Source organism: Anopheles merus, chromosome 3R, assembly GCF_017562075.2.
Source record: "Anopheles merus strain MAF chromosome 3R, AmerM5.1, whole genome shotgun sequence".
NCBI lineage: Eukaryota > Metazoa > Arthropoda > Insecta > Diptera > Culicidae > Anopheles > Anopheles merus.
This window is the reverse complement of record NC_054084.1, coordinates 16,631,112-16,693,788: the sequence shown is the minus strand read 5'-3', so window position 1 is coordinate 16,693,788 and position 62,677 is coordinate 16,631,112. Positions and strand designations below refer to the sequence as shown.

The window sequence follows — 62,677 nt, the reverse complement described above, 5'->3', positions numbered from 1 at the left end:
TGCGATTTTCGCAAAAAGTTCTGCGATTTTCGCAAAAACTTCTGCGATTTTCGCAAAACAGTTCTGCGATTTTCGCAAAAACTTCTGCGATTTTCGCAAAAACTTTTGCGATTTTTGCAAAAACTTCTGCGATTTTCGCAAAACTTCTGCGATTTTCGCAAAAACTTCTGCGATTTTCGCAAAAACTTTTGCGATTTTCGCAAAACTTCTGCGATTTTCGCAAAACCTTTTGCGATTTGCGCAAAAAAACTTCTGCGATTTTCGCAAAAACTTCTGCGATTTTCGCAAAAGTTCTGCGATTTTCGCAAAAACTTCTCTGCGATTTTCGCAAACCTCTGCGATTTTCGCAAAAACTTCTGCGATTTTCGCAAAAACTTCTGCGATTTTCGCAAAAACTTCTGCGATTTTCGCAAAAACTTTGCGATTTTCGCTAAAACTTCTGCGATTTTCGCAAAAACTTCTGCGATTTTCGCAAAAACTTCTGCGATTTTCGCAAAAACTTCTGCGATTTTCGCAAAAACTCTGCGATTTTCGCAAAAACTTCTGCGATTTTCGCAAAACAGTTCTGCGATTTTCGCAAAAACTTCTGCGATTTTCGCAAAAACTTCTGCAATTTTCGCAAAAACTTTTGCGATTTTCGCAAAAACTTCTGCGATTTTCGCAAAAAGTTCTTGCGATTTTCGCAAAAACTTCTGCGATTTTCGCAAAAACTTTTGCGATTTTCGCAAAAACTTCTGCGATTTTCGCAAAAACTTTTGCGATTTTCGCAAAAACTTCTGCGATTTTCGCAAAACAGTTCTGCGATTTTCGCAAAAACTTTTGCGATTTTCGCAAAAACTTTTGCGATTTTCGCAAAAACTTTTGCGATTTTCGCAAAAACTTCTGCGATTTTCGCAAAAACTTCTGCGATTTTCGCAAAAACTTCTGCGATTTTCGCAAAAACTTCTGCGATTTTCGCAAAAACTTCTGCGATTTTCGCAAAAACTTTTGCGATTTTCGCAAAAACTTCTGCGATTTTCGCAAAAACTTCTTCGCGATTTTAGCAAAAACTTCTGCGATTTTCGCAAAAAATTTCTGCGATTTTCGCAAAAAATTCTGCGATTTTCGCAAAAACTTCTGCGATTTTCGCAAAAACTTCTGCGATTTTCGCAAAATTCTGCGATTTTCGCAAAAACTTTTGCATGTTTCGCCAAAATTTCTGCGATTTTCGCAAAAAAACTTTTGCGATTTTCGCAAAAACTTCTGCGATTTTTGCAAAAACTTCTGCGATTTTCGCAAAAACTTCTGCGATTTTCGCAAAAACTTCTGCGATTTTCGCAAAAACTTCTGCGATTTTGCAAAAACTTCTGCGATTTTTGCAAAAACTTCTGCGATTTTCGCAAAAACTTCTGCGATTTTCGCAAAACTTTTGCAATGTTCGCCAAATTTCTGCGATTTTCGCAAAACAGTTCTGCGATTTTCGCAAAACATTTGCGATTTTCGCAAAAACTTCTGCGATTTTCGCAAAAACTTCTGCGATTTTCGCAAAACTTCTGCGATTTTCGCAAAAACTTCTGCGATTTTCGCAAAAACTTCTGCGATTTTCGCAAAAACTTCTGCGATTTTCGCAAAAACTTCTGCGATTTTGCAAAAACTTTTGCGATTTTCGCAAAAATTTCTGCGATTTTCGCAAAAACTTTTGCGATGTTCGCCAAAATTTCTGCGATTTTCGCAAAAACTTCTGCGATTTTCGCAAAAACTTCTGCGATTTTCGCAAAAACTTCTGCGATTTTCGCAAAAACTTTTGCGATTTTCGCAAAAACTTCTGCGATTTTCGCAAAAACTTTTGCGATTTTCGCAAAAACTTCTGCGATTTTCGCAAAAACTTCTGCGATTTTCGCAAAACAGTTCTGCGATTTTCGCAAAAACTTCTGCGATTTTCGCAAACCTTCTGCGATTTTCGCAAAACTTCTGCGATTTTCGCAAACACTTCTGCGATTTTCGCAAAATCTTCTGCGATTTTCGCAAAACCTTTGCGATTTTCGCTAAAACTTCTGCGATTTTCGCAAAAACTTCTGCGATTTTCGCAAAAACTTCTGCGATTTTCGCAAAAACTTCTGCGATTTTCGCAAAAACTTCTGCGATTTTCGCAAAAACTTCTGCGATTTTCGCAGAACAGTTCTGCGATTTTCGCAAAAACTTCTGCGATTTTCGCAAAAACTTCTGCAATTTTCGCAAAAACTTTTGCGATTTTCTCAAAAACTTCTGCGATTTTCGCAAAACAGTTCTGCGATTTTAGCAAAAACTTCTGCGATTTTCGCAAAAACTTTTGCGATTTTCGCAAAAACTTCTGCGATTTTCGCAAAAACTTTTGCGATTTTCGCAAAAACTTCTGCGATTTTCGCAAAACAGTTCTGCGATTTTCGCAAAAACTTTTGCGACTTTCGCAAAAACTTTTGCGATTTTCGCAAAAACTTTTGCGATTTTCGCAAAAACTTCTGCGATTTTCGCAAAAACTTCTGCGATTTTCGCAAAAACTTCTGCGATTTTCGCAAAAACTTCTGCGATTTTCGCAAAAACTTCTGCGATTTTCGCAAAAACTTTTGCGATTTTCGCAAAAACTTCTGCGATTTTCGCAAAAACTTTTGCGATTTTCGCAAAAACTTCTGCGATTTTCGCAAAACTTCTGCGATTTTCGCAAAAAATTCTGCGATTTTCGCAAAAACTTCTGCGATTTTCGCAAAAACTTCTGCGATTTTCGCAAAAACTTCTGTGATTTTCGCAAAAACTTCTGCGATTTTAGCAAAAACTTCTGCGATTTTCGCAAAAAATTTCTGCGATTTTCGCAAAAAATTCTGCGATTTTCGCAAAAACTTCTGCGATTTTCGCAAAAACTTCTGCGATTTTCGCAAAAAATTCTGCGATTTTCGCAAAAACTTTTGCAATGTTCGCCAAAATTTCTGCGATTTTCGCAAAAACTTTTGCGATTTTCGCAAAAACTTCTGCGATTTTTGCAAAACTTCTGCGATTTTCGCAAAAACTTCTGCGATTTTCGCAAAAACTTCTGCGATTTTTGCAAAAACTTCTGCGATTTTTGCAAAAACTTCTGCGATTTTGCAAAAACTTCTGCGATTTTCGCAAAAAATTCTGCGATTTTCGCAAAAACTTTTGCAATGTTCGCCAAAATTTCTGCGATTTTCGCAAAACAGTTCTGCGATTTTCGCAAAAACATTTGCGATTTTCGCAAAAACTTCTGCGATTTTCGCAAAAACTTCTGCGATTTTCGCAAACACTTCTGCGATTTTCGCAAAAACTTCTGCGATTTTCGCAAAAACTTCTGCGATTTTCGCAAAAACTTCTGCGATTTTCGCAAAAACTTCTGCGATTTTTGCAAAAACTTTTGCGATTTTCGCAAAAAATTCTGCGATTTTCGCAAAAACTTTTGCGATTTTCGCAAAAACTTTTGCGATTTTCGCAAAAACTTCTGCGATTTTCGCAAAAACTTTTGCGATTTTCGCAAAAACTTCTGCGATTTTCGCAAAAACTTTTGCGATTTTCGCAAAAACTTCTGCGATTTTCGCAAAAACTTCTGCGATTTTCACAAAAACTTCTGCGATTTTCGCAAAAACTTCTGCGATTTTCGCAAAAACTTTTGCGATTTTCGCAAAAACTTCTGCGATTTTTGCAAAAACTACTGCGCAAACTTTTGCGATTTTCGCAAAAACTTCTGCGATTTTCGCAAAAATTTCTGCGATTTTCGCAAAACAGTTCTGCGATTTTCGCAAAAACTTCTGTGATTTTCGCAAAAACTTCTGCGATTTTCACAAAAACTTCTGCGATTTTCGCAAAAAATTCTGCGATTTTCGCAAAAACTTTTGCGATTTTCGCAAAAAATTTCTGCGATTTTCGAAAAAACTTCTGCGATTTTCGCAAAAACTTCTGCGATTTTCGCAAAAACTTCTGCGATTTTCGCAAAAACTTTTGCGATTTTCGCAAAAAATTTCTGCGATTTTCGCAAAAAATTCTGCGATTTTCGCAAAAACTTCTGCGATTTTCGCAAAAACTTCTGCGATTTTCGCAAATCTTTTGCGATTTTCGCAAAAACTTTTGCGATTTTCGCAAAAACTTTTGCGATTTTCGCAAAAACTTCTGCGATTTTCGCAAAAACTTCTGCGATTTTCGCAAAACCTTTTGCGATTTTCGCAAAACAGTATGCGATTTTCGCAAAAACTTCTGCGATTTTCGCAAAAACTTCTGCGATTTTCGCAAAAACTTCTGCGATTTTCGCAAAAACTTCTGCGATTTTTGCAAAAACTTCTGCGATTTTCGCAAAAACTTTTGCGATTTTCGCAAAAACTTCTGCGATTTTCGCAAAAACTTCTGCGATTTTCGCAAAAACTTCTGCGATTTTTGCAAAAACTTCTGCGATTTTCGCAAAAACTTTTGCGATTTTCGCAAAACAGTTCTGCGATTTTCGCAAAAACTTTTGCGATTTTCGCAAAAACTTCTGCGATTTTCGCAAAAACTTCTGCGATTTTCGCAAAAACTTCTGCGAATTTCGCAAAAACTTCTGCGATTTGTCGCAAAACAGTTCTGCGATTTTCGCAAAACAGTTCTGCGATTTTCGCGAAAACTTCTGCGATTTTCGCAAAACAGTTCTGCGATTTTCGCAAAAACTTCTGCGATTTTCGCAAAAACTTCTGCGATTTTCGCAAAAACTTTTGCAATTTTCGCAAAAACTTCTGCGATTTTCGCAAAAACTTCTGCGATTTTCGCAAAAACTTCTGCGATTTTCGCAAAAACTTTTGCAATTTTCGCAAAAACTTCTGCGATTTTCGCAAAAACTTCTGCGATTTTCGCAAAACCTTCTGCGATTTTCGCAAAACAGTTCTGCGATTTTCGCAAAAACTTCTGCGATTTTCGCAAAAACTTTTGCGATTTTCGCAAAAACTTCTGCGATTTTCGCAAAAACATTTGCAATTTTCGCAAAAACTTCTGCGATTTTCGCAAAAACTTCTGCGATTTTCGTAAAAATTTCTGCGATTTTCGCAAAAACTTTTGCGATTTTCGCAAAAACTTTTGCGATTTTCGCAAAAACTTTTGCGATTTTCGCAAAAACTTCTGCGATTTTCGCAAAAACTTCTGCGATCTTCGAAAAAACTTCTGCGATTTTCGCAAAAACTTCTGCGATTTTCGCAAAAACTTTTGCAATTTTCGCAAAAACTTCTGCGATTTTCGCAAAACCTTCTGCGATTTTCGCAAAACAGTTCTGCGATTTTCGCAAAAAATTCTGCGATTTTCGCAAAAACTTTTGCGATTTTCGCAAAAAGTTCTGCGATTTTCGCAAAAACATTTGCGATTTTCGCAAAAACTTCTGCAATTTTCGCAAAAACTTCTGCGATTTTCGCAAACTTCTGCGATTTTCGCAAAAACTTCTGCGATTTTCGCAAAAACTTCTGCGATTTTTGCAAAAACTTCTGCGATTTTCGCAAAAAATTCTGCGATTTTTGCAAAAACTTCTGCGATTTTCGCAAAAACTTCTGCGATTTTCGCAAAAACTTTTGCAATGTTCGCCAAAATTTCTGCGATTTTCGCAAAACAGTTCTGCGATTTTCGCAAAAACTTCTGCGATTTTCGCAAAAACTTCTGCGATTTTCGCAAAAACTTCTGCGATTTTCGCAAAAACTTCTGCGATTTTTGCAAAAACTTCTGCGATTTTCGCAAAAAATTCTGCGATTTTCGCAAAAACTTTTGCAATGTTCGCCAAAATTTCTGCGATTTTCGCAAAAAATTCTGCGATTTTCGCAAAAACTTCTGCGATTTTCGCAAAAACTTTTGCGATTTTCGCAAAAAAATTCTGCGATTTTCGCAAAAACTTCTGCGATTTTCGCAAAAACTTCTGCGATTTTCGCAAAAACTTCTGCGATTTTCGCAAAAACTTCTGCGATTTTCGCAAAACAGTTCTGCGATTTTCGCAAAAACTTTTGCGATTTTCGCAAAAACTTCTGCGATTTTCGCAAAAACTTCTGCGATTTTCGCAAAAACTTCTGCGATTTTCGCAAAAACTTCTGCGATTTTCGCAAAAACTTTTGCGATTTTCGCAAAAACTTTGCGATTTTTGCAAAAACTACTGCGCAAACTTTTGCGATTTTCGCAAAAACTTCTGCGATTTTCGCAAAAATTTCTGCGATTTTCGCAAAACAGTTCTGCGATTTTCGCAAAAACTTCTGCGATTTTCGCAAAAACTTCTGCGATTTTCGCAAAAACTTTTGCGATTTTCGCAAAAACTTCTGCGATTTTCGCAAAAACTTCTGCGATTTTCGCAAAAACTTCTGCGATTTTCGCAAAAACTTTTGCGATTTTCGCAAAAAATTTCTGCGATTTTCGCAAAAACTTCTGCGATTTTCGCAAAAACTTCTGCGATTTTCGCAAAAACTTCTGCGATTTTCGCAAAAACTTTTGCGATTTTCGCAAAAATTTCTGCGATTTTCGCAAAAAATTCTGCGATTTTCGCAAAACTTCTGCGATTTTCGCAAAAACTTCTGCGATTTTCGCAAAAACTTTTGCGATTTTCGCAAAAACTTTTGCGATTTTCGCAAAAACTTCTGCGATTTTCGCAAAAACTTCTGCGATTTTCGCAAAAACTTCTGCGATTTTCGCAAAAACTTTTGCGATTTTCGCAAAACAGTATGCGATTTTCGCAAAAACTTCTGCGATTTTCGCAAAAACTTCTACGATTTTCGCAAAAACTTCTGCGATTTTCGCAAAAACTTTTGCGATTTTCGCAAAAACTTCTGCGATTTTCGCAAAAACTTTTGCGATTTTCGCAAAAACTTCTGCGATTTTCGCAAAAACTTTTGCGATTTTCGCAAAACAGTTCTGCGATTTTCGCAAAAACTTTTGCGATTTTCGCAAAAACTTCTGCGATTTTCGCAAAAACTTCTGCGATTTTCGCAAAAACTTCTGCGATTTTCGCAAAAACTTTTGCGATTTTTCGCAAAACAGTTCTGCGATTTTCGCAAAACAGTTCTGCGATTTTCGCGAAAACTTCTGCGATTTTCGCAAAAACTTCTGCGATGTTTGCAAAAACTTTTGCAATTTTCGCAAAAACTTTTGCGATTTTCGCAAAAACTTCTGCGATTTTCGCAAAACAGTTCTGCGATTTTCGCAAAAACTTCTGCGATTATCGCAAAAACTTCTGCTATTTTCGTAAAAACTTCTGCGATTTTCGCAAAAGCTTTTGCGATTTTCGCAAAAACTTCTGCGATTTTCGCAAAAACTTTTGCGATTTTCGCAAAAACTTCTGCGATTTTCGCAAAAACTTCTGCGATTTTCGCAAAACAGTTCTGCGATTTTCGCAAAAACTTTTGCGATTTTCGCAAAAACTTCTGCGATTTTCGCAAAAACTTCTGCGATTTTCGCAAAAACTTCTGCGATTTTCGCAAAAACTTCTGCGATTTTCGCAAAAACATTTGCGATTTTCACAAAAACTTTTGCGATTTTCGCAAAAACTTCTGCGATTTTCGCAAAAACTTTTGCGATTTTCGCAAAAACTTTTGCGATTTTCGCAAAAACTTTTGCGATTTTCGCAAAAACTTTTGCGATTTTCGCAAAACAGTTCTACGATTTTCGCAAAACAGTTCTGCGATTTTCGCAAAAACTTCTGCGATTTTCGCAAAAACTTCAGCGATTTTCGCAAAAACTTCTGCGATTTTCGCAAAAACTTTTGCGATTTTCGCAAAAACTTCTGCGATTTTCGCAAAAACTTCTGCGATTTTCGCAAAAACTTCTGCGATTTTCGCAAAAACTTCTGCGATTTTCGCAAAAACATTTGCGATTTTCACAAAAACTTTTGCGATTTTCGCAAAAACTTCTGCGATTTTCGCAAAAACTTTTGCGATTTTCGCAAAAACTTTTGCGATTTTCGCAAAAACTTTTGCGATTTTCGCAAAACAGTTCTACGATTTTCGCAAAACAGTTCTGCGATTTTCGCGAAAACTTCTGCGATTTTCGCAAAAACTTCTGCGATTTTCGCAAAAACTTTTGCGATTTTCGCAAATACTTTTGCGATTTTCGCAAAAAATTTCTGCGATTTTCGCAAAAACTTCTGCGATTTTCGCAAAAACTTCTGCGATTTTCGCAAAAACTTTTGCGATTTTCGCAAAAACTTTTGCGATTTTCGCAAAAACTTCTGCGATTTTCGCAAAAAATTCTGCGATTTTCGCAAAAACTTTTGCGATTTTCGCAAAAAATTTCTGTGATTTTCGCAAAAACTTCTGCGATTTTCGCAAAAACTTCTGCGATTTTCGCAAAAACTTCTGCGATTTTCGCAAAAACTTTGCGATTTTCGCAAAACAGTTCTGCGATTTTCTCAAAAACTTCTGCGATTTTCGCAAAAACTTCTGCGATTTTCGCAAAAACTTCTGCGATTTTCGCAAAAACTTTTGCGATTTTCGCAAAAACTTCTGCGATTTTCGCAAAAACTTTTGCGATTTTCGCAAAAACTTTTGCGATTTTCGCAAAAACTTCTGCGATTTTCGCAAATACTTCTGCGATTTTCGCAAAAACTTCTGCGATTTTCGCAAAAACTTCTGCGATTTTCGCAAAACAGTTCTGCGATTTTCGCAAAAACTTTTGCGATTTTCGCAAAAACTTTTGCGATTTTTGCAAAAACTTCTGCGATTTTCAACTTCAACTTCTGCAAATTTTCGCCGCTGTATAAGACTATAAGACTAGCTTGAGCAGTGGAGGACCGATTTAGACGTCTTTTAAGGAATTTGTGTCGCTTAGGACAACTTTGAGAATGGTTAAATTTGCGTATTTGACTTGATTCGAATGAAAATGAAGAAAATAACGTTAGGCTGAATTTTCTCGAATGTTGAACTCTATATAAAAAACCTGCTTGGGCCCTTTAAAGGAACAGTTTAATAAATATACAATTATATTTGCATTTATTTTTCATAAAAGGGCATACCAAAAGCACGTTTCAAAAAGAACACTTCAATTAAGAGATATTTTAAATTTGATTCAAAAGAAACAACGTTGTGCTATTTTAAAATAGACTTAAAACCCCCCTATGCGCTATTAAATTCCCATTTGAATGCACTTTATTACGAAAAATCGTTTGTTTTCTCTTTCAATAATGGGAATAATCCTTTCTGTAATCAAATGTGTACACTTTATCATCATAAAAAGGCTACAAATTGCACTATTAAAATCAGATTACCTAGCGATACTGTGCCAATGCTCACTCCAAAACGACTCCATTGAACGTTGATCGATACACGACTCTAATGTTGATTGAACGCTATAAAAATACACAACCCGTCTAATTGAACAATAGAGGGATGGGATTACTTTTTTCTCTATCTCTTTGCAACATTCGCTTCACTAGTGTATGCAGCAAAGCGATAGTGTGCATTCGAGCGATTTGTGCCTGTAACTGCAGCTAATGAAGCGAATGTGAGCTTAGAAAAATCATCATGCAATATCACTACGATGAAGGTAGAAAGAAACGAAACCGAATGTAGTCCCTGTACGGAGAGAGGTATTGCAATTCAATTCAATTATAATACTAACATTCATTCCGTAAGTGTGTTTTCTCAACAATTGTGTTTATTTGAGATACTGGTGCCTCACTTTCACCGTCTGTTCGACGAAGGTGGAGGGTAAGGAACTCGCGGAAAACTGATGCCTCGTGTGGGATGTGAGCTGTGGGATGGCCCACAGGGCCCTCAACCAAGCAGGCGACACATTAGCATAATTGAGAAAACGTGCAAATGTAGAGTGTGCGACACAATTTCCCACGCAAATTAGATTGTAACTGAAAGGGCCTGAGATGGCTCTGTGTCTACGGAACATACAGAACCGGAGCCGAGATGGTTGACGGTCAATCGATCGTAAAATGCAATAATGGAATTGTATTTTTAGCTCGACCTTCAAAGATGTGTGTGTGTGTGTGTGTGTGTGTGTGTGTGTGTGTGTGTGTGTGTGTGTGTGTGTGTGTGTGTGTGTGTGTGGTGTGTGCATGGGGGCTTATGTTTTCATTATTAGGCAAGCGTGCTCAACATTTCGCTTTGTTCTGTGCATTTTTGGTTGAAGCTCCCATACCGATGCCTTGTACCTGCCTGCCTGTGCTAAAATCGCAATAATCCACCCAATGCCCGGGTTGTGGCGTCTTTGTTCACGAAAGAACAGGATTACGTTTGCACACGGTGCAATATCTAATTTGCTTATGCTAATATTTGATCACCGAATATGCAGCGCGCAGTGTAGGGTGAAATAATTATGCGCTTTAATGTTGCATGGGATTATGCGGTAGATTTAACACCGTTGCACACAGAACAGATGAGATGATACGGTGGGGCTGGTAGCCTTGGTAGCCGAAATAATAAAGCGAAAGGTAGAACGTGTCGAGCCGTTTACATTACAGCTCGTTATGAATAGTAAAGCTCGGAGTGAAATGAAACAATACTTAAAAGTTCCATTTTAATGTTTTTATTGACTATTGATAAAACTGACTTTTAAATGAAAGTAGTTCATACTCTTTGAATGGCTTTCAAGTGTTAAAATCAGCATTTTCAACGTGATTAAGAGTCATTGTACATTATGAAGCAATTTTTATTTTAAATTGCATTCAAGCTGTTACATCCTTTATAGTTAGATTTGCATGGGTTTAAAATTCTTTAAATGTTATAATATCGTTTATAGACTAAAATTGCTCAATTGAATGCACTATTTGACCTTCAAATGCCAGCCAACCATTGAATTTACGATTACTATGGCTCCGAATGCACTAGTTGAACTTCAAATGCCTTCCAACCATTGATTTTTTTTATAAAACATATATATTTGCGAGTAAAGTCTAATGCTTATGAACTGAATTTGTACAAGGAATTTCTCAACAGACAACAAAACGATTTAAAGGAAATAAATCCCTCATCGTCTGTAAAATGCAAAAATGATCAACAAACGAACGATACGTCTTGTACGAATTTGAATTAGTTTAATGTGTTCCTTAAGAGCTTAAAGAGAGCTTAAGGCGAGCTTTCATGGACATAATAAGCCCAGAAAGGGGGCAATCCTGTACTACAGCCATCAATTTATACAACTTAACATCATGATTGTCATGGGTTCAAGCCTCATATGGACCGTTCCATCCCCTCCCCCTCCATTCCCTCCCCTCCTCCTCCTCTTCAAAGCAAGGATTTCACCATCTGGCAGCGTGGTATGCAATAAGTACCGAAAGTCTGTATAGGCCGGCTTGTCCGTGTAGAATGTTACTTCAAATAGAAGAACAGCTCCTCAAAAGGAAGGTTTCTGTATGTGTATGGTGTGTACAGACAACAAATACTTGAAGCTCTCCAATATTACAGACACAGGTCTGGTGGTCATGGTCAAGCGTAGACATGTATGCAATGTATACAAATAGATAGAATGAGCCAAATTTCCGCGCTTTGCTGCAGTAAGATTAATTAAATTAAGTGAGCCATGTCGTCCCTCTCCTTTAGGATTAAACGGCACTACTCTCATAGTTGCCAGATTGTTTCGACAACGAGGAATATTTGAAACATTCACCGATAATCACAACATATATACGGCAGTTCAATGGTCACATGCAAACTTGTATGCACTTTGCGTCGATACACAGGTTTGGAAATTTCACAAGATGTTGGAAAATTTCACACAAACCCAACAAGATGATGGATTATTATTTTAAAAAGTCTAAAAGCGAGCGTGTATGCAGGTGCTTGCATATTGAGTGGGATAAACACGTCGTGTAGTGGAAAAGTTAGTACCAAAACATAAGCAGAATGGAGAACAAAACAGAACACTAACAATAAATCAGCTGAACTTGAGCAAAAACAAAAACACTTTATATCGATTGGATGATCAGTACACATGCATGTACCTTCATATTAAGCTTCTTATGTTTGTATTCACTTGATGGTAGGTCTGGTAGGTCTTTAGCGGTGTCTGGTGCTTTGTGTTCAATTTACCATTTCTTCCAGCTTCAAGAAGATTGTTACGATCGATTCCTTCGTGCGTTGTGTGCACCCCCTGTCCCATCCCCTCTGCACCCTGCTATTTGATCTTTGGCACGTGGCCGGGAAAGGATTCGCTGGGGTTGCGTTGATGTCTAGCAGAAAGAATAGCCGAGGACGTTCCGCCACTTTTTTTGCGAACCGTTTCCTTCCCGTAACCCAATGCGGTTCTATGCCTGAGCTTGCACTTTTGCTTTACTTTTCTTCGATTTTTTCAAACCCTCACCTCGCACTGTTACCCCAGGCGCAGGCGATAGGTAATGTTATTTTGTCTAGACGCCCGGCAGTGTCGATCTACTTCTTCTCCTTCTCCCCTCGCTGCTTATCTGCAGACAGGGGTGCTGCTGCTGCTACAAATTGAATAATTTATCGTCAAACAGATTACGCCATGCATTATAGAAATTGCTAACAACACTGTTATATTTGCAACACCATCCCAACACAACCGATTTGGTAAAGGGTCGTGCACACTCCTTTGACTTGTTGAGATGTGCCTGTGTGTGTGTGTGCGTGTGTGTGTGTGCGTACTGCGCCGAAAGCTCTCCATTGTACGTTCGAAAATACGACAAAATAATTGTCGAATTATTCCACTTCATATCAATACACAAGGCTCCAATGACAACTCAGCCCAGCGCCATTAGAAAGGAAGGCGAGAAGTACATTTTGATTAACAACCCTGCCCCCTCTCTATCCCCGTTGGAAGTCTGCATTGTGAGGGGAAGGGTGCACGTCATTCCAACTCGGGCAGCTTCCAATTAGAGCACCATTGTTGGCTGGTATCAAATTTGCATTTTGATAAACACCTTCTCCGCTCTTCTCCCTGCATCGCATCCCCACCCGCCAGCGAATGGAAATAAAACAATAAGCTTGAAAACGAAAATCAAACGAGCCAGCCAGCTCTAGTAGTGGTGGTGATGGTAGTCCCGGAAAATGGATTCGAAAACGTGCTCCAGTTTTGTGGTTAACCTTGTGCCATTTGCGAAAAACCCACAAACACCGCCATCATCATCATCACCATCACCATCGTCATCTCTCCATCGCCAGCATCATCAGCCGCCAGTACCAATTCGCATGGGCTTTCCCATTTGGGGGCTTTACTCAATCACCGGGTTTGATTTAAGCGCTGGTGCAAACAATAGAAACTCGATCCCGCCGTTGGCTACCGTTCAGCCCTCAGCCACCTCGTCGCGGGGGTTGTTAAGGGCTTTTCCCAATATTCCCTACTCAGTGGTTGGCGGAGTTAGAGGACCTTTCACCGTTTGGTGGGGAGCAAAAGCGGTGCCAAGCGGTGTTCACTTTTTAGGGGGTGAAGAGCAAGAAAAAAAAACAATGGTCGAATCAAGAGTTTACTCCAACAATCAATTTGCATATTCCATTAAAATTTGGCCAACCATTTATCGTGTTATGGAACACCGTGTTTCGTGCTTTGTTGCAGCCCGCCCTACTACTCATGGGGAGCAAGTGAGGGGAACGGGTGTAGATGAAGAGCACTAGCGAGCAGACGAGCTTTCGAATATAATGCATTAACTTGTTACGGTGGGCTTTGTTTTGGTGGATTTTACCCCGGGTATGTTACAGTGATGGTCAGCAATGTGTGCACAAATAAGCATTGGAGCAGCTTTTTTGTTACGAAATGTTTTCCTAATTTTTACATTAAGGATCACTTTATAATTTTAAGATATTTTTTTATATAACGAGCTTTTTTGTTATCATGTGTATATCTGTATATACTTCTTGTATAATACATGAATTTGACAGCTTCAATCGTTGCGAACATTTTTTGCACAGCTATCTAGTGTCTAGTGATATTTTCAGATTTTACATTTGCTCAAGAACAGTTGTTAACCCTATTTTTATTGATAAAAAATTTACTGATGACCAATCGATTGGTTTAGAGTGATTTTTTTAACCAATGTATTTTATAACTGTTATATTCATTTGACATTTCTTTAGAAACGGGTAACTCGCAACCGTCCGATCCTAAGCATTCCGGATAATCGACGTTACACTGTAATTATCTGACGTCTCATACAAATTGCAAAGAGAAAAGAGATAAAGAACATTTTGCACGGAAACAGAGACAGAACTGCAAAAAGAGCTACATGGTCGCAAATTAAAAAAGAAGTTAGTAATAAATAATAAATAATCACAGTAAAAAAGGCAAATAACATATAAAAGATAAATAGCGAAATTTGGGGCAAGACTGCCACCAAGCTTTTTTTTCTATAAACACTTTAGTTAATTGATCAATTGTGTATACAGATGTTTGCATTTCAATGACTAGCTATGATGTGCCGAATTTCACAATGAACCGAGACAATATTTAAACCACCGTAAGGCTGAGAAAACGTGAAATTTTTGTGGGTTCAATTGAAAAAAAAAAAAAATTGTCACTGAAAAAACCAATTCCAAAAAAAAAAATACAACTTTTGGAGTAAAAGAGCCACCTCCATTTGGGGCAAAAAAAACGCTTCAAAAACAGTTTTGTTTGCCCTTTTTTCAAGCGAAACTCTGAGTGCGAAAGTGAGAAAATAGATATCAAATGGCTATGAGATTTAAATCTTTTGATAAACAAGTTTTAGTGTGTTATAACTTGACATGCTTAGGATGGCACACTTGCCCCAAAAACCCGCTACAACGATGTAAATATTTACAAATCAACACTCGATATGAACGAAAAGCAAACCGAACTACAATCACGCGCAGCACTGTGCCGAGCGCTTACACGTACGATCCCATTTCGGCCCATTCGCCCGGAAGGCTTCGCACAAAATAGCTTACTTGGATGAAAGAATAATGTAATTGATTTTATGTTAAGCGCACAGCACAGCGTCCCGCAGCGGGACGGGGGACCTCTTTAGTGCGCACTGTGCATGTTTGCCAGGTTGTTAGCAGCCATCGGAATGAAACTTTTTAATAAAATCAATTACAACAACACATACCTCCAATGGTCCTTCACTATCTCTCTCTCTCACACACTCTCTCTCTCACACACACTCATACACGTTTGGTTTTGGTTATAGATCTTTTCCGACGCGCTATTGCGCCACCCCGCCATCATCCCCCATTGCATACGTAAGCAGCCTTGAAAAGTGTGCTATTCGATCGAAAACTTTTCCGGTTGATTAACGGAAGGAAATGAATTAGTTATACTTCCTTCCTCCATTTGTGGCAGTGTGGAAAAAGGTTAGCCGTTCCCGTTCAATATAGCTGGATGGTCTCCCTCTTGTTAGAGGTGGGATAACGCTTGGATAGTGAAGTTTTGTATTGTGAACCGGAAGTAAACAAACCTTCCCCAAAACCGAGAGGAAAAAAAGAGACGAGAAACAAGCAAATCGGGAATAAAAAACACACACACCCACAATCCACCAAGATGAAAGGAATGCCAGCAATAAAGCATTTGCTGCAATTGTTTTCCGGCTTGTGTGTCTGTGTGGGGGTGTGAGTTGTGGCGGCGTCGTCGGAGGTACTAGACGTTACCAGGCCCTGCTCGTGAAAGCAGCAACCGTTGAGCAACATTTCGCAGTTTTCGGAGCAACAAATTAAAACAATTGGACCACGTCATTCCGGTTGCAGCTTGCCCGCCCCGGGCCCAAGGCTCGGGCACGGTTGGTGGAAATTTCATAACTTTCAACTCAAAAAGCCATTTCCACGAGATGGCTGGCTGGCTGGCTTGTTGGTTGGCTGACGTTGATGGTAACTTGGTAAGCTTTTGCGTTCCGTCCGTTCTAAAGAGGGGCAACGGTACAACGAAGGAAGAAGGACACAAAAGGGAGAAGGAGGAAAGTTTCCTAATTTTCCAACTGCAGCATAAATTCCTCTACCGGCATGGCAAGCACACTCATACACACTACACCGGAGGCGGGGAAACTTTTAACTGTCTCCTAATTACCGAGTGACACCGAGCGTTGAGCACCAACAAGTAGCGTTTTGGAGGATATTGGACTTTGTGTTGCTTAGTAGCAAATTAAATGCTTTTGTAACGTTAAACTAAAGTAATATTTATATTTATTTTGGGCATTAGTTTTAATGTTATTTTTGGTAATTTTTCCATGAATGTTGTAAGATATCTTCTTAAGTTTTTTTGAAGATCAAGTTTATTATTTTTAGCCAAAAATTGATCAGCTTTAAACCTTTAATAAGTTAATAAATAAATTTACAGAAAACGATCTTACGGATCTTACAATTAAGATAGAGGATAAGAAAGATCTCAGACGATTGGGGAAAATCTCATTTAACTCTTGTTGGGCTTTTATTTATTTATTCATTTAAAATGGTATCTGAATGGCCTCTTACATGGCCTAAGCCTAATTAAGAACTATTCTAGCTTATGCATTAACTATCGACATATGGCAAGAGCTGATGTTAAGACGCTTAAACGAGCTGATGGGTGACTTTTAAAATTCGTCAGTTGAGTGATTTATATCAATTCAATAAAGGGAAAGTTAAACTTTTAGACACGAGCAGCATAGAGCTGTATAAAAGTAAATACTTGGCTATATTATATGTCTGGTCTTAAGTGTACTAAGCTGGATTATCAATACTAAGTCTAGCAAACAGATGTGAGGAGTCAACTCAACAGTTTTAACAGTATTTTGGCCACAAATACATTTGAATAATCCTACGTCGATATTTTAAGGGCTGAAGAAGAAGTTAAACGATCTTTTATATTTATCTTAATCAAAATTTTGCTTAGTTTTTACTTTTCTACTAAAGCACTAATGATTTAACTTATTGTAGTCTTCAATTTTTACTCAATGTTTAATAATTTGTATTAATAAGTAGCAAAATTACGAATGAAAACAGAAGTATTGAATGAGCTTTTATTTACAAATGTAAATTGTATAATATTATTATCATTGAGGCATCTGAGCGTACAACCCTCGCTTAAAATGGGCTTAAAATATACTTTTATAAAGGTAATTGTGTACGAAATCTCGCTAAAATGTTAATAGATTTAGTTATCGTTCTTGTTCTTGCAAAGTTACCTAATTCCGGTTTCACTAACAGCTCATGAAATGGCACATTAGTATTACTGCTCATGAAATGACGATAAATTTACTGAAAAATCATACCCTTGATAATATAGCGAAGCTATATTCACCACCAAAAGAGTGTTAATCCGTTGCAACAATCCCGAACAGAGTTTCATCTACATCTCCACTTAATTAGAGCGCACTAAATGGCACCCGTAGTGCTGTTACCCGTGCGCTTATACGCGTTATTTGTTTCACACAAACACTCACCGTACACGTATATCCGGCACGATATTATTGCATCCAGACGCGTGGAAAAGGCAGTCCGACAGTGGCAGCAGCTTCCGGGTTCGAAAGCAATCATTTGATTCAATTCCTTGTCCGCCGACCCGATACAGCAATGGTGGGGAGCGCACTAAGCAACAAACCGAGTCCCCATAAACGGAACCGATTTGTTTTGGCCCATTCTATTCCAATCGCAAGCGTTCGTTTGCGCGTTTTTCCTCTATTTTTTGTTGTTTTTGTATTTTTTGCTCAATATATAGTGTATTATTGCAAAGCACAATGGCGGTGCAGAGGAGCAAAAACAAAGCGGAAGTAGCTTTTGTTAGTAAACTCGTCGCCTACTACAGTACGGTGCGTACGGCACCGTTTCTGCAGTCGCATCACGAACCAGCAAACGCACCCAAACAAATCCCGGAAGCGAAAAATCAACGCCAACTTTGCTGCCCGGCAGTGAGAAGGTCCATGTGTGTGTGTGTGCGTACATGTATGAATGTAGCAGAAGAAGAAAAGTCGAACGGAAAGGACTACAGATTGTGGTTTCGGTGATCGGTTCTTTGTTCGATGAGAGGCAAATGGGGGATTTTTTTTTCTTCCTTCTTTTTTCTATACTGTCGTTGTTGTCGGCCTATCGCACGTATAGGGAGCTGAGAGCGTGGGCTTGACACCACGCACGCCATAACAGTAAATGACTTTTTCCTGGTCAAATCAAGAGGCGCTATCGATCGGGCATACCGGAAGCTGCCGGCTATGATGCCGGGCCTCCCGGGCCGGTTGCAATTGATGTATTTTTGTGTTCGTTTTCAGCGCACCGCGTTTGCCGGCGCGTTGTGTGCGGTAAAGGGGTTGAAAGGGTGTTACGGGGGTGTATTTTTTTTGTATCAAACTCTTTTTTTAAATATAAATGAATACAATCGGATTTCACGTTAACGTATCGGCCTGCCGTCGTACGGCAACGGAAACCCACAACGTGAGCGGCTTGCGATTTGTATTGCGTACGTACTTGGAATTCAATTCTGTTCAGAGTATGCAATTGAAAAGGATATTTTGATATTTTTGATATGGCGAGCAATGTTTTCGCATATAATATAAACAACTTGTTTAAAATACTAATAAACCTTATTAGTTTTAAACAGTAGAATAAATATTAAAACAATTTTTTAAACATAATATAGAAGAATTATTGGCGGCAGTGTTTAAGTGCTTGCAACATTTAAATATGAATTAAATCCAACGCAACTCCCTCTCAATTCCCACGACAATGTTTCTTGTTTTTAATAAATATAATAAAATTAAAATTAAGATTTTAAAACTATAAATTAAATTAATAACTATAATAAAATTATTAACCATAATAAATTTGGGCCGGTCTGGTGGTACAGTCGTCAACTCGTACGACGTAACAACACGCCCGTCATGGGTTCAAGCCCCGAATAAACCGTGCCCCCAGACGCAGGACTGACTATCCTGCTATGGTAACAATAAGTAACTGAAAGACAAGCTCACTTCACTAGTGGGTTCAAGCAGGCCTTGACCGACAGCGGTTATTGTGCCAAACAAGAAGAAGAAGAGAATAAAATTATAGCTTATTCAGCTACTCTTTCATGCGCTCTTCTGCTACTCTAGCATAAACAGTGTTTCGAAAATTATGTAATGTCCAATGGTCTACCTTAGTGATGGGCGTTTCGGAGCGCACCAACGGCTCCGGAGCCGGCTCCGGACTAACGGCTCCGGAGCCGGCTCCGATTTTTTTCCGGAGCCGGCTCCACACCAACGGCTCCGGAGCCGGCTCCGCTCCGACGGCTCCGGAGCCGGCTCTGCTCCGACGGCTCCGTAGCCGGCCCCGGACTAACAGCTCTGCTCTCACGGCTCCGTTCCAACGGCTGCGGAGCCAGCTTCGGGTCCACCGTTCCGGAGCCGGCGACGAATCAACAGCTTCGGATCTACGGCTTCGCACTAACGGTTCAATAGAGACATCATTGTATAATAGCGTAATAAAAAAAAACGAATATATATTATCGCACGTGTGGAACCTAACACACGATATGATTGCAGTGTTGACATGCATGACGTTGTGTAGCATTCGTTAGTCTCGTCTTTCTTAACAATATTCAAAACTAATCGATGGTTTTTTTTTATAAATTCTTTTAAAAATGACCTACTCCGCTGTTTATGGATTTCCTCGATTGAAACTTCATTGAAAAAGTTCTTTTGGTCCATTGTGTTAAAGCCGTCGGAGCGGAGTCGGCTCCGGAGCCGTTGGTGCAGAGCCGGCTCCGGAGCCGTTGGTGCGGAGCCGGCTCCGGAGCCGGCTCCGAAATTGTCTGGAGCCGGTCGGAGCCGGCTCCGGCTTCGGAGCCGTTTTGCCCATCACTAGTCTACCTAACCGAAAAATCCAGGAAATAAGGCAAAGGAGATACAAAAGCATTGCTAGAATTCATATTAGTCAAAATACAGGGTTTTTCTCGATTTATTGATTTGTTTCCGTAAGATTTAGGGCTCGTCTCACGATTTATTCATCGCTTCTCATAGGATTTTGGTTCGTTTCCACGATCTCTTGGTATCGTTCCATTGGACATTAATACAATTTAACGAAAAAAAATATTGGAAAACGTTCAAAAATCGTGGGAACTTACATAAAAAAATCATCCAAACATTTTCGGGAAATAACCAAAAACCTTGGGAAACGCTACGATAGGGTGATAACACGTGTCGTAATGTAAATATTGGAGATCATGATTTGTTGATTCTGTAGTTTTTGGAATTCCTTCTTACATATTTCCCAAAAGCTACAATTTCCGCACCATACTCTTAAATTATGTAAGATAAGAAGAACCTTAGCGGTAATACTCATAAGATCATTAAACAAATTTGCTATTAGTATTTTGTATAAAGATATAATCAAAAATATCAAAAGATAATTTCTAATGAAGTAAAAAACGATATCACAGGTTTTTTGTAATCGAAAGCAGTCCAGCACAAAACTCTCCTTTTTGAAGAGAATTCGATTGAAATATATAAAAAAATCAACCTAATTTAATTTAATCGCGCTAGTTTGCCCAACAATGACTTCATCGGAACCATAATAATGACTTTTTTTTCGTCATTTTACTTCCTTAGTTCCTATCATTCCTCTTCATTCGATCTCCAGGAAGACCTTAAAAGTTCTTTACAAGCTGAGCCATTCGTTGCCACCAGAATGAAATGGCCAGATCATTGAAATTTGCCTCCGTTTTGCTGAACCACAGTGAGAACGTCATTCATTCTTTCTCGTTGGCTTCAATCGCGATTTAGATATATTGAATGTTTGCGTAACTTTTTGATTACCCGTGCAAGCTATTATTGCAAATAAAATGTAAAACGTTTCTAATACCAATGCCAGCCAATGCTACTCCCGACCCAAACGGCAGGACGTTACTCAATCAAATTACCTTTAACGGAAACCACCATCGGCACCGCAATTCAAATCAGGTCACGAAGTTTTATTCCCCCACCCCCCCCCCCCCACCCCTCCTCCTACCTGTGTACCGGAAAACGATAAAGCCCGCCAATATGTTGTGGTTTTGATTGTAATTTCCGTTCTTCCGCAAGAGCAGACGACGACGACCTCAACCTTCACTAACCTTTCCAGCAGAATTACGATTCATGACGGAACGTGGTGAAAGTTTGTCACTCTTCACGTTCTCTACTGCCCCCCTCGCCTCCCCCTCTTTCTCTCTTCCTCCAGGGAGTAGAATGTTCGCGCTGTGGTGATATTCAATTTATATTCCACTTGCCCATCATTAAATTCGGAATTCAACCGGACGCCGGTTCCGACGAAACCGGTACCACCACCACCAGCGCCACCGGAATGAAGATGATGTCCGTCCGTGGTGGTTTGCGAGATCATTTTTAATATTCGCAGCACTGTATTGGCATTGGTGTGGGCACTTCCGGGCTTTGACCGCTCCGGCAATGCTTCCAGCAAGGAAAGCATTCAACCTGGTGGGCACCGGGCCAGAAGACAAATTAAACATTGAAAAGGCAACCGACATCAAAGGGAAAATGGGAAACCATGCTCTGTAAATAGTGCGCCGTTGCTTCGGTGGTTCGTTCCTGATGGGAGCGCACGAGTGGATTGAAATTCTTCACTTCTCTTCCATTTCGGTACTGTTTGTTCGGTGATTTTTTTGTTTTGTTTTGTAACGGCACGGCGAATGATGGATGGACGAATTGTACAGAATGAAACAATGCGAGAATATGGGCCTGGGTACAAACAATTAGGAGAATTTAATATCCCTCGTATTGGGTATGGTTCGGTAAAAATTGTTGTGTGATTTTGCGATTCGCTTTAAAGCGAGGATTGTTTAGCGAGCTTTAAGAGGACGGGTGGGAAAATTTAACCAAGACAGTGGCATTGAAAGTATTTACTTTACTATTCCCATCCCTCATAAGAATGTAATGAACCATTTTCATTGAATTACCTATTGTTCATATTTTCCGAATTGGTGAGATTGCTCTCATGAGAAACTCTTGAACGAGAAGCTTTTGTCGTTGAACAGCATTTTGTTGATGTAAACTGATAGCGCAGATCGCAATTAATCGATTTAATAACGTCCAATCAGATCAGTGGATAATCAGGTTTGGAGAAACCATTTCTAGAACGTTTAATGTCATTGGATAACTTTGTGCCACGTTGGATAACTCTAACGGTTACTTCGAGACCAGCCATAGATCATTCTGTCTCTGAATAGTGTATCCAAAGACTGGTTAATCAGGTTAATTGCAATAAATGAGTCTCATAGGACTATGTAACATCCGTGCAGGTAAAGGGACAGCAAGAGAACCCTTTCGAGAAACAACGATTGCTGTTGAACGTCCGCTTCTGTGGTCCTATGGTACATACCTCTAATAACGTGATTACACTAAGATACTAAGCAGCTGGAGCTGGAAGTAGAGAAACACATTTGAAACATAGTTTTTTTTGCACTATTGGAATGTTTGAGTTACTTAAAGAGAATTCTTCAACTGTTCTTCACGGAAGTTATAGTATTGATATGCAATTGACTGCATTTAATAGTGGAGAGCTTTACATCCCTTATATATGGCGAAAAGTAGCTCCATTTCTTCAATTTGCCACGAACTGTCGTCGAACTCTTGAACTTGACAGTATAACTTGTAATGTGCGCAATTATTCGTTAAATTATATTCGTTAAGTTAGATCCGTTGGGTGAAACAGGTTACAGATGCGTGAAGTTTAATTTATATGGATAAGTTTAATAATATGGATGTTAGACATATCAAACCGAATTCTTATTTTAATACATAATTCGTATTTGATTGTAGCGCAACAAATGTAGTAAATATGCTTATCGATTTGCCTTATTTTACTAAGGCGATTTTGATGATATTGAGCGAAATCTTGATATAAATTTCAACTGAGTCAAAGGTTAAAATAGTTATTTTCAAAACAATAGTTTCAATTTTAATACATTTTCAAACAATGTGGCTAAACCATCCACTATGCTCAATATAAAATAAATTAATCAATCAATATAAGGTTCCATTCATTGTAAAAAAAGACAATTTAATGTCAGAAGAAAAAAAAGAAACAAAAATAGGCAAATCTACCTATAGCTGACAATTTTCGTTCCAAAAGAATTGAAATAACAAAATGATAAAAACGCAACGCAATTCGAAAAATGTACCGAAAAATAGAATTCCGAACACCGGAAAGCTTTACCCATCTAATCGCCATCAACCGCTTTGCTCCCTCTGACAGTTTCCACGAACTGAACGAGCAGAAATGATAGTTAAATGGCCTGTCGGTTGAGCAAGTTTTTGCGCACCATCGTGAAAAATGCTGTGAAAGGGCCGCATTTTTCACACCCCGTAGAGTTGATCAATTTTGTTTCTATAATAAAAAAACAACGAAAATAGATCCACTCTTGCCTGAAATTTGGGGATGCGGCCCTAAAAATTCATTTAAAACTATTCGCTGAAACGATTCGGTTCGCTTTCGCGCGCGCGTGTCTCGCCTAAAAGTGTCTCCTCCCGTTGGCCACTAGCTTTGTGTTTGACTTTGATCGAACCTTTGCAAACGGGCGTTGAAATGGGCCGAATGGTTGAAATAGTTTCCGACTTTCCCGGCCCCCCGGTGCAACTCGTCCAATCCGCTTTGCTACCGGTTTTCCATCCTGTGACTTTGACTTTCAGCCCGAAGCGAAGAGTTTGTGTGACAATTACTGTAAATTCATTCAATGCAATAAAACTGCCCCCCCCTCTCTCTCTCTCTCTCTCTCTCTCTCTCTCTCTCTCTCTCTCTCTCTCTCTCTCTCTTTCTCTCTCTCTCTCGTCCTCAGTCTCGTCCTCTGTCTCTCTATCACAGTTTGGCTTTGAATTTTACACCAAAATCAACAGCAGAAAGTGAGGCTGCTGCTGAAAACTGCTCAACTGTTGCAAAACCCGGTTCAAAGTGGGCATCATTTGGTGGGGATCGTTCGTTGGCATGCGAAAGCGAAACAACGGTGGGAGGTGGGAGATGGGAGCGGGTCCAATTTGCATTCGGCTTCCTCTGCACATCAACACTAACGCTGGCTGTGCTAAATTTCATTCGCCCCGAAGAGGAACGCACACGGAAGAGCTTGCCGAAACTCGTCCCCTACTTTCCACCGTAAATCGTTTGCCCCTCACTGTCTCGGCAGCGTTGAAATCGTTGCATTTGTCGCTGTTTTGCAAACGCCGTCGGTGTCGGGTGTGTTTCGAACTTTTACAATTGAATTTGCTCAATTCGATCAGCGGCCAGCGCCGTTGTGCGGGCACGGCAAACAACACAACAAGTGTTTCGGATTTCTGTAAACTATTCCACCGCATTGCTGCTGCACGGCAGCATGGACGGTGGTGGTGGTTGATTATGGTGAAAGAGAATGGAGGTGTATATAACGTGGGTGACAATTTCATTTGAACACCGCTGGAAGGATTTTCCAGCACCCCTTCTTTTCTATCGTGCGCCATTTTTACGCTGACTGGAAATATGGGAAAAAAGCAAACCTAATATGCTATACAATGCTTCGTTCCGGTGGCACTTCTAAAGGACATGAAAGCAAATATGTGAGACCATAAATGAAGCTCTTTTCAAATATGGTGTTACAATTTTTATTCAATATTCCCCGTTCATAATATGACTAAAGTTTAACGTCATTCCCATAACAAGCTTTTGATGGAGACGCCTGGTGGATGATGACAAAATTAGGTTACCGCTTTAGTAAAAATACATTTCGTTGCAGTTCCGACTTTGTAAATATTGACCAAAACATAAAAAGATTCTTATTTTATGAGTTTTTTTGTTGTTAATTTTTCCCGCACTTCTATAAAACATTCAATTTAAAGTGCTAAACAGAAAACATCAATGAAGAAAGCTTACAGGGTCGAACCCATCCAGCCGTACCGGTGAACTCGTTCGTTCCCGGGAACGTTCGCTGCCACGCTCATTTTCACTCATATCATAGCCCTCTAGATCAAAAATGAGAAACTGAATCCGTTTGTAGCGGGAACGTACAGCGCTCACTCGCTATCCTAGGGATGACAACACATTTCAGCTGCCCGGCCGTATAAAATCGCGGTAAATAATTATAGCAACCATCTAGTACGTCTGAAAAATGGGTGAAAATGAATGTCGGGATGTACGCCGTAGCTACGAACGTAATCAATAATACCAGCCTTTGAGTGCCATGGTTATCATGTATGATAGGCTGGTATTATTGAATCCGTTCGTAGCGGGAACGTACGGCGCTCACATGAAATTCTAGGGATGGCAACACATTTCTTGCGCCCGGTTCTTCAACGCCGCGGTGAATAAAATAAATAAAAAAAAATTTAGTTTCTCCTTGTTTATATAATAATTCATTTACCCATAAATAATCTAAAATCGAGAATATAAATGCAAAATAACAACTCCTTCGATCAATATAGTGCAGCCACGTATTTTTTTTGTTATAATGCAGGGTTTCAAACCGTCAAAAGTACAGCAGATGTTAGTTAAAATATTATCTAAATGTCAACATACGTTGTTTACATGATCGCTTTTCAATGAAGCATCCTGTTGGAGAAAAAAATATCTTTACTTAACATTAAACTGTTATTTTGCGATTAAATGATCAAAACAAAACAAAACAGTGAAAATATAACTAGAAATCAACCAAAATTGTATTAAAAATCGTTATTCTCATCATCTTTTAGTTCGTTTATATTCGGTAACACTTCCCTGGCGGCCATATATGATAGCCTTGAAAAATGTAAACAAAAAGTGCTTGGCACCCAGGGAAATAAAAATGGTTTGGCACTCAAAGTGTAAACTGAAATTCACCGGATGGGGTACGCTTATTAGCTCCATGGTAACCATGCCGGTGTTTCTTTCTGTCAAAGCTACCTCGTTGGTTAGTTGACAACCAGCCGTACCGGCGAACCCCTTTGTTCCTCGGAACATTCGTCGCGACGCTCATTTTCACTCATTTCATAGCCCTCTAGATCAAAAATTTGAAAACCGTATAGATTTTGTACTGGCCAACCTAGTGGTACAACCCTGTCCACTCATGAGCGACGAATGTTTCTCGTCAAACGAGTTCGCCGGTACGGCTGAATCCAACTAAAAAAAAACTCAACCAGTGAGGTCATACTGTATTATGGCTCTAGGCACAACGTATAAAACATTGATTTGATGTCCATTGTTGGAGTTCCTCTACCACACATGTAAAGCTTATTCTGGCGTCAAATTAAGCATTACCGCTTATTTGGATTTTCAATGACCAAATTGAAATAACAAGACTTCATTTGAATAACAATACCTGCAACAATAGTATAAATTACTTGCTGAAAACTGAGACTGAAACTGTAGACTAAGCTCATTGACACAACGCAATTTCATCGAAAATAAAAAACCTTCAATGTTACCAAAACAGCAGCACTTGTAAAAAAGGTTCATTACATCCATTGTATTTTTAATTCGCTCGAGACAGATTTCTGACCCGACAATTCGAAATTAATCGCTATTTGATGACCATACAAAAGAACTATTTCAGTTTACCAGTTTCGAGTATATAACTCGGCGCAACGTTGCCCGTGCCAGGTAAAGCTGTCAGTGATCGTACTACTTCGCGATTATATATTGCATATTTCAGCACAAGTGTTCCGATGTTTCGATGGATTGTGTGGTGTGTATGCAACACATTCAAGGTGTACCCCATATTAATTCTAATTTGAAAAAATAAAAAAAAAGTGTCGTTACTCTTCATGCAATAGGTCACTGATCGTTGCAAACACCGCAAGCAGTCCCGCTAAACTTGGAATGTATTGCTTTCATGAGTGCTACATTTATAACTTTCAATCGAAGGGAGACATATTCGCGTTTCAGCACATCTCAACTAACTTTCATGTGCTAAACTTGCAAAATGTGTTGATGAAGCGCGTTCGTCAGTGGATCCTGGAACGATTGCCACCGTCTGTAGATACACTAAAGATAGGAAACTCCAACAAACTGAAATGGATCAGTGTTCCGCAAGCACTGCGCTACTTACATGTCCGATACAGCGGTTTGAGAAGGATCGATATAGCTGCCAACAGCTCATTAAGCATACTCCATATTTTTAGCAGTGACAAACTAATGAAAGTTCCGCCTGCTATTAAAAATGCACCTAAGCTGGAGTACTTGAGGCTGCGTGAGTGTGGCTTGCGTATGATTGACTTGGCCACATTTTGTAATCACGCTTACTTGAGTGAGCTGCGTTTGGACAGCAATAAGATACGGTACATTGTGAACACGGCGAAGAGCAACTGTAGTTTCTACAATTCATTTACTCGGCTGGTGATGTCGCGAAATATGCTTACCACTGTAAATGTGGAGCTGTTCAATGTGTTTGCCAATTTGAGAACTTTAAATTTAAAAATGAATAGAATTACATCACTATCAGGTCGGTTGGTGGCTCGCTATTTGGATCAATTTGGGGTCGATAGAAATAAGCTCGAACAAGTAGACCTGTGCGGTTGGGATGTGCCATCGATGGAAACGGTTGTATTTGCCTCAAACGATCTTACTACACTGCCGGAATGCTTAAATAATTGGACGAGTGTTTCACAGCTTTTACTGCAGCATAACAAGTTAACGAATTTCAGTATCGAAAGTGTGGCGGGATGGAACAATCTAACCAGCTTAACTTTATCATGCAACAAGCTTACCGATATTGTGTTGAGCAGTGTGCACTTTCCTAAAAATCTTGCATCCCTTGAAATCAATCAAAATTATCTCACCACGCTCGATTTGTCTTTCGTACCGGTCCGATCGTTGAGGGTATCAGTGAATTTTAACCTGATTTCAAGTTTCGATGTGAACAACATCTCTCCAAATGTCACACGTCTATCGATGATGGGAAACCCGGTTGATTGTTCACGGGAAACAGAGCTGGAACAATTGTATGGCGAATGCATCAGGCATGATGCATTCACTCTGGAGCACAACCAGCAAGCAAAAATTTGTAACGCTCCAAAAACCACGGATTATTATATTTAAATGGATTTGCGATAATCCAGGCTATGTTTCATATGCATTGTTAGTACTGGTAGGTAATAAAAAAAAACCGAAACAGTTAAGAAATGTGTTTTGTATTGCGATTATTTAGCTTTTTTTGGTTAATTTTTTTTGAAAAGCAGAATTTGCGAGCAACATTTTGCGACTAAAACTTATAGATTAAATGTTTGCGATCATGAATTTAACGACCCTGATTTTTGCGACCAAGAATTTTGCGAATTCTTGGTCACAAACTTCTTGGTCGCAAAAATCTTGGTCGCAAAATTCTTGGTCGCAAACTTCTTGGTCGCAAAATTCTTGGTCGCAAAATTCTTGGTCGCAAAATTCTTGGTTGCAAAATTCTTGGTCGCAAACTTCTTGGTCGCAAAATTCTTGGTCGCAAAATTCTTGGTCGCAAAAATCTTGGTCACAAAAATCTTGAGTGCAATATTCTTGTTCGTATTTTTTTTATTGCATCCCATTTTCCCATTTTCCTTAAATAAAGTGTATTACCCCATGGTCCCCTATGTACACTTGAACCGCTCAAACCACCTAACACGTATACAATTTAATATTAATACTTGTGCACCATTCATGCGCTCGCTCTATACAAACATACAAGTGTCGTCTTCGTCGTTGCTGTGTTGCTCCAATAGTTCTTAATATTCCCGTACCACCCGAATACACCGTCGATACCGATAGAAAACGCATACTATCTACTACATCAACGTCTTCCGACCCGTACCCTTAAAAATGGTTCATTGATTTTCTCCTCTTCACTCTCCTCCTTCTTTTTGTTGTAAAACCTTTCCTTTAGTTTTCTGCAGACGAACCCGTTATGAGGTGCAATAAATTATTCCACTATCCACGAACGATGCATCGAAATGTTGCTGCGTTGCTCGAGGGTGTGTGTGTGTCTGTGTCTTTGCGAAAAGAATGGCACACTACGATGGGGTGCAGGAATGTTGTTTGGGGTTTGCAAAGGATTCCTTTCTGCAGCAGCAGCAGCAGCAGCAGCAGTAAAGCTTCGTGTGGTGAGTGTGATGGTGTGTGTTACGAAGACAATTTGGGCAAACAGCAACCGTTTCACACTCGAACAAGTTTGAAGTTCTGCACGAGACACAGAACCACCGGAAAGTGGTAACGAAGATGTTGAAGAGATTGTGTTTGCTTGAATACAATCTACGCAAACGGGAGAATTTGTACTAGATTCAGTGTTTCATTGGAAAGAGATTTTAATCTTTTTCATTTAAATAGTATCGAAATAATGAAGATTGTATTCAGAAGCTTTTCAAAATGATGGAACGGTATGGTTATAGCCGAACGCTTCCTAGTAAAAGGAACATACACATATAATAATTCATCCTTCAGGGAATGCCAAATCATAACGGCATGCCGAGAATGCCGTCCTAGCATCTCTCTCTCTCTCTCTCTGCGCCGTGTAAATGCAGGCAAGCATCTTGCAGAATGTGTTACATTAGAGATAAAACATCCACACCGGATAGAGGATGTGCCTGCCTGTACCGTACACTGAATGCGATATGCCGAGACAAGCATATTTCGGCGGTGCAGCAGCACAGCCCTTCCAAGGATGGCCCGAGGCATCCGAAAGGGAAAAACCGCATGGAAAATCTCCCTTGTACTCGCTTACTGCGATGTAGCAGCAGCAGTAGAACGTGGAAAACGCGCTGCCTACTACACAATGCGTACTTGTGGTGAGGCTCAGGTTTGCTGCTTCATATCGCCCATACCCTGAAGGAGGAAACATTTTACACCTCACACTTTTGGGAGAACGGAGAAAGAAAGGTCTGCATAACCGTCTGCCATGTCTTGTACGGGAAATGTTCGCTGAAGTGTTGTGTACGGGGAGGGGGGGGGGGGGAATAGTTTGCTGGAAATTTCGGTGCCATATGAACAATGGTGTTTTATTTTTTGACACAATCTTTTAATAGTAGATCCAGTACGATTCAACAGACTGTAAGCATCTCATCGTCTTGCAAAATGTTAGTGAACAAACAACGAAAACGAGCATATAGAACCCTTTGGTTTAACCATTAAAAAAACTCAAAAAGCTCAGTAAATAGTGGAGAGGGCTTCATAACTATCAATAGACTATATAATGATCTATAGAAGCATTCAGTTTTCTAAATAAAATTCTAAATTGCATGTTACTTTCAGGGACTTTAATGTAAAACAGGATTTTCGTCGTGTTTGGGTTGCTTTATAAAGATTTTTCTTTAATTTGTTCCCAATTTCTTTGAAATAAATAAAAATTCCGTTAATAAATTTATTGATCATTTTTCTCAATTATGTTTGAAAAATTTAACAAAAGATAAATATCCCATTAATTCAAAAATGCGTTGGAATTGGACACCAATTTTAGGAATTGTTGTAATAAAAAAAATAAAAATAAATGAAGAAAACTCAGGAAAACTCTAAAAGTTATTGGTAAATAGTGTAAAAGGTTGTTGCAGGGTTTTTGCAGCAATATTGTCCTTTAATGTTACCAAATGTTTGCGACGCTTAAAAGAACACATAGCACTAGATCATAGGAACGTTTAGTATTAGGTCCCTTAGTATTTAAGTCATGTATGTGGGCCACGAAGGCCAGTTACTTTATCAAGAAATAAATAAATAAATAAATATTTAGCTTGAAATATTTAAATAAAATATATAAATAAATATTTAGCTTGACTTAAGAAATTCTATGAGAAAATTTGAATTTCAAGAAATTCATATCAGCAAAGGAACGAATACTGAAAACGACTAATTTTTAAAGTATTTTTACAAATGTTCATAAACCAATTGAAAATACCATAAAACGCCTTAACAGTACAGTTTTTTGTACCTAATCAGTGCCTCAAACACGCCAGCTTACAGCAATCTAACTACGTGTTGTGGGGAGTTTTCGCGACCATATTGGAAATGGAAATTTACACCGATTGATGTTCGAGATTCCAAGTCAGACGAGACAATGAAATGATGCAAATTTGATGAGTGATGTACCCACGCACCGCGTTGCCCCATGGTGCTGCAGCAGCTGTCACACCAGACGCGATGCCATATTTTTAATATACACAATTTTTAAACAACACCTCAGAACAAAGTTGCGGTAGTACGGATGCATTCATAAATGAATAGTGAACTTCTCAAATACATATACTCTCCTTGCTAGTATATACCCTACATCTATAACGAATTGTAAAATAACTCAGAATATGTAATTATTTTTTAGATTTATCTGCTTGTGTAAATGTCATTCATCTGCCACTTGATGTTACAATTAATCTTATCAGTTCAACATCGGTACTTTAAACACTTCCTTTAATCTTACTTGTTTTGTTTGCCAACTCCACTCCTTGTCCAACAGGGAATCTCATGCTCCCTGCTCTACTTTGGCGCTGCCATACTCCATATTTTACCAGCCGTGCGACAAGTGTACCGAATGGTCGCGCGTAACGCGTTTGCAAAACATCCTGGTAGAGCCCACAGCGAGCAACAACATCGACAGCACAGGGAGCGAGCAACAACATCGAACGCCGGCACGGCACGGCAGCATAATGATGACATGACAAAAGTTTTGCTAAACAATGTAAAAACATCCCGTTTTCGTTGAACGAGCATTATGTTGTAGCCGGGTCCCGCAAGTGCATCCGTACAACGCCTACGCTCTAAACCTATCGTTAAGGATAGAAGAAAAAAAACAACAACCAACACCGAGTGTCTATCGAGTGTGTTTCTATAAACTTCTCCTCGAGGCAACACACATTCGCAGAGGTAGTAGAGGTGCAACCAATCGCGTGTGAGGCAGCAGGTCTTATCGTACTTTTGCTCATCTGTTTTTCCCTTGTTCCGGGTGCGCCGGATTTTCTTCACCCCCACCTTTCACAATATAATGTATGCAAATAATCTTCTAGCGCAGGCAGACACGTTTGGGAAGCAAAATCGAGTAACCTCGCTCTCTTGGGAACGTCTGGGATGGTATGGAGCGTGCAAAATGCCGCTCTACTCCCCGGAAAGAAGCGTTCTAGAGTGTGTGTTGTTCTTGAAGGAGATGAGTACACCGGTACACACGTTGGGTGCAGCGAAAATATTTACCCCACTGACTGAATGGTGCAAAAGGAATGGAATGGTGGCGCGCGATGATGTACTTTATTATTAATTTCAGTTCCCATCTTGCACGGGACACATTTGCACTTTGCAGTGTGGAAGAGCAAGTCTACACGTTATCCCCTTAATGCATGTATGCAGAAGCATCGCCACACACGTGCATCGATGTGCTACTCAGAAGATTCGCTCACAATGTTAAGTTATTGCAACCGAAACAATTAAAGTGCCGGGATACTCTTATGTACAGTTTTTTTTTTGTTTAATCCGTTGATAAAGTGCGGTAATTAAATAAAACTTCTCCGTGCGAAAGAGTATAGGAAAATAGAATAAAATTAAGTTTAAAATGCAAATTAAAATAGTTTCACGTCAGTTGGATTTGAATATTCCCGAATTAATATTAAACTTATACAGAACTTATCATATACATTTACACTGTAGGACATCGTAAAAACTTGTTTGCTTGCTACAAAACAACGGACTCTGTCGTATTTCTGTTGTTTAAATTAAATTCTTACTATCGCATCAAACTTACCGAACTATAAACTGCGCCAGAATGCCAATAAATGCTGCCGAAATGCTGCCCCATATTGGTACTTTTTAACTATCGCCATCCTTTTTCCAGTTAAATGAGGTATGGATTTGTTGTATTAGCTGGAAAAGAACAAGAAAAAGCCTCAATTATACTTATTTCAAATAGCAATGTCCTACTTTTAACTAAATAAAGGATAATATACATTAACCAACCAATCAGAAGTGGAGACGACACGTATTCAAACTTTTAAATTGAAACATCCCTACTAGGCTAGGATGTAGGAAGGTTTCTTTCTTTACTCATTTAACAGATTTAGATGTAGCCAACAACTTTCAAGTTCAACAAGCTTCCTGCCTTGTCACAATGTCTTGCATCAATCGATAACTCATCAGAAAGTTTTAATTAAACCCAGACGGAAGCACCTGCCAAGCGAATGGTCGTGTCCAACCGTCCATCGCCGTTGACCGGTGGTTTGGTCCGGGCAGTTGAAAGAAGGTTATAAAGTACTGATAGAGATAATGTAGAATGTTTTTTTGTTTCGTTAGTAAGTAAAAAGTATGTATGAAAAGCGAGAAACAATAACTGAAGGAGAAGTGCAACAAGTCACTTGGTTCTTATTATGAACAAGTTTATCTGTTTTCAGTTTTGCACAACAACATACCTTTTCCTATTGTTATGTTTTCTATTTTGTTAAGGTAATGAGAAAAAGGAAAAAAACAGTCGAAAAGAAATTAAAAATAATTGAGCTACTTTACAAGCATTCCAATTAAAAACAAACAAATAACCACATCTTCCTCCTATGCACTCGTATTGCACTTTCCCTGTGTCCACTAAGGCATTCTTTTTTTCTGGTTCTGCCCTTTCCTTCGAGCTCACCAGCATCATTGACACAATTGACTACCGAAAAAGGACGCAAATGTACCTTGCTTTTGTGAGGCGATCCGTAGATGGCTCTTTGGCGGGCTAATTGCAATCTAAACATACCAACACAACGCATCCATCTCGTTTCCGGAGTTCCGGTTCCGTTTACTGCTAGCTGTTCCTGACTCGACCGACCGACCGACCGTCGCCAGGAAACGGGACCGAGCATTGTTTTAATGGGGGGAAATGAAAGAACAAAACGGGTCCCTGGGCCTGGTGGGGTAGCAGCCAGCGGAAATGAAATAATTTGCACAAAAACTGTCCCTAAACAGCTCTAATGAGAAAGAGAGAGAGCGGAGGGCAGTGTCGCCCAACTTCTGAGGGGTGGTCATTCCGTTCCTGTTCGGTCACATTTGCCTTCCGGGGCCGTTGGACACCAGAGGGAAGCTTCTAATTAGTAATTATTTGTCGGGAAACACAAGGAAGCTTGGTCGAGACGGTTGGTCTTTTCAAATGTGCATCTGGAGAGCAGATTTTAGCAGCATTACAACGAACAACCGCACAGAGTCAACTGAAAGAAAGGAAAACTAAATTATTGAAACAGTAAAAGATAAAAATATATTTAATTATTGCTTGTAATGTCATCAACAAACGATTCTACGCACGATTTCCGTCATCCGTAAACTTACAATACTTGTTTTGATATAAAATTTGCAGTTTTTATTTACAAAACTAAACAACATTATTATTATGAAATACAAAAAAAGGAAAGAACGAACAGAAACGACTCGTCTTAGTAGAATGGAAAACAATAATGCATTTCGTCTAAGCCCCCCACAAACACTCCCTGCATCGACTGCTCCACTTACAGTGGCGTCACGCAGGAACAAGTCTGTGCGAGAATGGGCTTCTTCTTGTTTTTTGTTTGTTTTGTGTGGAATACCACTATCCATTTCGGGGGACAGAATTTACGTTTTTGCGTCTTTCTTACATCCTAACGCTTGGTGCATGCGGCACCTGCGCTATTGCAACATGTTTCAAGAAATTTAATCTACTTACGTTCTAATGTTGTTACCGCCCTTTGCCGCCCGCTCTTGCGCGGCGGCGAATCCTAGAGGATGTGCGCCCCTCGCTTCGTACAAAATAGATATTTACAGCATTTTGACCCTTTGCTTTCACACATTCCAAGGAGTTTGCAAAACAAACGGTTCTTCTTTTTTTTTTTTGAAAATTTGGTGCTATCGACGGATTTCTCGCTTCTCGCTTCATTTGTCTAACTCCGCGCTTTTGACGACATCATTTTTTTCATTCTTGCCATCTTCATATACTCTTCAACATTTCTTTGCTAGCGAAATAATGTAAATTGTAAACTGTTAACGAAAGTGAGCTGCGCACATTTCTCTCTGTGTGTGTGTGTGTGTGTGTGTGTGTGTGTGTGTGTGTGTGTGTGTGTGTGTGTGTGTGTGTGTGTGTGTGTGTGTGTGTGTGTGTGTGTGTGTGTGTGTGTGTGTGTGTTTTAGGCGATATTGAATAAATCAGTAATTAAAATATATGTTTGCTATTCGTGTACAAAAACAGTTCGGTAAGGATAAACTCTCCATTTAACTGTTCCGAAGCGGCTATAATATCAGGTAAATGGTAGAGATAACAGAACTTACATAGGTAAGATAAGATAAGCATGGCAAAAAAGGCTTGTCCAGAAACTGCACAAAAAAGAAGCCCCCGTTAGCGATATGTTTGTGAGCGTGCGCGTGGCTATAGAAAGCAGCGATTGGAAATATAATTGTAATTGCAGCAGGAAACGAATTGCACACAGAAAGGAATGAACGTGAAGGAAATCAAAATACAAACAAACAAAAAATCGGTCCTTTCTGCATCGAAGGGAACTAGCAGTGCAATTGAATTTGAAAGTTAAATCCCTTTTCTTTACTAACTCCATCGCTGATACGATGCTTGGCCCTCTCCTCTCTTTTTCGTCCTTTTTCGAATTTACACTACACTAGAGATACCGTTTTGCTTGCGTTTGCGTTTCTTTTGCCTTCCGTTTTAGCTTAACTATACACTAATGTATCACTTTTTTGCGTTAGGGTTGAGAAACGAACAGAACAATACTCACTAGAATGCACACTTGAATGCATATTCTTATACCCTTTTTCTCTCTCTCAGACACACACACGCATTCGCATCTCATTCATTTGCGATGTTCCATGTGTTCATTTCTTGCACAACGATAATTGTTTTATCGGTCCCTTGCCCTAATGCAACCTCCATTTTTACGTGTGTGTAATTCGTCTAACTTTTGCTAGCAAACACACCGAAAGCACGTTTGTTTTGCACGTCTTTCGATTGCCATTCTTTTACTCCCGCCATTCCCTCTTTTCTCTAGAACCACTCAACAACAGTGCTACTTCCCCCTCCCAGCAGCTGCTGCGACATTTTGCTAATCAATTCATTACTATCTAACCCGGGCGTCGGTAGTCGTGCGTCGGTCACATCGGAATACAGACGTGAGAGGATTTGCGGATCAAGTGTTACCAGATCCGGTGGAACGCTGCATGAAGAACACTCCCGAAGGGGGGACCACCTTCTTTCCCTTGTTTGTCGTCTCCCTACTTCCCTGATCGGCGGCAATATCGTTCACGGCTACACACTAGTAACTCGGGCTCTACTCGGCACTGCTACTACTATGGCGTCACTTTTGAGTCACTACTTTTCGTGTCAGTCTTCGTTATGCTTGCGCGGGCCAGCTTTTCCTTCAGCGCCGTCACGGACATTAGCGTGAGCTGCAGTAAGTAAAAGAACAAATGAAGCCGTTTCAATCAAGAACGGGTGATGTGCTCGAAGCAATTACCTCAAGGGAGGGCTGCTCCTTGATCGCCTTGATGAGCTGTTCCGCTTCCTTGGTGAAGAGGAACACTACCGGGATCAGCACGTCGTCCCGCCCGTCGCCCGACATGGCAAACATTTGCTGATTGTTGATCGACGTGTTTGGCGTATTATCGATCACAATTGCAGCCACGGCACCTGCAAAACAGAGGCAAAAATAATGCATTTAAATTCAATAACGCACAGCCCGTTTAAGCTGAACATTTCACACTTACCCGCCGACTCTACGCGTCTCGCTTTATCGACAAACGTACACTCGCCTCGCTCGATAATTACAATCTTTCCCCGAATTTCTTCCGCATTTTTCAGTGCTGCCGGACAAGAAGAAAAAGCGTTTGATTAGTAATGATGTGCCAATGATGACGCACACGCAATCTATCTTACCCGAGCAAACCTTTGCCGGCTTGGCAAAGACGGCCCGCTGCACCACGGACAAATCGTTCACCAGCTCCATGCCGAAATGGCTGGGGCCGGCCTCGAGGATGCGCATCTCACGCTCACCCTCCCGCTTGTAGGCGACGGCCTGCAGCTGCGTATTGGGAATGGAGTTGGAGTTCGAGAGCTCCACCATCTCTTGCATGAAAATTAGACCCCGTTCGGCATCTTCCGGCGATTTGGCCTGTTGATTTTTGCACAAATTAATACTTCCATATCAACCAAAACCCTTTAGGCACAATTGTGGTAAACTTACATTATGGAAGCTGTGCAGCAGCTGCACCTTGCCCTCGCCTAGAGAAACCATCGTAATGCCCATGTCATAAACTGTTCGTAGATGATCCGTATTGCTTGCCTGAAAGTCAGCCGCTCTAAGTCGCTTGGCACTCGATATGCGCGGACAGACTCCCGTAACGAGGTCACGGAGTGGGCGCCGGACTGTTTCAGGAAACAACTTGTTCGGGCTCGGGCAGGATCGCATGTAGTCGAGCATGTGCACCTGCTCGTCCTGGTCGCGTACGCCAGCTGGAAGGCGAAAGATACCGCGAATGGAGGTTAATACGACTGCTTAAGAGAACTGCCGTCCTCTGGACTTACTGAAGGTATGGTTCCCCAGTTGGCCCAACGTCAGTGGCAGCAGATGTGCTTCGGTAGTGAAGATAAAGTCTTCGATGTTGAGTATCAGATCGGCCGGATCCGAGAACAGCAGGAAGAGATACTTGAACGTTTCGGAAAGCACGTACGAGTCCATGCGATCCTCGTGCTTTCCCGTGCGCACGTCGTTAACCGCGGCATAGCCGCAAGGAACTCGTGCGTGTTTCTGCAGTGCTTTCAGTGCTTTTTTGCCCGCCTATAAAAGAGAAAGAAGCGTCATTTAATAATCTAGAATACATTTTGTTTACCCTTTGCTTACATGTAAATAATAGTGATCACCCGTGGCACGGTATAGGAAGTACGTGGATTCAATAAACTCGGGACGAAGATGATGCTGACCCCAGTGGACCTGTAGCAAACAGCAAAGCAAGAAACCTGTCTTTAAGTGTTTGATTCTAACAGCATTTCCTCCTCCAATTACCTGGAAATCGAACGTAAATGCTTCCGGAATGAACGTGTGCATCTGCATCACCTGATAAAGCATCTCGTGCGTCTGTACCGCCGGTTTCAAATCACCCGACAGTACCTGCAGCCCGGGCCAAAAGGCAAGCAGTGCGTCCATAAAGTTGCGCGTCTTCGTATGCGGCCGATGCATCTGCACGTCCAGCAGCATCGGTCCCTGGCTGATGTACTTCATGATCGCATGGTAGTGGCGGTTGAACCGAGCCAGGTAGCGCTCGTCGCCCAGCAGTATGTACGACTTCAGGCAGTACTCGTAGTAGGAATCGATACCGGCCCCGACGCCCGACTCGCGCCGTATCCAGTCGCCGGAATGTACGTTCAGCACCGTGCCCATCAGCTCGGAGCTGCGGTGGCGCATCTTCCACAGCGCATCCATTGCCGCGTGTGCCTTCACCTCGAAGATCGGCTCACCGCTGAGCCGGGACAGGGCGGCAAACTCCAGCAGTATCGTGCCGGCACAGGCGGTGCAGGTTTCGCGCGAGTGGCGCAACGCTTCCACCTTCATGCCGTGCTTCAGATTTACCTGAAGCGAGGGAGTTGGAAGGAAATTGTTAATGCAGTTCTACCATTGTTATTTGTTTTGCTCTTCCCAACGTACCCTTGCGTGGGGTATGCCCGTGGACGTGTTAAATGCAGGCAGTAACCGGTAGCCGAGATCCTTTGCCATCTCGAGCAGTTCGCCACGGTACCACGTCATCACGTCCGCCTGTTTCTGCACATACTCCGCCAGAATGTGTCCGGACAGAAGGCCACTGTAGGAACAAATTTAGGGATTAGCAAAGGCTGTTACGAAAATTGTAATGATTTAGTGTTCTTCTCACCCGATCATGCGAATGTTGGTTTCAAATACCGACACAATGATGTCGTTATCGAACTTTACATCCTTGATCACCAGTTTGACGGCGTGCTCAAACTCTTCCAGATCGCCCAGCACCACCAGCGTGTCGAGCGTATCCACCAAGGTCATGGAAAAGCTGTAAACAAGGAGGAATGATGATTGATGATTGAGAAATGATATTTGATTTAAAAAAAAAATATAATGCAACCAAAAATTAGCTTCTTAACATCGACATTTATATGACCTTTTCGGGATTTAATAAATAATTCAAATCAAATGATTGATTCCGATGCGATGGACCAGCAAAGCACATGTTTTCCACAATTCAAACGCATTTTTTGGCTTGAATTTTGTTAAAAAATGATAAATAATAGATGACGAAAACCCTACCAAATTGGCATAACGAATACATGGAGCATATGAGCACGCTTTTTACAAGTTCATCGCTCATTCTATTGTCTGGCAAAAACATTACAACCAAGGACAAACGTTTTACAGCACAATTCACCATAAAAAAGACCCCAAGAGGTTCAGAGATTATGAAACGGATGGAAAAGGGTAATTTAAAAACGATTCGTTGGACAAAAAAAAAAAACAATCTGCCACACCAAATGACGCACTGCCCTTGCTCTGTGTGTGCGTCGGTCAACTTGTTTCCACTAAGTTTCAAGATAAGACCAAGTATCGTTTCGCACTCCCCGTTCCCGTGTCAACCGTACCTGACGATAACGCTGTGCTGTATAACATTTGTTTGGTACGTGTGTGTGCGTGTGTGTATGCGTTTGCATAACACAGCGTTGAAACAAGAAAAAATAATGAAAATTAACCGCGACAATCGGTCGGCTTTTGCAACTCGTCGCCGTCGTCTTATCAACCTGTTTTCCCCCCATTCAGTCGGACACGTCAGCAAGGGGCAGCGGGAAGGGGAAAAATTCCCCCAAAACAAACCCCTGCTCCATTTGGCCCAATCCCACTAATTAACTTACTTCCCGAGCGTATCGTCCAGGTCGCCACGGGACGGCGTGACACCACGGTAGCGGCCGGCGCAGCTCAGCGGCATCAGCTCATCCGCCGGGTAGGCATTGTCCATGTACGCCCGGTACGCGTGGTAGAACATTTCCCTGGCTTCCTCTCTGTCATGGGCGCGTTCCATGTGTGTGTGTGTGTGCGTGCAAAAAAGAAAGAAAAAGGAACCCTCTTTGGACCAGCAGCCTACGGAAGCAGACTGCTCCCGGGCCACCGCAGCCCAAAGGGGGTTCCGTTTTTTTAGGGGGAAAATAGAAAAAATATGAATTAGTTTACATTCTTAGAAGCCGCGAAACAGTGGGACACTCTTGGCACTATTGCGCCTTACTTAAGCTCGTTTCGCTCCTTGTTGGACATGTTGTGCGTTGGTACGGTTGGGATCTGCTCCGCCAATGCAAGGGTGGCCCACCCCAGCACTACCGCCGTTAGCATCGCGATGAAGGTGAGCAGCTCGTGGATCGGTCGATGGCCGGTCGAGGCTGTCCCACCACCCCGAGCGTTTATAACTGTTCGCATTTTGATCGTTACTAAATACACCGCTTTAACTGTGTAAGCACTTCCTTAGGGCCACTTCCAGTCGTTTCGCTCTTCCTCCCGCGATCAAGTGGTGTTGTGGTTGCTCGGGCAACCGCAGGCTCGACGACGTGCCACGCAATCTTCTTGACCAACTCGCCTTATTCGGGTTTGCCCGGGAATGCAACGCGAACCAGAATACCGTTTGTAGGGGTGGTTTATTTTCACTGCGCCCGGTTGCGCCCCCCGTGTTGACGGAACGGGAATTCGCGTACGTGGAGCTGAGGTGTTGGTGTAACGTGATGGTTTGAGGGTGTTTGCTTAGCTGCTCGCTGTTCGCTTCTAACACCGTTAGAAGCTGCTGCTATGCATCGCTCGCGAGATGAAGCAATGTTAAGCAAGACCCTTTCGGCCTGTTGTTACGTTGCGCTCCACTTTCTATTGCTGCTTTTGTTCTAGTTCCTGCTACCTTCACCGCACGAACGATCCTTCGAGCACACTAGCCCCCCCACCCCCGTCACTGGTGCACTGATGATTGATTCTTGCACCGTCCAAACACTGCAACCACTGGCCAGCATAGCTTCGTATCGTCATCATGTGCACATCATCTTGCTCTCATTTAGTGTATCTTGCCTCGCACACACTCCCGCTGCACTAACACGTACTATCAGGAAACGGAACACATCGACATGTTTTAGCTGCTGCGCTGGTGGTGGTGGTGTCGGTGGCCGTGAAAGCAATGGCACTCCACGCACAAAAACAATAAAACGAACGAAAACTGATCTCGCAGAAGGGCTGCCGTTTCGGAGTTGCCCTTGTTTTAATGATGATGATGATGATGATGGTGGTAGTGATGATGTTTTCCCTCTTGATGTGTTGTTGGCCACTAGGGCTAATGGAAAAAAAAACTCCTATCACAGTGGGCAACAATCACCACACCAAAATGCGTTGAATTATCGCTTTAGCACGGCAACGGGAACTGCACAGAGTGAAGCTATTTAATCGACGATTTAGCACGGCAGAAGGGTAAAAAGTGTACCCGTCCTTCAGAACTAGCCCGAACCCGTTGTTCCGTACACTTTTTTCTCTGCTGCACGGAGCGCCTTTCTCCCGTCCGTGCGTGCCTGCGTGTATGTGTGTTGTTCGATTATTTTTGCCTGCTGCCAGTTTGACAGCTCGCACATGACAGTTTGTCTCTTGCCGCCCGGTGAAAAAGATACACCAACACACGAGACGACTTCTTGTGCAGAAACGGTTTTTTGAATTGGCCGTTTAAGATGCAAATTGGTACACTAATTAGATGGAAATTTGCATCGTTTTTCTAGTGTTGGGTTGTTAAACGGACTTTAAGGCTTGCAAAAATCTTGTTTTATTCATGGTTTGTGTTTTAAACCATAATTTACGCTATAAAGATGAGTTTACTAAACATTGCGCAATTGCTGAAAATTGAAGAAAGAATTTCTAATTTTAGCCCCATTTTCTCCCAATAATTCCTTGTTTTCTTTAGCAATCTGGTATTAATATTAGTTTTAAGATATTTTATCACTTTTTTATAATTTTATATCATCCAAGATGTCATCGTATTTGTCGCAAAATGCACAATTCCAGCGCGGCGCAGTTGTCACAACATTCCGCGCCAAAGGGACGCTTCGGCAAAAAAGAACAAAAAATCACAACAAACCGGTGGTAAATGATTCCACACGCAATATATCTTTTATTTTTTGTTGAGTTCAACACAACACAAAACATCACATAATGGTAATTAGACGTCGGAAGTACCTTTTTTCGGCCTTCTCCTCACTCATCTCCGCCCATTGTATTTTCAGCGTAAAAGCCTCGTGCCGCAGCGATGCACACCGTCGAATGCCGTTCACTCGCCGTTCAAAAGCCCGCTGTCGGCACAAAAGCGCCAGCGCGAATGCCGCAAGCGATTGCCGGACAAAGGCGGGCCGGCGGATCAGCCGCCGACGCCGAAACTGTCCGTGTCCGAGCACGAGCTGATGATCATGAAGATTCTCACCCAGCCGTTCAAAATACCGATCGCCAACTACGTGCCGGAACATTCGACGCGATGTCTCGGCATGAAGCGTTCGGCCGCCCGGCGTGCCCTGCACGATCCGTACGCGTGCAATGCGCTGGTGCTGTTCAGCCCGCCGGAACTGACCGAGCACGATAAGCTAAAGATGGACAAGAGCAAGATACAGGTGCACGTGGTGGTGGATCCACTGCTCGGGAACATTCTGCGGCCGCATCAGCGGGAGGGTGTGCGGTTCATGTACGACTGTGTGACCGGCGCGAAGGGCGACTTTAACGGGTGTATCATGGCGGACGAAATGGGGTGTGTAGTGACGGGGAAGAGGGCTTGGAACCGTGGAAGAGAAATGCTGATTGTGCTCTGTTACCTTCTCTCTTATAGGCTGGGCAAAACGCTGCAATGTATTACGCTGCTCTGGACACTACTGCGCCAAAGCCCGGATTGTAAACCCACGATCAACAAAGCGATCATCGTGTGCCCGAGTTCTTTGGTGAAGAATTGGTACAAAGAGTTTGGCAAGTGGTTGGGCTGTCGCGTCAACTGCCTCTCGATCGATGGCGGGTCGAAAGAGCAAACGACAAAAGAGCTGGAACAGTATATGGCGAATCAAAGCCAACGCCACGGCACACCGGTACTGATCATCAGCTACGAAACGTTCCGGCTGTACGCGCACATCCTGAACAGCTCCGAGGTCGGTGCGGTCCTGTGCGACGAGGGGCACCGGTTGAAGAACTGCGAGAACCTTACCTACCAGGCGCTGATGGGGCTGAAGACAAAGCGACGTGTGCTGCTGTCCGGTACACCGATCCAGAACGATCTGACCGAGTACTACAGCTTGCTGCACTTTGTCAACCCGGGCATGCTGGGTTCGACTGCGGTAAGAAGCGTTTTGGGAAGCATTTCTCGCACATATTTACGACCACTTTCATTTGCTCGCCACAGGAATTCCGCAAACAGTTTGAAAATCCAATCCTGCGCGGCCAGGACGCCAACTCAACCGACGCGGAGCGGGAAAAGGCAGCGGAACGGCTGCAAGAACTAGCCGCCCTGGTGAACCGGTGCATGATCCGGCGGACCAGCGCACTGCTCACGAAATATCTCCCCGTCAAGTTCGAGATGGTCGTGTGCGTGCGTATGACCGAGGTGCAGGCCGCCCTCTACAAGAGCTTCCTCCAGTCCGACACGATCCGGCGCAGCGTGATGGAGAAGAACGCAACCAAGGCAAGCCTGACGGCCCTTTCCAACATTACCTCACTGAAGAAGCTGTGCAATCATCCGGACCTTGTGTACGAAAAGATCCAGGAGCGTGCGGATGGGTTCGAAAATGCGGCCACCATTCTGCCGGACAACTACAGCCCGCGGGAATTGCGCCCCGAGCTGGGCGCCAAGCTGATGCTGCTGGACTGTATGCTGGCGTCGATCAAAACCAACACCACGGACAAGATTGTGCTCGTTTCGAACTACACGCAAACGCTCGACCTGTTCGAGAAGCTGTGTCGCAAGCGGGGCTACGGCTACGTACGCCTCGACGGCACGATGACGATCAAGAAGCGGGGCAAGGTGGTGGACCAGTTCAATCAGCCCGATTCGAACGATTTCATCTTCATGCTCAGCTCGAAGGCGGGCGGCTGCGGGTTGAACCTGATCGGTGCCAACCGCCTGGTCATGTTCGATCCCGACTGGAACCCGGCGAACGATGAGCAAGCGATGGCGCGGGTGTGGCGCGATGGGCAGAAGAAACCGTGCTTTATCTACCGGCTGCTAGCGACCGGCACGATCGAGGAGAAGATTTTCCAACGCCAAACGCACAAGAAAGCCCTCTCGACGACGGTGGTGGACAATGCGGAGGACGGCGAGCGGCACTTTACGCAGGACGATCTGAAGGACCTGTTCAAGCTGGACGAGCAGACGCGCTCCGACACGCACGACATCTTCCGCTGCAAGCGGTGCACCAATGGGGTGCAGATGAAGCTGCCGCCGGACGACAGTGACTGCATGTCCGATCTGGCCCACTGGTATCACTGTGCGAACAATAAGGGCATCCCGGACGATATACTGTCCAAATCGTGGGACATTACGCGGTGCGTGTCGTTCGTGTTTCACCACCGGTCGAACTCGGCCGTCGTGGAGCAGCAGCTGGCGGAGCAGCGGCGCCAGCAGGCCCTGGCCAAGGAGCAGGAGGAAAAAGAGGAGGAAGAAGAGGATGAGGAGGATAAGGAAAACAAAGGGTACAACACGGAAGGGGAAGAGGATGAGGAGGAGCCGGAAGATGATGAAAAGGATAAAGATTTTGTGTTGTAGTGTGTAACACGGCGCCCGCACATTCGCCGCAAATTGGGCACGATGTAAATGTTTATTAAAAACGAAAAAAAAAAACGAATGTATCCTTTCCTGCTCTTCTGACTCGTAATAGTGCTTGTCGGCTGTAACCCGTCTGGCGCTCGCCTTCTCATCTAACATCGTGTTCTCCCTTCGACGGGTTGCTTTTGCTACAATCATTCTTCTGACCCTGATTTGGTCCTGCCACCATCGTTTCCCTTACCTTCCCGCCATTTACTTCGGCTTGTACTTCAGCAACGTTTCGAGCAGCTCGTCCGCCTCCTCGCCCGTCTTGACGCGCAGCAGCACCGACGTTGGTGGCGGCTTGGCGTCCGGCGTCGGCAGACAGATCATCATCACGTTGTTCTTGCCGAGACGCTGCACCGGCACCGATTCGTTCAGGATGATGTTCAGCAGAATGTTGCCGAGGCTCGTGTCGGCCCGCACCAGCACCTGCACCTTCGCGTCCACCATCTTGATGTGCAGCGTGCCAACGCCACGGTCCGAGTACGAGGCGCCCACCTTCACGAACAGCTTGCAGCGCTTCGAGTACACGCTGTCCTTCTCCTCCACCGGCGTAAACTCCACCTTCGGCGGTTCGTCCTCGTCGGCTTCCGCGTCACCGCCGGCCGGTTTGTCGGGCCCACCACCCGCCGCCGCCGCCGCACTGCTGTCCGGTGCGGGCGGTTTGCTCACAACACCGCCGAACGTAAACCCGCCGGTGGCGGATTTGGCCGCGAACGTGGACGCACCGGCAAAGAAGGACGAGGAGGAGGTGGACACGGTCGAGGGGGTCGTTGTGGTGGCGTTGGTACTGGCAATGGTCGAAGAGGCAAGACTGCCGAACGAGAACGGTTTGGAGGAACTGCCGAACGTGAAACCGCTGGAGGGCTTCGTGGGCGATTCCTTTGCCGCCGACGCCGCCGCCGAACCGCCAAAGAAGAAGCCCGGCTTTGGCATTTCCTTTTCCGGCTCTTTCGGTTTGGCGGGTTCTGCTGCCGCGGCTGCTCCTTTGCTTTCCGGTGCAGCCGCTTGCGAGGTCGTAGTAGGCGCCGACTTTTCCGCCGTTTTGCCCGGCGTCATTGCCTGGATCTCGTCGAACTGCTTCTCGTAGTCCCTAAACACGGGATGCAGCTTGCAGTACGGGTTTTCGCGACACTTTTCCGTAATCCACGCAATGAAGGCTTTGTTCAGGGCGACCACATTGTTGCGAATCACCGTTTGCTTGTCCGCTTCCGTTAACGGCTTGGTGGACTGCTTTTTCTCCGCCTTTTCCTTCTCCGAGTCCGTCTTGGATGAGCTCGATGATGCTGCCGCCGGTGACGAGGAGGAGGAGGAGGACGCAAAGCTGAACATTTTCTTTATCGCGTCATCACTGGTTCCCTTCGGTGGGGCAAACGTTGCTTTGCTCTTTTCCGCTGTCGCTACGTCGCTCGTCGAGCCGGCGGGAACACCGAAGGAAAATGTCTTTTTCTCCGCTTCGGGAGCTTTAGAGCCGAACGAAAAGGTTGATGTTTTGGGTGAGGAGGAGATGCCTGCGGTACTGTCCTTTCCGCCGGAAGCGGCCGTACCGAACGAGAATGTCGCCTTCTTCTCCGAGCCGGACTCCGCATCCGCTTTCGTTGCGTTGGAGCCGAAAGAAAATGTTGCCTTGGATGTATCGGGCGAGGTGACCGCTGTGCTTTTCACCCCAGCAGCAGCAGCCGGCGATCCGAATGTGAACGTTTTCCTCTCCGGTGTCTCGGACGGTGCCGCCTTGGCCGGATTGGTGCCGAACGAAAACATGCCTTTGCTCGCGGCGGGAGAACTGGCCGCCGGTTCCTTGGTTCCACCAGCCGGTGATCCGAATGTGAACGGCTTCTTGTCCGCTTCCGGTGCGTCCGAACCAAACGTGACGGGCGTTTTAATCACACCGCTGGGCGTAACGATCGATGTGCCTTTCGGTGTGGCTGCCGGGGAGCTTCCGAACGCAAAGCTTTTCTTGTCCGTGGAACTGCTGTTAGCATCCGCTTTGGCGGCATTGGAACCGAACGAAAACGTACCCGTCGTCGTGGGCTCCTTCGATGTGGTTGGGGAACCGAACTGTATCGATTTCTTCTCCGTCTCGCCGGAGCCGTCCGGTTTGGCTGCGAAAGAACCGAACGAAAACGTTGGCTTCGGTGCGGCGTCCGTGGACGAATCTTTACCGCCAGCCAGCGTGCCGAAGGTAAAGTTGTTGTTCGGTTTGGCCGCTTCCGTCGCTTTGGGTGGAACGGTGCCGAAGGAGAACGGTTGGGCGGGTCCGCTGCTGGCTGCCCCGAAACCAAACCCACCCTTGCCCGCTTCACCTTCCTTCGACGACGAGATGCCAAAGCCGGACGATGTGGAGGACGCCGTTTTCGCTCCCTCCGCCGTACTGTCCGCCTTCAGACTGGTCGGTGAACCGAAGGCAAACATCTTTTTGCTCGCATCCGACGCTGCCATCGTGCCGGCGTTGGAACCGAACGAAAAGGTTGGCTTCGCTGCACCGCCGACGCCGTCGGCCGCAGCACCACTCGACGACACCGTTGCCGTACCGTTGCCATTCGTTTTGGCGGCGCCGAGCGTTGACAGGAAGGAGAACGACTGTGCACCGGCACCGCCCGGCTTATCCGCCCCGCTCTTGGCGAGCGGAGTCGAGGCGAATCCCTTGAACGCACCGAACACGGACGCGGAACCGGACGGGGCGGTACTGTCCGCATCGTCGGTTGCGACCCGGCGCCGGGCCTTCTTGATGACCCGCTGTTTTAGGACGTCGTCGCTCGCCTTCGTAAACTCGCCCTTCTCCTCCGGCTCGTCCGTTTCGTTCCAGTTCAGATGGTTCAGCGACGATTGCGGGCCGCGTTTCGACATGTTTTGCGGGGCGAGGATGCGTTGGTCGGATGCTAGAGGTGGTCGCACGCCGGTGGTCACGTAAAACTGGGGGGTTTTCGCACGCCACGGGGATTTCGATACTTTCGGCGGGCGCACGGAATAAAACGTGAAAAGCGCTTCCACAACAGTATTCGCACAACAAACGTCAAAAAGCTGAGAGCTGTCAAAAAGGCTGGGGCGGTCAAATCACGATGAAGAATACCACTGTGCGGTATTTAGTATGGTAGAAGTGCGTTTTTTTAATTATAAAACATGAAAGAATTGAAGATTTTTGAAACGTATCACAAGTTTCGAAAAAATCTGAATCTAACACCTGATGAAAGCGTAAAAAAGTGAAAAATCGCGCAATGTTATGCAAAGCAACCTTTTTAGTACAGCACGTTCTTAGCACACACGCACACCAGCGCACCAGCCGCTCAACTGTCAAAACGTTCTAAGAAAGAGAAACGGAAAAACAACAAACATTACCGTACGCCACACACTCCGTAACCAGTAGAACGGCAACATTTTTGCTTTCCCATCAATTTGCGTGTCGTTTTCTTTCGTCCATTTCCGCACAAAACCAAACACTCCGATGGCCGAACAACGGTGCGACAGTTGAACCCGGTTCAAACGTGCCAGCAACACCATGCCGACCCGTCTTAAACTGCGACCATGTGTGTCTTCAGAGCAACGTTGCACAAACGCCAGCCCGAAACGAATCGTTATCGTAAAATGTTGCTAAGAAAGGTTGGCAAAGCGTGCTGTTAACGAGCTTTTTGTCCATCGTTCCTGAGGAGAGAGTGTGTGTGTGTCCCAGCCCGACTGTTGCCCGTCAATAAACACCCGGCGACGTTGCAGCCCAAACCAGAGCAAAAGGAAACCGTCCCCAAAATGTCATTCCGCGACTGGAAGATTGTGCGGGTGCTGGCCGGAATAGCGATGCGGATATGGGCCGCCAGTGGAGCTGCCCTGCTGTCCGCCTTCCTGATCTACGTGGTGTATGGGGGCTTTTTTGCCTTCATGCTACTTTTGTTCGCCGTTTCTGGTAAGCGTGGGCCCCCTTTTTCCCTACCCACCAACAAATATTAACAATCGACCATTTGCTTTTGCAGGCATTTTGTACCACGCGCAGGACAACCTGCTGTACCATCCGGAGCTGCCGGCCAACTCGCGCATCTTCATACCCGTTCCCTCCATGCACGGGCTGCCTTACGAAACGCTGCACCTGAAAACGCGCGATGCCGTCTCGCTGCACGCGTTCTGGATCCGGCACCCGGGCGACAAGGGCCGCTACGTGCCAACGATCGTGTACTTTCACGGCAATGCCGGCAACATGGGGCACCGGTTGCAGAACGCCACCGGCTTCTATCACACGCTCCAGTGCAACGTGCTGATGGTGGAGTACCGCGGGTACGGCCTGTCGACGGGAACGCCCAGCGAGAAGGGCTTCTTTGCCGATGCCCGCTCCGTGCTGGACCATCTGTTTAGCCGGCACGATCTGGACCATGGGCAGATAGTGGTGTTTGGCCGGTCGCTCGGCGGTGCCGTGTCGATCGATCTTGCCGCCGATGCGGTGTACGGTGCGAAGCTGATGGGCGTGATTGTGGAGAACACGTTCACGAGCATACCGGACATGGCGGTGGAGCTGATACACCCGGCGGTGCAGTACCTGCCGCTGGTGCTGTACCGTAACCAGTACCTGTCGGTGGACAAGATACAGTTCGTGTCCGCGCCGATACTGTTCGTTTCCGGCCTGGCCGACACACTAGTGCCTCCGCGGATGATGACGATGCTGCACACGCGATGTGGCAGCACGCGCAAACAGATGCTGCAAATCGTTGGCGGCTCGCATAACGACACGTGGGCTGTGAATGGGTGAGTAGGTTGTTGTGTGGCGCGTAATTAATGTTTTATTTCTTTGACGATGGTGTTTTGGGGATAGTTTGATGGTTTGTGGGGAGTTGTGTAACTGCTGTCTCTGGGAAAAGAGCAGGTCACGCAACGGTTTATTTATTATTTAATTGGATTATAGTGCGCGAATGAGGAGTGGATCGTAGAAAAGGAAAGATTAATAGTTTATTCACCGCTTCGTTATCAATCTTGTTCTTGATCGTGTGCGGTTTTACGATCGATCTACACAACAAAGCAAAAAAAAAAAAAAACGTTAGTACCGGGATAACGGGTTGAAGATACTTAGTTGTTAATATTTATCAGTTTCCTTTTACGACTTTAGGACTACAGTGAGTATAAGAACTATGAGTTGCATTTTTCGAACGGAAGTGATTATTTGGTTCTTGCTACCGGAAGAACGGTCCAAATGGGAATTGATTTACGTCTGATGTGGTAGGAGCCGAAGCATCTATCGCAAACAGAACTGTAATTTCATAATATTATTAGGTATTAGTTTTAATGTATTTAAAATGTTCAGGATATTGATATTCATTTTAACAGTTGGTCCTAATAGTTGGTAATAGGACCTCTGGATCGCACACTGTGGACTCCGATACAACTCCTTCTATTGTTAGTCCGATTCCGATTCTGGCAAAATAGGAACCACTAGTTCCGTCCGGAGTCGGAGTCGTAGTTTCCGGAATCGTCCGGAGTCGTTTGGAGTCATCCGGAGTCGTTCGGAGTAGTCCGGAGTCGTTCGGAGTAGTCCGGAGTCGTTTGGAGTCGTTCGGAATCGTCCGAAATCGTCCGGAATCGTCCGGAATCGTCCGAAGATATCCGGAGTCGCCCGGAGTCGGAGTCGTCCGGAATCAACCAGAGTCGGAGTCATTCGAAATCATCCAGAGCCGATCGGAGTTGGCCAGAGTGGTTGGTCCGGTGCTATGTGCTTTTTGTCAGGCATTTCATTTCGTTTTTTGTCTTTCACTTTGCACGTGCACTTCGTATAGAGGCCTTTGTTTCCATGGCCGACGCCGGCCGTTTCCGGAAGACTCCGGGCGATTCCGACTCCGAGTGACTCCAAGCGACTCCAGGCGACTCCGTAGGTTCCGAAAGTATCGAAGTCTGGTCGGTGTTGACTCCGGACTTTTGCCTACTTTACCCATCACTAGTACGATCATTTGTAAGGACTAATCGAGGATCGGTAATGCATTTTGAAAGTAACTCTAACGTAAGCATCGATCATCCAATGCAATGCAGAGGACTGCCCTAAAAATGTCGTAAAAATGGGCCAAAATAGACAAACGACAAGTTTGATCGTATAAAAGGTTTAAACCGCTGCTGTTGGATGCAATTCGGTATTTCGCTTATGCTTAATTCCAAGAAAAATGGCTCAACTGTTTTTAATCATTTCAGCGCAAACTGTTATTTGAATGTCGAACGAAATACGAAATTTCTCCGCACCGAAATTGCACCGAAATCGATTGTGTATCAAATCCTGTGCCCGACCACCCAACCGTGGCTCACAGACAGTTAACACAGCAGGAGCATATTTTGACACAATGGTAATTAAGCCCTGCAATGAATGCGCCCGCTCTAATGGGGCAGGAAATTCCCATTCCCCAAATGCTTGGCCGCGGCAGAGGAAGAGAAGCAAAAGGACAATGCGCACTAATACGCCGTCAACGCCGCCAATCTGTTAATGCTTTACCGTCCATCCGTTCCCCATCCCCGCGGTTGTGTGCTCATCATCATCACTGCCTCAGCCTTCTCAGCCAGCACCGACCGCACACGTGGTGGCGCGAGTGCTTTCACTCCCAAGACCCTTGCCGGGGCGCGGCGAAGGGGAGTATTGATAGGATTATTCTACATCACTTGATATCCTCTTTTACATAAATTGAAATGATTGTTGTGATTTCCCTTTTTTCCGCTTCAATGAGTATCATCATCATCATCATCGTACAAACTTCACCGTTTGTGTGGGGATTGCGACTCGCTGCTGCATGCGGGTTGGACATACAAGCGCACATATTACGTGCGTGTGAGGGAGATTCCTTTAACCCTAGCGGGAACCATACCACCCAACCCCAGCCTCGGTGTGCGTTAATGTGCAAATGGGTGATAGGCGCATTTAAACTCTACCCCTGTCCCCTGTGTGTCTGTGTTAAATGTGGAAACGCACGGTGACGTTTGATGGCATTAATGCTGACGAAGGAAATTTCTGTCACAAAATGGAAACCATTCGCTGGCTCTTCGCCCCGTTTTTTTCGTGGTTCCAACACGCGGGAAAGAGGTGGTCGCCGCCACCTGTCCCCTCCGTACGCGGCTCATCCATTCCGTACCTGATTGTGGAAAATGGTTCGTCAAAAGGGTAATGATGATGGTTAGATTTTAGGCGCCAACGTTCGGTGCCCGGGGGGGGGGGATGGACCCGGCTTTGCGCACACTTGACGGGATTAATTTTACATTGTGCATTGTTTTTCCATGCGCGTCCGTCGGCAGCCCTTCTTCCTCTCCACACATAGACACACGGGTGAAGTGGAGTAAAAAAGCGGACAGATTTTAACTCATTTTTCATCATCAATCGCTTTACCATGCCGTAGTAGTACTCTACCAGTACTGAGTACTACGCACCGGTACTACGTTCGGTCCGGTGACAGACATAATGGGTGGCACGTGGTTGTGTAAGCTGCTAAACCAAACGACCCTTTTATTCCACACAATAAGTCCTTAATGGAGATGCATGTAGGAGTAGCAATGTGTGGAGGAGGGAGTTTTTTTTCCCAAAAAGGTTAAGAAAATGGAAAATGGATTCAAAATTAGGTAAAGAGGGGTTTCTTGTTATGCTGTTGTTGCTGATTTTGTCCATGAACCCCTTTGCTATGGGGATCAGCTATTGCGGTAGAGATTTGAAGTGGTCAAAGTAATAATTTCCGGTTGCGTTACCTTGGGCATTAGTAAGACAAACGGAATTAGGGTATTCGTTTGTGGGTGTGTTCTGTTATAAAATTGAAATATTTTTTTGAACTCGATTCATCTAATAAACATGAACGAAAGTTGCCGAAGGGAGGCCGGTCTGGTGGTACAGTCGTCAACTCATACGACCTAACAACATGCTCGTCATGGTTTCAAGCCCCGTTCAAGCCTCTTCCATAGGTAGACCTTGACCGACAACGGTACCTGAAGTGAGGCTAACGTCCGTTTGCCAGCAAAACAGATGATTGTTTTTACATTGGTACTAAATATTTAACGACCAAGAAGACTTTCATTCCCCATAGAAGCTACTTCAGAGTCTTCGGCAAGTTGTGATTTTCCCCATCACTCGATCGAGTTTAAAGTGTAATGATCGACTGATCTATTTTTCAGAAGTTTTACTGACCCTGATGTAAAGGTCCTTACCAGCGAGATTCATCTACAACTACTTCTCCAAGATCTAAACGCTTGCGGTCTTGTCCTCCCTCAGGAGTGTCCGAAACCGTTCACGGTCTCGCGCCTTCATCTGCTAGTCCTTTATCCCGGCCTTAATGGCGGACGACTCCACGCCATCCTGTCATCTCAATTTGGGCCTACCACGCCTCCTTTGTCTTGTCTTGTGGTCTGGTACTATATAGGTGCGGTATCCTTGCGCATTCTTCTCTGTATATCCGCGCAACTCTATTTTCATGTTATTGTCGTTGCTGACCTTTGACCAGAGATAGGTGAATTCAGGGACGACTTCAAAAGTGCGTTCACCTATCTGTACGTCAGGCCTACGTAATTATGGATTTGTTGTCGGTAGGGCCGCTGATGTATACCACCATCAGTTTGGTCTTTGCATCGTGTATCTGCAATCCAAGGTTCTCTGCCGCCTGCTCCCTTGGAAGGCTACTGTAACCTAAGGGAGCCGCAGATCAATGATGTCTATATTATCAGGGTACACCAGGATCTGAGTTGACTTATAGAAGATGAATCCTGAAGTTTCTATCCCCGAGCCCCAGATGGCCCTCTCTACCGCCCAGTCTAAAGACCGAGACCTGCTTTAAAGACTGGGAGAAATTACCCGAACCAAGCACCAATGCTATAGTTTAGTGTCATTTTGCAGAAGTTAAACGTTGAAGGTTGTTGTGATTAGCTATATTCGCGTCTCATAACGTTTGTGTGTAGAGCTCACATTTGGAGCTCGTCCTCTTCCGCAATTGTCAATCAATCATGTCCTTTGAACCTCAAGATGAAGAAGAAAATCATAAAAAATGGTATCTGAAAAGTGTTCTTGATATATTTTGATGATGTCCAGTAGAATTTAGCGATAGTTGGTAGGGTTATCTCATCAAAATAGCTATAAGTAGACAACTGTTCTCGGTGGGTTGGCCTAATATGCCTACAGCAAGGCTTCTAGTCATTATGGAGTCGTTGGCTGATGAAACGATACGATTCCATTCACGAGATTCTTTTATAATCTCGTTGCCTCTAAGACTTAGATCTATAGAATTTATCACTCTTGAATCGCTTTTAGGACCCTAGGACTTCAGGTTCAGGTCGATCCACCCATCGCATAGTATTTAGATATTGTCAGCAACCTTTCAATTCGATATCTATCTTAGCAAAAACATTGCCATTTAAAAGAATTTGAGGAACTCCTTGAAGAATAGCAGAAGAAGCACGAAGACATCGGGACAGATAGGGCCTCCAGCTAACTGACTATGATCAATTGCCATAATTTGTCAAATTTGACGAGCAGAATAGCATAAGACATTCTGTCGAAAGCGGCTTTAGTGAGACACACTTTTAGCTACAAATCGTAGCAATACGGTAAGCTGTAGCTTAGAAATTGCACTCGATGGTGCACCGTTGACCTTCCTGGAAGGAATTCATGTTCGTTTGGATTGATGTAGCTGTTGAAATGTAACTTGACAACAACAAAAGACACACTTGGTAACAAGACTGTTTTAAACTACAAATTGTCTCCACCAGATGTCTTCAAACTACCATCTACGAGCTCAATGCGGTTCTTAAGAGTCGACTCTATATACGACTTAATACTAGACGACTGTAGAAATGGGACATTTAATGTTTGTAATTTTCTATCCAATCAAGACTGGAACGTTGCCTGATTAGCTAAATATAACATCAAAATGGGGCCTTCTGTTCTGTTAAATTATGGAAAAGCTTTAGTCCGGCTAGTTCGATAGCAATCAGCTGAGAATTACTTTCGCTTGGTACTGCGCCACGCTAAGCGGTAATCCTGCAACGGAATGTTTTAATCTCGTAGGATTCTGGGATAACTTTAACCAAACGCGAAACATACTTCCATGCAGTGCGCAGTGACGGTCAGCAGAACGTAACCAGCATCCAACGCCGCTCACACACACCCTGATACACATCAAATGATGCATCTAAGCACTGTAACATTGTGCTGAGAGCTTGTGGGAAGGTGAATAAAACATCAAACCCATCTTTCACGAGGCTGTCCCAAAATTCCCCCTGGGGAACACCTTCACAAAACCACCATAACCATCAACAGACGAGATAGAGAAAGCACATGGATGGCTTCCGGACGGGTCGCGCGTATCAATGCGTGCCGGACAACCATGGGAAGGTTTGGGCGAGGGAGAAAGATACTAGAATACCACACCATGGCCCATTAACATCGGTGGCTCTGTGTCTCTCTAGCTGTGTGTGTGTGTGTGTGTGTCTATATGCTTAATGTACCGTCATGGCTGCGGTTATTGCGCTGCGTACGCATTATCCTAGTTAATGTGTGCATGCATCAGGTAATCGGATTAGGCGTGAGTGCCGCGGAACGACCGACAACTGTGTGTGTGTGGCTGTGGAAAGGGATTTCCTTCGAAGCTTAGTTCATTGGATGGGAATAATTTCACCATTCTCTTCTTGCGAATAGAGCGAAACTCTTTTGAAGGAGAAATCGGGGAAAATGCCTTAAATGGGTGTAGCTAACCATTCGGAAGGACTTCAATAGAAAACTTTATGTTTTTACTTGTTTTTTTTTTACCCATTTTTACTGCAAATTACACATTAGAAGCTCCATTTTTAAAGGTAAATTATAGGAAAAATAGAATAAGGAAAGGAAATCATCATTAAACACCACCCGAAGTTAACGCACACGAGTCACCCTGCCCACACACCTTCCCAGAGGGAGCCAGAGTAATGAGCAAGCTGCCGACACAGCCCTCCCTTCGCTCCCTATTAGTCGGTAGCCGTTGCGAATTAAATTCTATAATGAGATAATTTATGTAGAAAATTAACTTCCACAATCGACCTTTTACCAACCGCGGAACGGTTACAGACCAGAACCATCAGCATCCTCATCTTTTGCGCTCCGGTAGTGCGCGCGCCGTGTATTGCGTATACTTTTGTGCGTGATTTCGGTGCTCGAACGTTGAGCGTGGTGTGGTGCACCGACCTGGGAAAGTGTGATGCGCAAGCGATGGCTAATGATTAATCGTTTGCCATTATTCAGCGGGCAAAAGCCTCTCTCTCCCGCCTAGTTCCCGTAGGTTTGTAGGCGCTCTCTTTACCTTAAGAGTTTATTACATTTCCGTTACTTTTTTCCGTTAAATTTTGTGGCATTTCGAGGGGGTGTGGGACATCATTTAAATATGAATAATGCGTCGTGATTGCGTGTGTGTGTGTGCGATGAAATTCTAATGGCCCTTTTTTCCTTCCCGCTCTCTTTACAGCTACTACCAGGGTGTAGCCCAATTTCTGAAGGAGTGTAGAGAAACGAAAGGACCACTGCAGACACCGCCGGTTAGCCACAACATGTGGCCCAACATTGAGGAAGTGTGAGGAGGAGGCTGAGGGACTCGGGTCCCCCGGATGAATCCTATTCTCTCTTTTACTATCTCTCTCTTTCTCTCCTTCTCCCACTTCTTCCGTGACCGCCTTTTAAATGCGACGCGCTTGCCAAAAAAAAAAAAAAACACGTGATGTGAATGTCTCTGTCACGGGGACGGATAAGAATGGGACGGACGGACGTTCTGATGTGATGCGATTTACGGAGGGATTTGACGGACGAATTGTACCGAATACCAGAGCCTCTACAAACAAATACACGCAACTAATACGCGATTAGAGTTAGACGAGCGCGCGGGCAGGGTGCGTTCTAAAACAATTAGAATCTAGCGGGTGATGGGACAGTGCACAACCCACGCCCTTTTATTGCCACCACCGTCATTGTTCGGTGGTCACCGTCTCACCGGTGAGGTGCTTTTGCAGTGGGGTGTGGCGGGAACGTAGCGTCCCCAGCGTCCCCAGCAAACCGCAAACGCACCCAATCCGCCACAGCGCCTCACCACAGCAACAGGTTACAATAAAGCGAGAAATGAGCGAGCAGGAGGAGCAGCAATAAAAGAAAAAAAAACGGTTAAAATTTTGAACATTAGCATAATAACAAATATTAAAATAATAAATTAGCGTTAAAGTACTTTCGTCTCTTACGCGTTTGGTGCACACAAACACACACTCACAATCACCTTTTTATCGTTCGCTTTCATCCACCGTTGGGTTTGTTCCGTGTGCCGGCTTGATTCAATTACGACCTTCCCTTCCAAGGTCGAAGCGATTTTGGGTAGAAGCAGCGTCGTTCCATTTTTCTTTTCAGCCAGCCCACCAATCTCGTCCGGTTGTGTGAAGCAGCAATGCGGGAAGAAGAGAAAATTACATAAAATTCTTATTAGCTTCACGTCTTCGTCTTGGTGTAGTGGGGCTGTGAAGGTGCGTTCAGGTGTGCGTTAGACAAGATAAATCGGCACCGCCTACTCTGCCTAGCAGTCGGCTTGGCAGAGACTTGGTGTCAATGATTGAATTTAGGCAAACCATGTTCATGCTCTCGTCCTTGTGCGCACGCCGTTACACCAGGGCCGTTTTGTCCGGGTGCCATCGATTCTTATTAAATATTGACGAACCGGCCCCTCGCCCCCCACCGTGTCTATTTATTGCGTTCGATTTTTCGTGTTGATCGGGGGCCGCCGGGGTGCGTCTAACCGGGCGTAAAAAGCGGCGGTGGTGTAAACGAAATTAACTTACAGCGATACTTTATCACCACACCACGTGTTCTTGTTCTTTCTTGCGCATCAGTTCAACCGAAGAATGGCCGGCGTGAAATTAAACACCTGAATGTTGGTAGTTTTGTTGGAGTGTTTTGTGTGAGAATGCCTTGTCCAAATAAATGGGAACTGAGTTCTGAGAATCGGTCGCTTGATTGCCTCGGGGCCAGCATTTTGTATAAAAATGGTACTATTTTGTTCCGCTAGCTGAAATTGCTGATGTAAATCTTTTTGTGCAGTTCCCACCCCGTCTTTTCTTTTCTTTTCTTTTCTTTCTGGTAAAAAGGTTCAGTTACAACATACATATTGCTTATTGAATTGTTAATAATATTGAAATGATTTCCATTTTCTTCAGAGAATGCTTGCAATGGTTCGAAATTCAAAAGAGTAGAAACATAAAACCCCTGTTAATACATTTTTGACAAAGGGGATGTAATAAAAAAAACCCACTTGCAGCAACTCGCCCTGCCGGGTGCATTGTGAGCTGGATAGAAAGCCACGGCGGAAAGTAAAAAGAAAAAAAAAACATTTACCATTATTTGCCATGTCGAAAAGAATCATTTGTAACCGCATACTCCTGGGCAAATGATGGGGGAGCAGGCGGGGGAAAGGGGGAAAATGAACTTTCTATTTTAACAAGCGATCTTGCAGTTGCTTTCTTGCTGTATCACCCACCAGAATGGGTGAATGGGTGTTTAAGTCCTTTTGCGGTGTAAAGTAGAGTTCGTTTTGCTGCAGTAACAATACTTATTGGATTTGTTTTAAACGTAAAGTTAGCAAAAAGATACGAAAAAAATGAGCTACAAGAGTGAATTTATTGTAAATGAAGGTGTAAAAGGACTAGTGTTCTAAGACTGCTCACTAACCTATTCTAAGGTCAACGTACTGAACCGTCCGAACCCTTATCACAGCCGGAGAAGTTGGATGTTGGATGTCCCTCAATCCGGCAACAGTATCAAAGTAAATTCATTGAGAAAAAATGTGAAAACAACTTTATTACAATTAGTATAGTGACGATGTATAACAGTTTCAGAAGTTACTTTCGAAACTATCGCTGCTGAGAAACGAACCATCAGGCGTATGGAGGTGCCTAGTACTTCGTGGGTTAGCAGTGTCAACAACAGTCGCCCTAAAATGCATGCATTTATCATGAGTAAGGACAATTTGGAAGATTTTATAAGTTCGATTTGTTATTAATTATTAATTAAAGATTGTGTGCTTCACGGAGAGCTTGGCCTAACAATAGTTTAGCGTTGGACTGGTTGTATAAAATAGATTTGTTTGTTTTTAACAACTTTTTATGTTGTTTTCTTCACTACTTCTTCTTTCTTTTCTTCTTCTTCTTCTTCTTCTTCTTCTTCTTCTTCTTCTTCTTCTTCGTCTTCTTATTCTTATTCTTCTTCTTCTTCTTCTTCTCCTCCTTCTTCTTCTTTCCATTTCGTCTTAGCAACTCTCGGCAGAAAGAAATAGCAACAGACAAAGTACTGAGAAAGAAGAGATAACAAAATCAATTGTTTGAAGCTAATTTGATGCAGTGCACAGAGTTTTAATTGTAAAAAATATAAAAATCTTGTCTTAAATAAAAAAATGTTTAACCATAAAGCAGCAAATACAAACAAATAGCAAAAACTCAAACTATAAAAATGAAGCTATTAAGCAATTCAACAAACAAGCTAGTATATACATTCACTATGCTGTAAGCACACTTCCTGCTGTAGAGTGTTATTTATTTATAGAATTAGTTTTTTTGTTGTTGTTTCACAAAGATTTTTGTATGCTTTCTGATATTTGTGATTTTTTGCACGATATAATGATTGTTTCGTACTTTGAAAAATACATTCATCTAAATAACACTAGCACGATAGCAATACATTATGGGAAAGATTCAATTATAAATTAATTAATTAATTAATTAATTAATTTATCGTAAAATGAATCCAAAAAATGTCAAAAAGAAAATTAAAAGATATTTGGGAAACAACCTAATAACCATGAGAAACCTTATATCTGTAGCTTTCCTATACCTGTAGTTTTTCTGTCGCTGTTAGAAAATAAAAGCCAGAGCATTTTTTCTGTAAGCTACCTTATTAGGCGTCATCGATCAACTACAAATTTCCGATCCTCTAAAATCTTCGCGATTGTTGCGATCTTTGCGAATGTGTTGGGATTGTTGCATAAATAGCCGGCCGGCATACCAGCGTAGGTTGTTAAGTCAACAAGAATAATCACCGTGAAGTACGCATTTTCTTATTCGATAAATGGCTTTCAAAGCTTTTATTTTGCGTCACGTAACAACAGCTTAACTCTCTCCTTCTTCTATGTAACAAATCGTAACGTTTGAGGACACCTCTCCCTCTCCCCCTATCAGCGTCACTTAATTGATGGATGACGCCCTACCTACCCGCTTACCTACCTAGCACTAAGAACAAAACCAACCACACGTCCTCATGCCCTTGTGAGGAAAGAGCAGGTGCACATTCACCTTTCACCATTCACTACCACAGAAAGCGAACGTTCCTTTCACCCAACCCTCGATCATCGTTGTCATTGGCACAGGTGGAGACGCCTGGTGGTTGTAGTTGCCGGACAAACTTTCTCTTCGATTTTTTGCTCCTTCCACGGGGGAAAAAATATATTACTGTAAAATTACATAAGTCTTTAAACACGTTTTGTCTCTCTGAATCTTCAACGTAGATCGGCTTTTCTTTTTTATTTTTTTGACAGTTCATATGACATTTTATGTCAAGGTTGTTAGAGCGAGACGGTAATTCTTTACACGGTACTTAAACTAAAGGTATGATCTCTGCCAAGGTGGCCATATTATAAAGATGGGATTTTGTATATTCTACAACTCGGCTATCCTGAACATAAATTGCCCTCAATTTGTTGTGTCGATTGTACGCATTGTAGTGTTGCATTAGGTGAATCCTCAACGGGGTCTGAATCGGGAGAGGACCAATTCCTGAGTTTATCAGCCTCAAGAACCCCATCGTAAGGAATCTGTGTCTGCTGACATCCCTCGATATCGCGAATTACATATCGATCGTTCGGCAAACACTTGTGGACAACGTATGGACCTTTAAATTTTGCTATTAGTTTCTTATTTGTGTTTGGACTATTATCAACGTTACGAATCATAACAATGTCACCTTCATGAAATACATCAGCTGGATGATGGCTCTTAGCAAATTGTTCTTCATTTACTCTTTGAGATCGGGTTATATTTTCGGAAGCCTGGTTTCTAATGAATTCAAAATCCCTATGGATGTGTTCCTGTTTTTCTTCCAGAAATTCAGTTAACTCATCAACAATAGGGCCACGCTGATTGGTACCGAATAATAACATTGACGGGGTGAACTGTGTGGAAGAATGTACACTATTGTTTAAAGCATGTTCAATGTAATACAATTTAGAACTCCAATTTGAATGGTCATCGTTTGTTGTTTTGCTTAACATTGGTCGCAACACCCTGTTTACCCTTTCCACTTGTCCATTGGCCTGGGGTGAGGAGGTAGCCGTAAGAACATGAGTGATTCCGCGATCGGATAGAAATTCACGGAATTCATTAGACGTGAAGCATGTAGCTCTATCACTGACGATCCTTTTAGGGCGACTATAGTATGCAAAATATTGCTCCAATGCAATGCATACACTTCGACTACTGGTTGAAGTGGCTGCATAAAGTTTAGTGAATTTTGTGAATGAGTCTATTACTACAAGAATAAATTTTTTTTGTGATTTTATCGATGGTAATGGGCCTAAATGATCAATATGTAAAGTATCAAATGGAACAGGAACCTTTGGAATACTATGCAAATTGCGTAAATTTTTTCGTGCTGGTGCAGAATAAACAATGCATTTCAAACAATTGCGTACAAAATTGTGTACGCGCATTTTCATCTGAGGAAACCAATATTGACTGCTTATAGAACAACAGCATTTCTTCACTCCTAAATGACCTAGCTTTTCATGAGCATTTCGAATAATATTATTTATCAATTCATTGGGTACAAAAAATAGTTTTTTACCTGAAGGTGAAATTTTATAAATCACGCCGTTTTCCAATACGAATCCTTCAACTGGTTCTAATTTCAGTTTCATTTTCAGCTCCTCTACAATAGGGTCTCGGGATTGAGCAATCCTCAATTGTCGGTCAATATCGATATCGTCTGTGATAGCACCTACTTGTTTTCGGCTCAAGGCATCTACATGGCTCATTGAGCTGCCTGGGCGATGGGATATTGAATAATTGTAATCTTCTAAGAACAAAGACCATCGGGCTATTTTAGCAGAAGAGTTGCGGTTCTTTAAAGTCTCTACCAAAGAATTACAATCAGTTATAATTTTGAAAGGAATACCATGTAAATATGTGTGGAATCGTTTTAAGGCATAAATTATTGAGAGTGTTTCCAACTCATAACTATGAAGTTTAGCTTCATCTGAAGAAGCAGTCTTCGAAAAATATGCTATCGGATGCAGTTTACCATCTTCTTGTTTTTGAAGTAGGACTGAGCCAAAACCTACCGCACTCGCATCGCAATGGAGTTCTGTTTCGCGAGACGGATTATAAATTGCTAGAACAGGGGAGTTAATCAGCTTGTCTCTCAAAGTATTGAATGCACGTAGACAAGAATCATTAAATACGAACATTGCTTTATCCTTTAACAAATTACTAAGTGGTTTAGCTATGGTTGAAAACGAAGACACAAATCTACGGAAATAAGAGAAAAGGCCCAAACAACGCTGAACTTCCTTTATGTTCCTAGGTACAGGATAATTTTGAATGGCCTGAATATGTTGATCACTTGGACGAATACCTTTTGGATTGGCACGATATCCTAGATAGTCTAACTCCTCATATACAAATTTACATTTATCCATTCGAAGTTCAAGACCATTATTTCGCAATGTTCTTAATACGTCACCAAGTATGCACAAATGATCCTCTAGATCGACAGATGCAATAATAATGTCATCCAAATATACCACAAGCTGTCCACTGGCTATAAACTTATGCAACACATGATTTATAAATCGCTGAAATTGGGCAGGAGCGTTTTTCAGTCCGAAAGGCATTTTAACATATTCGAACTGTCCGTCTGGGGTTACAAAAGACGTAAACTTTATCGAATCCTCATGCATATCTATCTGGTGAAATCCACTCTTCAAATCCATCAAGGTGAAAAATCGCTTACTGCCTAAGTGTTCAAGACACGTATCAATAAGAGGCAGAGGGTAATTATCTCTAACAGTTATTTTGTTTAAGGGCCGATAATCTACACATTTTCGGATTTCACCGTTCTTCTTCCGGACTAAGACAAGTGCGGAGGCATAGGGAGAGCTGCTGGGACGGATTATACCTTTTTGTAAAAGATCATCAAC

At 43.0% G+C, this 62,677-nt stretch overlaps 5 protein-coding genes and 1 long non-coding RNA gene across 7 annotated transcripts; 4 read left to right on the top strand and 2 right to left on the bottom strand.

Annotated features, from left to right (window-relative positions):
- The first annotated feature begins 26,375 nt into the window (after positions 1–26,375).
- On the top strand, positions 26,376–27,869 carry LOC121596392 (leucine-rich repeat protein soc-2 homolog). 2 transcript variants are annotated; one of them, XM_041921290.1, is made up of 2 exons: positions 26,376–26,469; positions 26,558–27,869. In XM_041921290.1, the coding sequence occupies exons 1-2, from the start codon at positions 26,450–26,452 to the stop codon at positions 27,819–27,821; spliced, it is 1,284 nt and encodes a 427-aa protein (XP_041777224.1). In that variant the 5' UTR covers positions 26,376–26,449; the 3' UTR covers positions 27,822–27,869. The 2 variants fall into 2 exon arrangements, with proteins under 2 accessions (XP_041777224.1, XP_041777223.1); XM_041921289.1 differs by having other exon boundaries at positions 26,535–27,869.
- A 974-nt stretch (positions 27,870–28,843) lies between these two features.
- LOC121596393 lies at positions 28,844–30,017 on the top strand. Its single transcript, XR_006005275.1, has 2 exons — positions 28,844–29,125; positions 29,190–30,017. It is a non-coding gene; the product is annotated as an uncharacterized LOC121596393 (long non-coding RNA).
- A 4,531-nt stretch (positions 30,018–34,548) lies between these two features.
- Positions 34,549–41,290, bottom strand: LOC121596129 (ER degradation-enhancing alpha-mannosidase-like protein 3). Its single transcript, XM_041920803.1, has 12 exons — positions 39,951–41,290; positions 39,583–39,729; positions 38,580–38,732; positions 38,357–38,510; positions 37,718–38,281; positions 37,556–37,645; positions 37,240–37,492; positions 36,899–37,167; positions 36,592–36,826; positions 36,423–36,518; positions 36,173–36,345; positions 34,549–36,104 (listed from the first exon to the last, which is right to left on the bottom strand). The coding sequence occupies exons 1-12, from the start codon at positions 40,136–40,138 to the stop codon at positions 36,006–36,008; spliced, it is 2,421 nt and encodes an 806-aa protein (XP_041776737.1). The 5' UTR covers positions 40,139–41,290; the 3' UTR covers positions 34,549–36,005.
- Positions 41,291–41,734: 444 nt separating this feature from the next.
- LOC121595881 (DNA repair and recombination protein RAD54-like) lies at positions 41,735–44,538 on the top strand. Its single transcript, XM_041920228.1, has 4 exons — positions 41,735–41,893; positions 41,962–42,473; positions 42,552–43,047; positions 43,113–44,538. Exons 1-4 carry the CDS (start codon positions 41,891–41,893, stop codon positions 44,469–44,471), a joined length of 2,370 nt encoding a protein of 789 aa, XP_041776162.1. The 5' UTR covers positions 41,735–41,890; the 3' UTR covers positions 44,472–44,538.
- LOC121595880 (nuclear pore complex protein Nup50) lies at positions 44,490–47,537 on the bottom strand. Its single transcript, XM_041920227.1, has one exon. The coding sequence runs from the start codon at positions 47,358–47,360 to the stop codon at positions 44,724–44,726; it is 2,637 nt and encodes an 878-aa protein (XP_041776161.1). The 5' UTR covers positions 47,361–47,537; the 3' UTR covers positions 44,490–44,723.
- A 267-nt stretch (positions 47,538–47,804) lies between these two features.
- On the top strand, positions 47,805–56,678 carry LOC121595882 (protein ABHD13). Its single transcript, XM_041920229.1, has 3 exons — positions 47,805–48,408; positions 48,476–49,238; positions 55,928–56,678. Exons 1-3 carry the CDS (start codon positions 48,255–48,257, stop codon positions 56,034–56,036), a joined length of 1,026 nt encoding a protein of 341 aa, XP_041776163.1. The 5' UTR covers positions 47,805–48,254; the 3' UTR covers positions 56,037–56,678.
- The last annotated feature ends 5,999 nt before the right edge of the window (positions 56,679–62,677 follow it).

What these genes read in the sequence shown, in the direction of transcription:
- LOC121596129 (XM_041920803.1), bottom strand. Translation starts at nt 40,138, where the DNA reads ATGCGAACAGTTATAAACGCTCGGGGTGGTGGGACAGCCTCGACCGGC. An exon ending in GTGATCACTATTATTTACAT is followed by an intron (nt 37,493 to 37,555) that starts GTAAGCAAAGGG and finishes TCTCTTTTATAG; the next exon opens with GCGGGCAAAAAAGCACTGAA. An exon ending in ACTGGGGAACCATACCTTCA is followed by an intron (nt 37,168 to 37,239) that starts GTAAGTCCAGAG and finishes TTCGCCTTCCAG; the next exon opens with CTGGCGTACGCGACCAGGAC.
- LOC121595881 (XM_041920228.1), top strand. An exon ending in ATCATGGCGGACGAAATGGG is followed by an intron (nt 42,474 to 42,551) that starts GTGTGTAGTGAC and finishes TCTCTCTTATAG; the next exon opens with GCTGGGCAAAACGCTGCAAT. An exon ending in GCATGCTGGGTTCGACTGCG is followed by an intron (nt 43,048 to 43,112) that starts GTAAGAAGCGTT and finishes TGCTCGCCACAG; the next exon opens with GAATTCCGCAAACAGTTTGA.
- LOC121595880 (XM_041920227.1), bottom strand. Translation starts at nt 47,360, where the DNA reads ATGTCGAAACGCGGCCCGCAATCGTCGCTGAACCATCTGAACTGGAAC.
- LOC121595882 (XM_041920229.1), top strand. Translation starts at nt 48,255, where the DNA reads ATGTCATTCCGCGACTGGAAGATTGTGCGGGTGCTGGCCGGAATAGCG. An exon ending in ACTTTTGTTCGCCGTTTCTG is followed by an intron (nt 48,409 to 48,475) that starts GTAAGCGTGGGC and finishes TTGCTTTTGCAG; the next exon opens with GCATTTTGTACCACGCGCAG. An exon ending in GACACGTGGGCTGTGAATGG is followed by an intron (nt 49,239 to 55,927) that starts GTGAGTAGGTTG and finishes CTCTCTTTACAG; the next exon opens with CTACTACCAGGGTGTAGCCC.